Raw genomic sequence first — 72089 nt, forward strand, 5'->3', positions numbered from 1 at the left:
CACTCTGCGTGTGTGTGTTGGCCCGAGACCAGCTCTGCCACTTAACCTCGTCCTGCCCCGGAGCCGTGGTCGTGTTTGCACCCCCGCCCCCGCTCCCCTGCAGAGTCTCGGACCCTCTGGGGACAGTCGTGCGGTGTGTTAGCGGCAAAGTGAGAGGGAGCTATGTACACACAGGGCCCCGCGGAAAATGACTTTAGCACAGAGTTTATTTAATAGATCCTCCAAATTGTATCTGGAAGCCTCTGTTAACAAGAAAGCACTCTCTCTCTCTCTCTCTGAGCAGCGGGAGTGTTTTACAAATGGAATTTGCAGACCGGCCACGCTCCCATTAATTCTCCCTGTCTACAATTACTATCATTACATTCTTAAAGCACTTTTAAAATAAACTACCCCGTGATGTCGTGTCCACGCGGAGCTGCAGGGACGGCGGCCTCTGGGCTCGGGCTGCTCTCCGCCGGGGAGCGTCCCGATGGCTGCAATTACTGTCATGTTATGGGAACGTTTGCGCAAAGGCGCCAGCGTTCCAAATAAAACATAAAACGGCTTTGATATAATAAATGTTGCTATCGTTGTTTAAAAATGTTGTGACCCGTCCGCTGGAGTTTCTGAGAAAGATATTTTCCAGCACTTGATACTTCCCGCCCTCCCTCTCTCTCATATTCTATTACTTGGAGATAAGGATGAAGAAAATCCTCAGGACAGACTTGGTTTAAATCAGCGCAGCACAATGCCAGCATTGTCTGTCTTCAAGACGAACTTTCAAATTAACTTTGGCGTGAGCTTTGCCAGAGCTCCAAGCGGCTTTGCTCCCGAGACCCAGCATCCACCCTATTAGGGAGAATTAATAATTCGAATGTTGTGGTTAATCGCACCCATTAGGATGGGGTGGGGGGGCTGAAGCATTTTCCTGCAGGACCTACCCACACCCAGCCCACCTCCGGACGAGGCATTCAGAGCAGTTCGGGCCACGCCCGAGGAGTAGAACCATATAAAACGCACCTGTGTTGTGATTGTCATCCTGTGGCATCCAGTCTGGAAGGCCCATGATGAATTTGGTCCCGGGTATTGGACCGATTTCTGCATAAAGTTATGAGGAATCACTTGTGTAAGGAAGAAGCCATCCATCGGGTACTGACCCGTGGTGGTAACTCACTCGGTTTCCCAAGGAAAGGTCCTTCTGTGAAATTCATTCCACCTTGTGAAATCCACGTTATCATTTCATAATGGGGCTCGGCAACTTCGAGAGAAGCAGCTCATCCTACTCAGGCAACTGGGGAGCTTCGGTCACCGTGTGTGCCCTGACCCCACGTGGAGCTGGTGGCTTTTCTCTGCTGGTTTGCTGGTGACATCTTTAAGTCTGAGGAGGGACCTTCTGATGTCAGAGTTGGGACTTAACCAGGACACATGTTTTTGACCCAATCTGGATTTCATCACAGTCAGTGAGTTTGTAGAGTAATTTTTTTTTTTGTTTGTGTCTCATCCAGTGACTTTCTCTCCATGTTCTCTCGGGTAGAGGTTTCTTTTTGTGTCATTCGGTGTCATGTTTCCCTGTATCCACATGTCTTCTCTGTGGCTGGTTAGCAGTTGGTTAGACCACAGAATCGCGGGAAATGATGGTTCCATCTCCAGGTGAGTCTCTTCAGCCTCGTTCCACGCGGTCCGCACTGGCCAGTGCCCTGGACAGAACATGTGAGATCACGCCAAGCCAGAGCAGGCGGGGAGGGCGGGGGGCCCCGGTAAAGCATCACTTTTCGGGAAGGACTAATCCAAGCAGAGGCTCCACTGATAACAAATACGTTAGACCTTCTCTGGGCGCAGACTGGAGAGTGCTGTTATTGTCCGTGTTTCTACGCCTGCTGTCCAGAGGATCTTGTATTCATGAGACACTTTCCAAGGTCTGTTCTTGCTCAGAAGTTGGACTTAGTTTTTGCACTCTGTAGCAATGTTAGGTTGGAGAAAAATGGTAGATTAGTTTGCAAGAAATGTGAGGTCAATCGATGGAGGGACATGTGCATGCAATCCTAAAGTCCAAGTCAGGTTTTAATTTTGATTTGATGATACGTCTCTGAAAATGTGCAATTTTTACTTGGGTAAGCATGTTCTTTGAAAAATAGCTGGACCCGTGCATGGCTCATTGCACCCCTTTATTGTGTAAGGCTCCCAAATACTGCATGCCCGGTAAGGCCGATAGATTGTTGTAACATTCCAAAGAGTGTTTGTGTAAGTTGTCTTTCTAGAAAACAAATTGAACCTCCCCGTTGAAACAATATTATGCCATTTCAGCATTAAGCGGTACTTCATAAAAAGACTTCAGTAACATTGAGCATTCGATCTACTTTCTGTTTGTTGAAGCGTTTATGGCTCCTACTCAGGACAAGAGCAATAACAAGGAAAGAAATGACTCTGAATACAGAACATTTTATTACACGAGTAAAAAAAAAATGAGAGCGTATCTGTTAGCTCTTGCCAACTTTTGAAATATGGATTCCATTTGTCTTTATTACTCTCTATTCCCATAGTGCCTTTCCCCTATTTATTAATTTTTGAATGTTACTATTAAACAGAGATATGTGCCTACTGGAAACAGTCAAAGCTATGTCGAGAAACTTTACGAACAAGAAAAATATATTTTTACTGTTCCGTCGATAAATGAGGAGGCACGCCATTACTGTAGTTTATAATGTCTTTTTCTAAAAGTCATATGCATTATCACAATAAAATGTCCTGTCAGATCTATAATAATCACGATGACTCATAGATTCGTGATTCTTCTTATTAAGAAAAAAAGGACAGGAAATCCCATATAAATGAGCTGTTTTCCTCAGTAGTGTAATAAAGCATGGGTACTGGTGTATGAGTTTTTGATTGTATCATCCACTGATAATCTTTGGGCTCATTTCCTCCCTGCGAAGAATCAGACCTCCTCCCCCCCAGGACCAGCCCCGTTGGCCGCTAACATCTTAGTGATGCTTCTGCCCCGAGCTGGGGACGTGGCCGCCCGGTCACAGCACCGCCGTGCAGCGTATTTTAAGAGCTGTAAATTTTCACCGTCAGATTTGAGCCAAGGGTGTTAAGCTCGAGAAGATACACATCTGCTTCCTACTCAAATGGTCTTTTGTTGTGCTTCTTGGTGGAGGAGAGTCGTGATGCCCCGAGAATAAATCCCGATGGGTGTGTGTGCAGGGGGTGAATTATGGCGTTTCAAAAAGAAATGCTCATGACTACAAATACATCCAGCCTTAATTCTGCTCCTAAATTCTTTTCTGAGTTACAGGATAATATTTTATTGCTCTTTAATGAACAGAGTGAGTCACTAGCAAATTTCTAAAGTGAAAAACGATTTTGTGACCCGAGTCGTGATCCCCGAACGTATCTGGTTTCTAAGTTGGGATTTCCAAATGTCAGGTTTTCCCAAACAGGATCGCGTGAACACGGTGCCAGAAAACAAAAGAAATGTCCAAGCAACTGCTTGAGAAAAGGGTGTCTGTGGTCCCTGCCGATGTATCCAGCTCAGAAGTGTTTATTCAACACCCACGAGGTTAATTAAAGAACACTTAGTGTTAGATGTGTGTTTATGTTATCCCTGTTCTAATACCTCACCCAGCAAGAGGGAAAAGATGAGAGACCAATGTTACAGCTCACAACGATGCAAAGAGATAAATACAGTCAGTCCTCAGTGTACAAATGGGTTTCGTTCCAAACTCTGTTTGTAAGTCCTTCTTTTGGAACTGTCGATGCATTTTCCCATAGAAACAAAATTGTAAATGGTAGTGAGGTCTCCCAGCCTGCCTACAGAATATACTTAACCCATGTACCACTGAAAGCTAGTATGGGAGAACTTGGTCACCAAGTTTCCATGGAAACATGCATTCACTTAGTCACCCAAGTGTGTGTGAAGTGCTTGCTTGGTGGGAAGGCAGGGACCCCGAGGGTCTTCCATGGTGGGCGTCATGGCGGCACCAGGCAGTCTCTGTCCATTCCTCAGTCTGCGTGTCCAGGCGGAACATGGCGCCATGTGCTACTCGGGTTCACAGGAAGGTGGAGGTGGAGGGTCAGGCAGGACTCTCGGAGGATGTCTGAGCCGATCTTGTTTTGCTGGAAAAGGAGGATGGAGTCGGGGGAAGGAGGGAGAGTGGGGAGCCGCCCAGGAAGGACGTGGGGAGGTTGATTATGTGGAAGTGGGGGCCAGATCCTTGGCGACTGGCAGGTGTGAGTTTGTGTGTCCCACTGGGAGATGGCATTTCAAAGAGGGGACTGACACCATCATATTTATGCTCTACAACTTCACTGGGTCGCATTGTTGATCCTGGCTGGAGACGCTACCGGCACGGGACAGGGTGGCAGCCGGGGGGCCCTGGGGGCCTGGGGGCTTTGAAGGAGGTACCAGGACAGGGTAGGCGGGGAAGGAGAAGAGGGGATGGAGTAAGCACGTTGAGGTGGTCAGTGTGCAGGGCCTGAGGACGGGTTGGACTTTGGTGATGAGAGAACATCAGATAAATGGAAAGAGATGGTAATGCTATTTGCACACATGCACACATGCATGCCACATACAAAGGAGGTGACGAGAGGTGCAGTTTGCCCCCTGGGGGCAGGGGAGCCCAGGGACAGGCCTGTGCCGGGTCGTCACTCCATTCAGAGCGTTGGTGCTCAGGAACGGTCCGGGCGGGAGATGCAGCAGGGGACAAGCGAGACCGCAGAGGGGACACGAGGGTGCAGAGGGGACCCATAGGTGGGGCCACAGCCAGAAGGGAGCAGACGCCCCCAGAAGTGGAGACAGAAGAAGATTTCAGAGAAGACACGAGAGCGAGTGGTCCTGAGATCAGGATTGGGACGTGGACACTGGATTCGGCATCTGGGAGGATGTTGGTGGCCCAAATTGCAACTTGGGAGACCAAGAACATGTCTGTCTTTGTCCCGTGCTGGTGGCTCCGTCACAGAACAGAGAAGCTGCACTAGGATGACATGGAGGGGGGGCTGTTGGCCTCTGTCAGAGGGTGGTGACCACGGGTGGGAGTCGCGGTGGCAGCTGCAGCCCTGGGGGGGGGAGCTGGAGGGTGACATGTGGTGTGTGTGCATGTGTGCATATGTGTGTGCATATGTGTGTGCATATGTGTACATATGTGTGCGTGTGTGCATATGTGTGCATATGTGTGTGCATGTGTGCATATGTGTGCATATATGTGCATATGTGTGTGCATATGTATGCATATGTGTGTGCATGTGTGCATATGTGTGTGTGCATATGTGTGCACGCACGTGTGCAGAACCCCATTCCAGTGGCGGAGCGGGGGAGACCCCGGGAAAGCGTCCTTATGTGACCCCCTGTGGGGAGGGGCAGGTCGTCAGTAAACGGATAAGGAGCTCATCGGTTACTGTGTCGTCATCGTTACCAGAAGGGCCCTATTTAGGGAAGCACCATGGTGCCATCCAGACGCCCAGCACAGCCCAGGCTGGTTCTCCGCTGGCCTCATCTCCCCCCTCCCCCCCACGTCCCCCCCACGGGCAAAGACCCCCACCGCGCCCTCGCCCTCCCCCACCCTGCACACGCGGTGTCATCCCTCACGGATGCTCCATCCTCCTCGGCTCAGCCGTCTCCCTGAACCACCGAGCCCAAAGCTGCCTCCAGCCATCCCTGCGCACGGGTTTTCCCGTCTCTGCCCCTGAGCCCTTCGCTCAGACCTTGTTCCATCAAACTGTGCAGCTTGAAAATAGCATCTCTGTCCCCCCAGACCGTGAGTTTGGAAGCTGCGGAGGGGCCTGTGAGTGCTGATGTTTCGGGTGCCCAGCACGGCGCTCGCCCTCGGACGAGAGGGTTTGTTTAATTACAAATCGGGATGATGATACCGAATTCAAAGGTTAGTTGTTCAAACTACTGATCAGGGAAGACGGTCCTGAGCCCCCTTGGGTGGGTTTGTATTATGGGAAGGTGCCTACGTGCTCTTAAAGCTCTTATATTATTGACCTGCACAGATTCCCAGAGCTGTGTCTTCGGTGATAGGGAACAGCCAGGGTGACTCGTGACCTTTGATTTAAGCATCTGGAAGAGTCAGTTTTATTTTGGGGGAAACTCTGCGTCACCTTTGGTGAAAAAAAGAAACGTACGCGAGGCCTTGGCAAGAGGAACGATTTCATAAATCGATAAAATAAATGAAGCTCTTTGGAGACATTAACTCTTCTATAACCTCTTTTGACAAGTTTGGAAAGGATTTGTTGTGAGACGGAGCCAATTGCAAAGTGAGGCTCGGCGAGTTTTCATTCCTGAGCCCCTGGCCCACGGTCACAGTCCGCGATGCTCGTCTATGGTGATGACTCAGAGGCAGGAAGTGACACTGGACGTATTTTGGTCCCAAACAATCCTTAGGGGGAGGGAGGAGGCCAGAGGAATGAAGCCCTGTGTGGGTTTCCATGTCGTCACCTCCGTGATTGTCATCTTTCCTTCCGAGTCCAGTCCAGGAATGGTTATTGAAATGAAAGATCCGTGTGAGCATCATTTGGGATTTTGGCATCAGAGATGCTAATTCCATTTGGGGATCTATTAAACTCGATCAAAGTGCATTAATAGTATCATAAAAGTTTTGCTTTTACACAGTGTATCGGGGAATCATAGCAGAGGGAGGACTACACTTGCCGTCAAAGTCCAGGCTCCAGTTTCAGATTGTCTCTTTCTGTCTGTATAACTTTCAGTAAGTGTCGCTTGCTAATGAAAGTCTGATGTCCTTACTGGTGACATCGGGATGATAATGCCTGTGGGTGACAATAACAGCACACCAGCACTCACTCCACAGCGGGCTCTGCTTCACGTGGATCCGTTCTCCATCCCTCTGACGTGCTGTGATTGTCATGCATTGTGTAGACGAGGACATCGAAGGTGACAGATTATCTGCCACACCCAGGAGAGGAAGTAGCGGAGCTGGGACTTGAACCCAAGACTTTCTGAGTCTATTACTGAGCTCCTGACCACTGTTTTAGATGTGGCACATGATAAGCTAAAATTCTTGATGTAAACTTTTGGTGTCATCGAAGACTAAGTTGTTCTCGACCGAAAGTCATTCTTGAATGTCACTTGTCTCCAGCCTCCTTCGTTTTCCCCCTAAATCCAGGACGTGTTTCCTACTCGGAAATTTCGTGGGCCACTGAGTCCAATCAGCACATGAGACACGAGGTCCCTGAGGGGACCCCAGAGGGTCCTTGAAGCCTCATCCCCTGGCACAAAAGTAGCGTGTGTGTGTGTGTGTGTGTGTGTGTGTGTGTGTGTGTGTGTGCATGTTTGGATACATGAAATGAAGCAGCAATATGTTTACTTGGAAATGTCCCATTTATTTATTTTTGTTGCTGCCCTATTGCCTTTTGGGGTCTGACTCATAAATTCTTTGCTTTGGTCAATGTCTAGAAAAATTTTTCCTAAGTTTTCTTCTAGAATTTTTGTGGTTTGTGGTCTTACATTTAAGTCTTTAATCCATAGTGAGTTAATTTGTATACATGGTGAGAGAGAGAGGGATCCAGTTTCATTCCTCTGTTTGTGGCTCTCGAGTTTTCCCAGCTCCACGTATCAAAAAGGGATCCTTTCCCCCGTGTACGTGTTTGTCTGCTTTGCCGAAAGTCAGTTGGTTTTTGCTACATCGTTTTATTTCTAGGTTCTCCATTTCGTTTCATTGGTCAATGTGCATACTGTATGTTAGCACCATGCTGGTTTGGTTACTATAGCCTTGTAGTGTGGTTTGAAATCAAATAATGTGATGCCAATTTGCTCTTTTTTCTTAGGATTGCTTTGGCTGTTCTCTTTTTGGGGACTATACGAAGTTAGGATCAGTTTTTCGAGATCTGTGAAAAATGACATTTGTATTTTGGTGGGTCAATGATGAAGTTCAAATAGAAATCAAAAGATTTTTAGCACTAAATGACAAAGATGACTCAAGCTTCCAAAACCTATGCGTTACAGAAAAAGCAGTGCTAAGGGGGGGAAGTTCGTAGCCTTAAACGTTTACATCAAAAAGACAGAAAGATCGCAAATTAACAACCTCTAACGTCACACCTCTAAGGGAACTAGAAAAAGCAAAACAAACCCAACCCAGAGTTCGCAGAAGAAATGCAATAACAAAGCTTAGAGCAGAACTAAATGAAATGGAAACCAATAAAATAAAAAAAAAAAAGAACAATGAAACAAAAAGTCATTTTTTTTTGAAAAGACAAACAAAATCCTTAGAACACTAGCAAGATAAACCAGAAACAGAAGAGAAAAGGACTCAGACAAGCTCACTCAGAAAGGAGACAGGACAACAGACAGCACAGAAATAGATTTACTTATAGGAAAAGTTTTTGTAAAATGACTAACTTCAGTTCTATGTGGGCAACCTAAGCACGTATCTGTCTCCTGTCTGTCTCTTGCAATCACAGTACATGTCGAAAGTCCATTCGCTTTCTTGTGAGGAAGGAGAATCTATATGTTATCGATTCTCTGCATCCACCAGACAGAAAGTGGGGGGTTGGCAGGAGAGAGGGGGCGTCACCAAAGGACGGACATGGATCTCCCGGAAGTCACTTCAGTCGTGGGCTCACGTTGACGGTCCCGGCTAACAAGAGACTGGGATTGTCTGTGGTCATTTGTCCAGTTGATTTCTAGCTCTCACGAACACACATATCCAAACAGGGACATTTCCAGGGTGAAAACAGGCAGTCTGCAATGTCCTCTTTCCCCTCAGGTGCAGCACGGTTGTTAATATTTCGAAAATACAGAAGCTCCTGCGGTGATAAAGGAGGTCAGTTTGCTAAACGGGCACCTCCTTGTTGTGGCTTGGAGATCTGAGCCTGGTTTCTGGGAAACCCGGCAACATGGAAGTGAAAGAGAGTTTGTGCCCGACGTGCTTAGCCAGCAGCGGGCTGCCCAACGCACAGCGTGCCGGCCGAGGAAAGGAGGAAGGAGAAGTCCACACTGCAGTCCGTGGGGCCGGCATCTGTGGGCTCCTATGTGCCTGTCCCCGTCCACTCCTGCGTGGGTTGTTGGGAGCCGGTTTGCTGCACCAACCAACCAACCAGCGATGTGAGTCATGCTTTGTCTCCTAGCTGCCTTCTCCCTGCGCTGGGGAGGCTCAGAGTTATCCTTCTGCCAGGAAGTACCCAGCAGGGTCTGTCTACACAGCAAACTCCTGCTGGGAGAGGGAGGCATGCTGGGTGGGGCTGTTTCATTGTAAGGTTTTTCTGCTGTTCTTGCAACCCCGGATGGACCCACAGATGCTCGAGGAGCCGAGGTTCTAATACACGTTCTTAATCACCGTAATGAGGTGAGCAAAATGGCAAACCATTTGGGGCTCTTGGGGAAACGTTTGCAAACCTGTACAACAAGGCAATAAAAAATATTCAGATTGTCAGAAATCCTGATTCAGGTGAAGGAAGCTCTGCTTTTGTCCATCACCCCTTTGATAAGTCTCAAAACAACCCCCCGCCACGATCCCCACTTCTCCTTCCTCCCCACGAAAGACAAACACCATGGAAATATTAAATAATGATAATAATAATAGCAATGGGAAAATGATACTCGAATGGTCAGACATCGAAGTGCATTGTAGGCACTTAGAACAACTTGACTTCACGTGCTTTTAATGCATTTATATGCCGTGCAGCAATCTGCTGGGTTGTGGATTTGAACATGCTGCCCGTGGTATTGGCAAGATAAGGACTACTGAGTTGAATGTTGGTTCACTAAATACCTGGGACTCATTCACAGTGTCGGCTGTAGGAGCAGAGCTGACAACCTCCTTACGGCCGCTTTGAGAGGAATTGTGCCGTTACTGCATGTAGTTGTTACGTTTCGGGGCACGTGATTTCACCAGTAGCTTTGCCAAACTTTTGCAATAACAGGATTCTATTGTATTTCCATTTTAGTACCAGAGTCTCATGCATTGAAGTTTATTTGAAAAAAGGAAACAACATAAAAAAAGAATGAAGTTCAGCCAAATCCAAGGTATTCGGGATTTAAACTATAAAATCTCCAGCAGGAAGATTATCCCCAACTTTTGCTTCTCTTCCTCATCCTTAGTGTTTCCCGTCTTAGGTCAAGTTCCTGCATAGTAGCCCCCCCCCCCACGAAGAGTCCGTGGGTTGTAAGTAATTAATTTCTTGTGCAAAATGCAGCTTAGATGCTTTTATAGTGTGTGTGCATGTGTGTGCATGTGCATGTGTGTGCCTGTGTGTGCGTGTGTGTGCGTGTGTGCATGTGTGTGCATGTGTGTGCGTGTGTGCGCGTGTGTGTGCATGTGTGTGTGTGCCAGGAGAGTGAAGGTTGGGAGGTTTTGATGATATTTTCTAATACCTACATATTTAAATTACACAGACCTTAAGACCGCTCCTTCCTATTCATGTAGGACAGATCATTAAGAGATTTCTGCATTTTATCCATAATGTACTTTTCAAAGCTAAACTATTAGGATGGAATGACCGACCAGCTTGCTGTGAACAACACCATGCTTGGAGAACAGGCACAAATACCGACATCATCGTGGGCATGAAGCTGTCTGCAGAGATAGCCTGGTACTTAGGGAAGCACGAACCTTCTAGAAAGATGAACAAAAGGGGAAGAGTCTTATTTTGAATAAAGAAAATCTTAACTGGTGAGAGTGACATCGATGTATGGAGCCAAAGCCTGAACAACCCATAGTTTCTTTATTTTCTCTTTGGTGACATTGTGACTTCCTAACTAAAAAGAAAAAAAAAATCAAGTTAAAGATCAAAGTATTTGGTCAATCCTTTAAACCATTTATTCCCATTGTTTTACACATTAGCACACGTGTTTGAATTCTCCGTCTCTACAAGATCTACCAGGGAATAAGTATATTTAACTGGAAGAGTTGAAGCCACTGGGCATTCTACAAAAGCTGTAAAATGTAACTAATTGAACCCTGGTATTCGCTTTACCAGTAATTTTGGTTTCACTTTTTCAGCAAAGTTTTGACTGGATTTTGGGGCTGGGCGACTCTCTGTTTCTGATGACACAAAGTGGCAAAGTGTGGACATGAACATTCCGGGTCTGGGCCCACCGGCTACAAAAGGCCTGATTGAACCAGTGGCTCCAACCGCAGGGAAAATCTGCCCGGCCTCGCGTTTGGCATGGAGGAGGCGAAACCGTCAGTCAGTAGCATGATTTGTCCTCTCTTTCCAGCCGGCCGCGCGGGGCTGTGGTTGACACCTTCCATGGTCAGACTTGTCCTCCAAGCACTGGGTCCCCCCATTCCTCGCCGAGGCCTTGGCTGGGTCTCCTAGGGGTGGCTCCTTCTAACCCAGTAAACAGGGAAGTGGATGGAATGGCTGTTAAAAAAAAAAAAAGAGTACATTTTAGTGGAAAAATGAGGTATTTTCCATTGTGGTAAAGTGCCTTTTTTTTTTCAATCATAAAATTGCTCAAAAGAGGAAGCAAAAAGAGGAACATGTATTCATTTGTTTTAACTCGGGTTGGTAAAATGAGTTCTTGAGAAAGCTCGCGGGCATCTATTTCGAAGAATGATGACTTCTTCTTGACATCCAAACATCGTATCACTTCCAGCACATGAATCGCCCTGTGATGATCTGCATTTATAAATACGACTACAGATCACCCAGCTAGCAGTTATATGTGGAGTTTCAATATGACCACATACAAAAGAGAAAGAGAATATCTGCCTAAATGACAAGATCACAGGCTGTTCAGGGTAAGACGAGGCCTCTCCTTTGGTGACCGGTTAACTGACACCAGGAAGGGATTGTCCAGGCAGGTGAGGGACCCTGAGTTATTTCCACACCTGGCACTTCTCATGAACCCGTGTAGCCCAGAGTTGCGTGTGGATATGCATGTTGGAGTATAGTCATGTAAGAGCATAGAACCAGACTTGCTATTCAGAGCGACCCTCCCTGTTTGCAGTCCTCTCCAAATGAGCAACTATTTTGTCTATTGATTGCAAATCACAACTGTTCCACGCAGAGAGCAGAGCTAAGGTTTGGGCTACAAGATGTTGAAAACCCTGCACCGAAGCCGCCTACAACGTCCAGCCACAAACCTGCCCCCAGCGATGGCAGAGAAAGCGGAAGGGAAGCAGGTGTGGTCGCTGCCCCGTTGGAAATTACGGTGCCAACGAGACTTTACGTGTGCTGAGCTGTAGGCAGGTGGGGGTTGTTGTGCCGTCCCTGAAGTTCTGTTCTGAGCCCTCCCAGGCCGGGCTGGAGACCGGTTTTTCTTTCTGTGCCGGCTGTTCTAGCTGACAGTGATCATGGCAGCAACACCGCAGCAGCCGTTTGAAATGTGAGCACTTTCCCACCCGAACTTTTCGCCTTGTAGGATTCGATCTTTTCCTTTCCCCTAGCAGATTCTCCTCTGAGTGTGAGTCTAACGAGAGCAGAGCCAAAGCGATCCAGATTGCCCAGAGTAAGGAGGCACAGGGGGGCACTCCTTTACCAAGCTGGAAACAACCGCACACGGCGTCGGGAATCCACTCCTGAGCCTGTTGTCCGTGATGCTGGTTTTCCAGGATTGGGTGCAGGAAACTCTGAAGGAAGGTTGACTCGTCAGATGCACCGGAGGTCAGCTCGCTCTGGAAATGAACTTGCCTCGAGCACGCAGGGTAAATAACGTACATGGAGCCCTTTTCATTACTGGGTTCTTTTCCACCTTCTTATTAAATCCAAAAAAACATTTCAAAGAAGACGTTGCTGCCAAGGAGAACGTAAGAATGAGTAGCCACCTGCATTTGCTTGTATGCACTGAGCACGTGGCAGACTGTGCTTCTTCATTATTTAATAACTGTCATCCTCATGGATAGAGAAACCCAGATTTCGAGATATTAAACACGCTGCCAAGTTCACCCAGACAGATAAGGGCGGAACGGGGACTCATCCCCGGCACTGTGTGGTGGTTTTGTGCCGTGACAGCGGCTCAGGGCCCCAGAGTCCCCTTCCCCATGTGGCCCCGGGTCGGGATTCATCAGGAGGGAAATTTGAGTGGGATTTGGAAGGTGGAAGTGAAGCAGCCGCCATTGTGCTCCAGGTGAACTAATGGTGTCATGCGCCATGACAGTGACAGCTTGGATGTTGCCGCTGGCCTGCTGGGTCACCCTGTGGGCGTGGGGGCCATGGCCTGGGGTCCACGGCTTCTCGAGTCCTGGGCCAGAACCGGACCCTGTGCAGCTTAGTGGCAAAGGGCATCTGTCTTTTGTGCCAGTTGTCTGTGCTGTGGAGGCTGGAGGCCATGAGAGCCAGACGCGGGTCCCAGTTTGTCCTTTGTCTCCCTGTTTTATGTCCCACTTGTCTTCCTGGCTGCTGGACTTACCGCCGACAGTGACTTCAGAGCTGCCACCAAACGCAGAGGCAGCAGCCTCCCATAGGCGTCTTTGCAAATCCTCACCGTCGTGTCCCGTGTAACCTCCATTTCTGATCCCTTAGGGGGGCTCTGCCTCCCCCGTCCAACTGCCCAGGGTCCTGCACTCACTGGGAGAATCGGGGGCTCGGGGGACCAGCTGGCCTCCTCAATCAGACGCTCAGAGGACAAAGTGGGCGGATATACCTGATGCAGAACAGAAAATTAACAAGTGATTTCCGCGTTTTCATTTAGCTCATCAGATTCCAGAGCTCGTGATTTCGTGGCCAGCTATACGTTTAAGATGCGCCAAAAATAAGTTGGTGAAAAAATATTTTGTGGACAACGTAAAAATGACACTTTCCCGATTTCCCAGTCGATGTTTTCCAATCGCTCGGTCACAGCCGACGTCCGACACCCGTGTGGGAACGAAACGTGCCCCGTCCCCGCCCGGGTGACGTCTCTGGGGGACGATGTTTTTCACTCTTCATCCGGGTGGCGTCTTGCAGATAAAGCGTCAACACGTGTCTCTTTTCCCTTAACTTAAAAAACAAAAACGTATTTTATTTTTCCGTGCGCTTTTTCTGGAAAACAATTTTGCGAGGTGCAAGGTGTCGAGGTGCTGAAATCCCGGCCGTGGGAACAGCCGAGCGTGGCCCAGGCCACGTGCATCGGGCCACCTGTCACACCTGTGAGACTGTGACCCTGTGCCCTTGAGCACGGTCCTGTCGCCGGCTGCTCGCACACCCCGGACGCCGGGACTTTCCGGGGCTTCTCTGCCTTCTGCTTTTGGGGTAATATTGGTTTAACCACCAGTAAGCCAAGAAGAAGAACATTAGAAAGACCCGGTTTTCTTCCCTGAGAGCAAGAGGGGTTTATACAACCTGCCGCCTCAGTTTGTTTCTAGGGCTTTCTGTAGCTGCAGAAGGAACCTGTGCTCAGCCCCTGTCGGTACCTTCACCCACCTCACGTCAGCACGTCGCTGTCTGTCCCGGGTGGGACCGTGTGGCCCATCTGACAGCCTTGCACCATCTGGGACAGACTTGTACCAGCAATTGCTTGTTTACCTGCAATTTAAATTTAACTGGGCATCCCGTGTTTTATTTGCTAAATCTGGCAGCCTTAGCGTGGATACTTCCTGCATCTCAAAACCTCCCAGGCTCTTGTCTTCCAAACCCTGTACGTTGGCAGAACCTTCCATGAGAAGCCAACCTTTAGACATCAGATCTTGAGCAATGTGTTTGCCTTTGCGTGCTTGAACGGGCCCTTTAGTTCTGCCACCAAAACAAGACATTAATGGGGCATTTGATGCAAACCTTATTTTGTCGGCTGCTTCGGCTGCAGAGGTGAAGAGTGTGAAGCGTCCGACCAGCAGCGTCCGCCGTTCTGAAACGCAGGGGTTGGGCACAGTAACAAGTAGCTCGAGCTCTTTCTGGGTTACATAGATTTTCTTCTATTTCCTTCTTTATCTTCCGAGTGGCTAGTCGTCTTTTCCTACAAAAGTTATGATTTTTCTCTCTTCAAATCTCAACTGGGGCAAACATTTGTGCATCCAGATTTTGCAACTGAGAAATTCCCATCAGACCAGTTCACGAAAGGCCCTTCTGGACTGGAGTGTGGACTCTTAGTACTCAGCTCACACGGCACTGACAGAGAGGGGTTCGGGGAGACCTGGGAAATGATTGCACAGAGGAGGATATGGCTGAGATTGATACATGCTTTTTTTTTTTTTTTTTTTTTTTTTGAGACAGAGTGTCACTCTGTTGCCCGGGCTAGAGTGCCGTGGTGTCAGCCTCGCTCACAGCAACCTCAAACTCCTGGGCTCAAGCGATCCTCCTGCCTCAGCCTCCCGAGTAGCTGGGACTACAGGCATGCACCAGCATGCCCGGCTAATTTTTTCTATATATATTTTTAGCTGTCCGTATAATTTCTTTCTACTTTTAGTAGAGACGGGGTCTCGCTTTTGCTCAGGCTGGTCTCGAACTCCTGAGCTTAAACAATCCGCCCGCCTCGGCCTCCCTGAGTGCTAGGATTACAGGCGTGAGCCACCGCGCCTGGCTGTATAAATGCTTCTTGAAATGAGTTTGAAATAACATTTATTGTGTTTTTCCACATTCTAAAACTGACATGTTTATTATAGAAAAAAATGCAAAATAAACAAAAGCCAAAAAAAAAAAACCCCAAAATCACTCATAAACCTGACATCCAAAGATAACCACTGTTGATATTTTTGGTGTGCATTTCTAATATTTTTCTATAAATAGAGAAGTTCTTTGAATAAAACACCACATAACACAAAACACTTTGCAACTTTTTAAATTATTCAGCCATGGGTTGTAAACATTTTTTTCAGTGTGAATTGTACAGGTATATCAATAATTCTCAATGTTTTGGGGGTTGTAGTTCTCATTTAAGAAAGTGAAGTGAGTTATGAACGCTTCTTCCAAGAAATCTACTTATAGAGGTGCCCAGAGAATTCTCGTGTGATTTCAGGCCCTTCGAATGCATCCGTAGATCCTACAGGTACAGAGGGCCTGTCCTAAAACATCATGACTGACTTGAATTAGTCCCTGCACATGGGACATTTTGAGGATCTCAATCAGAATTTATTTTATATAAGCTAATGGGGCAATCAGACATTTGTTACTTTGGGACCTCAAGTGCTAATTTTTTGTTTTTGTGGAATCTAGGTGTGTAGAGCATGGCAAAGGGGAGACATGAGCAAATTTGCACGTTGTCCTGTTCACGTGTGAGTTCTGGAGAGAGTTGAGTTGCTGGGTCTTCCCTTTATTCCAAGCCAACAGCAGTCGTGAGCAAGAAACCCGGCTGGGATTTCACAAGAACTTTATCACAAGCCTCATGTTTCCTGTACAAAAGCTGAATCTGCCGGCAAGACTGTAGCTCTGGTCTCAGCAGCAGACTTGTGCTGCGGATACAAAGTTAATTCTCAGTAGGATACAAAGTCAATCCGTTAATCCCTGGATGCTAAACTCGCTGATTTTCTCCTGTCCTGTGGCTGTTCTTCCCCTGTATGTAACGTTCGGTTTCTCTCTGCAGCTAGAAGATGAGGCAACTTGGGAAAGCACTAGAAGGTACAGTTCTCTGCATGAAGACTGCTTGGTCCCGTGGTCCCCTGTGCAGGTCTGGCCTCAGATAGGACCATACAAGTGTCTGCAGCCCGTACAATGCAGGAACAAGGCTGTTAAAATATTATTAACTGCAGGGATTATAGCTGCTAATTTTCAGGCATTTTTCACGTGCTGGCCCTTGGGCTAGGTGATTTACCTAAATCACCTTAAATTCCCACCACCCTGAGAAGTTGGAATCATTTTTCTCTTATGTGGTTCCAAGCCAATAGCGGTCACGAGCGAGAAGCCGAGTTTGCATTTCACAAGAGCTTTGTCACAAGTCTCGGAGGCAGCACCGCGGGATGTTAGGAGCCCAGGCTCCGGTGTTGCACAATCTGGTTTCGTGCTTCTTGGCCTCGTGACCTTGGAGAGCTGCTTAATCTCCTTGTGCCTTGTTTCTCCCATCTGTAAAATGGGGCTAAAACATGGATTTGAGCCCGTCTCCCGGGGAAGCCACTGCCTGAGTCCGTCCCGACCAGATTGTCAGGGTCTCTTTGATTCCTCCCTCCGCCCTCCCTTCTCCGCACCCCCTGCCAGCCAGGTCTCCCTCCTCCTCCTCACCTCTGCACTTGACTTGCGGCTTCCAGGCTCCAGGCTGCGGGACCCTGCTTTCCCGGGTGTGAGGAATGCTAGGGAAGGGGGAGGCACAGGATGTCCTGGGATCTCACAAAGCTTCCGGAACACAGAATTGTCTCTAATAGACGACTGTCTGGAATTGCAACCGGTGGAAGGAAATATCTGGTGGAAAATTCCTTCTTAGTCCTCCTCGAAACACAAAATATGGGAAGCGGCTACTGACTTTTCCTAAATTAATCGGGCTTTGATGGGGGTCTGGGGGGGGGGCTGCAGGCGTCCGTGTAGTCTCTAAATAACATCTGGCCGTGTTTGGACTAACCTGTCCTGTTTGGGCCCAGCCAGGAGGGAAGACAAGCCCGTCTCTCCCCGCGGAAGCCCACGGCCAGCCTTGCAGATTGACAACCACCCCTTTGTTTTCGCTTTACGTAGCGGGTAGGAGGAGGAGGAGGAAGGATCGTAATTATAAACATCTGGTTTTTACTGTATGATTAGGTCATGTTGAAGAGTTTGGGAAGCCTTCCATCCGTCTCGGTTAATATCTTTTCAATTATGTTTGCCTTGACATTTGCCCTGGGCGCTGCAAGTTCTCATTACGCCTTCTGGAATCTTCCGTGCACGGCGGGCTTGGTGAGAAGTTCGCCAGGGAGGCAGGGACCGCTCGATGCTACTGCTTGGTCGGGGGGAGGCAGCCGGCAGCTCTGAGGGGCTGGGGAGAGGTTGCCCAGACGTGGGGAAGGAAGAGAGAGCTTGGGCATTCCTTTGCCTTATACTTTGGCTTTATTTTACTTAAGAGTTCAGTGACCAAGACGTCAGGGACAATCTTCACAGCCCTGAGGGACTCTTTTCTGAATTAGAGACACAGCTGATAGCAGGAAGCCCGTTGTTTGCGAGAAAGCATCGTTTGATTAGCAATACAACTAGCTATCTGCAATAATCTCCCCGTGAGCGTCAAGTCCAGATATTGAGAGTCGAGACCTGAAACGAAGGAAAAGTGTATGAACTAAACACACTGATTGCTTCGTTCCACAGGTGTTCTGTTGTTGTTTGAGCAACTTCTAAATATTCAGCTCATCGTAAAATGATGTGCAGGTACAGGGGTACATAAGAGATTGTCTCCTGTTGCAAAAACCGTGTGGTTTAGTTGGGTTTTTTTGAAAGCGGCATGGTGTTGAGTAAGTTTTACTGATTTCTTTGTGTTTTTGTGTACTTTCGAGGACGTCCACCCCATTTTAATATACATAAATGATGGTGTCATCAGTACTCCATGCAGTGCCAAAAATAGCTCGTTCAAAGCGGGCAGGAAGGGACAGGAGGCTACGGGGACGGGTGAGTCCCCCGCGGTGGTTCTAGAACAGGTTGGTCAAGGAAGGGCAGCCAGGAACCAGCGCTGGAGACCAGGGGCTGAGGACGGGGGCTGGCCGGGCAGCGGAGAGACTGTGACATCCAAGTGCTGCTCCCAAATGGCCTTTGTCGTTTCCTTTCCTTTTCTTCCTTTCTTTCTTTTTAACTCTTTCAAAAATCATACCCCACACAAAATAAAGAGCTCCTTCGAGAGACATCTTTGTGGATTACTTAGCGTAGACGCTTCATTTTCTACACTCCTTATAATTTCACGTCTGTTTTTATCCAACACTTTGCCACCCAACTAAACCGCGTGGCTTTTGCAAAAGGAGGTGATGTCTTCCTGTCTTTCTTTTTGATGGTTGTGCTCAAAGCAAGTGTCCTTTCTTAAGGTGGAAAACAGGAAAAGGAAAGGAAATCTCGAGGTTGGAGGAGAAACAAGCCCACATTCTTGTGGGTGAAAAAAGGATGCCCAAACCTCGCTTTTCTGGAAAGAGAGATTTTTGGAATTAATTTTTGGCGCCGCACGGAGGTGAATCTTGCGATGCTGGACCTGCCCGGGTAGCAGAGTTGGGGACACCGGGGACAGTCACACTCGGGTTTGCAGCGCCCCGTTCTGAGTTCAGGGACCTTGAGTTTGGACGGTGAGCATGAGGCCTTTGCAAGTAGACAGAATTTTCCAGAACTGGGTACGTAGGACTCTACAGACGGCAAGAGGTCAGATGCCTCTTTCAGAGATTGGTGCTAGTGCAATGCCGGGTGTGTTGGTCTCCAGAGAAACAGAACATTTATGTATATAATATTTTATACATATGAAATATATATAGTGCAAGAGATTGATTTACGTCTACATTCACACATATATAATTTACATATGTCAGATACATGTAAATCATGTGATACATATTTACTGGTTTAATTGTGTAAATATATGTACATATAGTCACATATATTTGCATATTTGTAAAAGAGAGATTGATTTGTTTTAAGATTTTGAGGCGTCGGCTCACGCCAGCCATGGTTGGGGTCGCCAAGTCTGAACATGCAGAACCGGGGACCCGGCAAGCGCTGACGCTGCGTCTCCACCCTGGGGACAGCCCGGAGGCAAAATTCCTTCCTTCTGGGGGAACCTCAGTCTTTTCTCTTACCGCCCCCCCCATGTGCTGGCTGAGGATGGTCGGAGCTGGGGTCCAGGGACGCCCACAGGCACCCGCTGTGCTCTTGTCCCTGTCGTCCCACCGAGCACTCCAGCCTCTCCCGGAGCAGTTGCTCCACCAATGCCCAGGGCTTTCCCAGCCCTTCTGCAGTGGGAGGGGGACCATGGTGGACGTTTCCTCAGTTTCTCCATCGGGTAACGTCTCCTTCTCATTCTTGCCTGCTGTGGTTTCAGACTCCTCCCAGGGCTGGAATTTCGGGTGGGGGAGAGACAGGAAAGGGCTCTGACGGGCTCGGGCTGTGCGCATTTGGCTCCAATGGTCTTCGGGCTTTGTGGATGAGCCAAGCTGACTCGACTTTAGATATTAATTATTCACGTGCAATTAATGCAATTGAGGATTTAGCTCTCGTGCATTACTACCAATTCTTCCCTCCCCTGTTTCTCATGGTTGTAGTCAATCTTTGGTTCATTCAATAGCCGTGTTTATGTAATATTGTTTATGCTGGTCAAAGAGTTTCCTATAATCTTTCCTTACTACTACTATTTCTCCTCCCCCTCCCCCTCTTCCTCCGTCCCTCCCCCCTTCTCCATCCCTCCTGCTCTCCTCTGTCCCTCCCCCTCTTCTTCCTCCTCCTCCTCCTCCCCCCTTTCTTCTTCTTCTTTCTTCTTCCTTTTCTTTTCTTCTTCTCCTTTTCCTTCTTCTGCTTTCTTTCTTTCTTCTTGCTTCTTCTTCCTCCCACTCTTAGCCACCATTCTGGTGTTAAAAATTGCTTGTTTTAAAATTTTCTCTCTCTCTGACATCACCTGTCATGGATCCATCATGGCTTTCTTCTTAAATGCTCCAACAGAGCTATCAAACTTCTACCAATAATTTTTGCAAACACTCAAATTCATTAATGAATCAACGTATCCGTTTTTAATTTTTTCCCCTGGAGCCCTCCTTTCCACTGCCCTCCTCCTATTCCGTGTCACCTAGTTCTGGAATCTTTTGTGTACTCGCAGCAGGCTTCCCTCTGTCCCTGCTGTACAGGTGACATTGCTGGGCTCCTGTCACCCTCACCATCGTCCCGACAACCCCTCTCATTCTTGCCTGTCCTGGATACTCTGTTTCTTAGAGCACAGGAAAACCCCCCTCCTGGATTCCTCCCTTGTTTTACTGGAAAACATTCTCCAGCAGAGTGCCTGTGAATTATTAATATGCAGGATAAATATCAATTCTACATTTTTTTAATTGTTTACCTGGACGTAGCATTTTAGGTTGAAAATCCCTCAAATGCTGAAGCTACTGCTCTGTGTCTTGTCTTCTGACATTCAGGGTTGCTGTTAAGAAGTCCGATACCAATCTCATTTCCAGCCCAATAGTTCCCAGAAGTTATCATCTGGAAACATTTAGGATTTTCTCTTTTTGCCTGATGTTCTAAACTTTTCCAAGGATGTTCTTGGATGGTCATTTTTTTTTTTCATTCATTTATTGGACTCTTTGTGAGTTTTTCAATGTGGATACTCAGAACTGCGGTTTGCATTTTATTTCTTTGGCAAATTAGTACATTCTATTTTCTCTGTTCTCTTTGAAAGTACTGTTGGTTGGATATTGACCCTCCTGACTTAATCTTCTAGTTGATTTATCTTTTATCCCCTGTTTTCTGTCTCTCTGTGTCTTGGTTTTACTTCTGGAAGGGTTTTTTTTTACTTTGTGATCCCATCATTCTACTCAATGTTCTGTTTCTGCCGTGACAAATTTCATTTTTATATCATATCTGCTTTTTAATGAATGCAGTATTTTTTTCTTATCTATCTGAAATATTAATAATAGCTTTTCAAGACGTTTTTCTGCTCCCTGCTTTATCTATATTTCTTAATTCCAGACTGCAGATTGAGTTAAATTCTTCTCCATGTGCATTTTTCCTCAGCCTGGGATAGAGGTGTAATGACCCCCCAAAGCATGTTGTCTTCATGGAAGATCGTTGGACTGCAAAAGACCAAGACCCAGAGCACATTTACGGCACCTACTCACTTTACGTCTGCTCATGTTCTTCTGGCCAAAGAAAGTGGTGTGGCCAAGCCCAAAGGCAGGGAGGCAGGGTGGCAGACAGCTGTTAGTAGTTTGCTGAACAAATGATAACACACACATGCGTGTGCACACACACACACTTATGCATGCACAACTCATAAAACATATATATGTGCATAGCTTTTAGCTTTAAGGATTAAATGTGTTTTGTTTGGCAGATTTGGGCCATAAGGATTGCTTATGTGGTTTGTACAAGGACCAGAGAGAGTGACAATTTCTGGGTTTTAATTTTTGTGGTTGGTAAGGTTATTCTTTATCAACGTTTGGAAAATGGTGCAATTGGGTGTCCCTTCTCGTTTATCCAGAATCCCGTACTCCATTTGCTTTCGGAAAACAATTTCTCTTAAGCTGGATTCTGATCTACTGTTGTATCTGTGTGTTCACTGAACTTACTGAAGAATCATTTCCATTACTGAGTGGGTACCATTTTCCTTCAACAAACAGGAATGGAAGCCAACGAACACCTTCATTTATGGGAAGGAGCCCTGCCAGGGCTATTGTAGGTGGCATGGCGGGTGAGCACCTCGCCAGCCGCTGGCCTCTGGAGGTTTCGTTGGAAAGCCTGGCTCTGCGTGTTAGTGGAAACACATCTAGTGGTCTCATCCTTGTCTCAGACGTCTGTTCACGTCACTAAACCGCTGCGTGCTCTCGCGCAGGGCTCACTTCTAGGGAGAGGCCCCCAGGCGGTGTGATACACGTTCTGTAGGTTAGGAATGAGCTGTGTGTATGGAAGCTTTTGTAGTGTCGTCCACGTCAAGTTTTTAGAAAGCTGCGTCTGCAGTCCCACCCGCCGTGACTCTACAAGCTCTGGATTGAAACAGGACATCCTGTCTCACCTTGCTATGAAGGTTCCAGAATTAGATGGCAGGTGCTTTGGACCTTGCCTAAGCAGCGTGAAACTTACTAAAAGGACATCTTCAACACTTCTCAGTTAACAGAGGCGGTTTTGTGTTTATGTGGCGAATGTCTGTCTGCACGGTGATTGGGCTTTGATCCCTCGGGGAGAAGCTCTAGGGGTGCACACGTGAATACACACACACACACATGCACACGCACAGAGACTTACACTGTGGGGTAAAGAAACACAGCAGAGTTTATGAAATTGGGATTTAATTCTGGGAAACCTTGTCCTGTGGCATCTGCCAGCGTATCCTCTGGACCTGACCGAGTGCCTGTGATGCTGCTGTGACTGGCCCATCTTCTCCATTTCTACGTCACTAGCTTAACACCAGCCCTTGTCATCTGGCATCTGTGATATAAAAATAACTCGGTCCCCTGTCTCTCTGGCTCCAACCGTCCCCAGCTTCAACCACGTCTTTGGCTGATGGAAAGAGACTTTGAGACATTCTCTTACCATTGCCTCTTCTCCAGCTCTGCTAGAGAATTCCCTCACCTGGTCACGCAAAGCCAGTTGTTGTCCTTGTATCATGTTGTCAGGTCTTTGGGGGCAGAGGAAAGTGACCATGCATGTCTGATCTCGATCTCGACCTCTCTCTCTCTCTCTCTCTCTCTCTCACATAAAGAACCTGAAAATAAATTCAAGACTGTCATCTATTCCTTGTTAACTTGCATAAAACAATGAGTGTGAGTTGCTCCAAAACCTAGCTAATAAGCTGGAAAGCTTTAAAAAATAATATATAGGTTCCTATTACAAGCCAAGATAGTGGTTACCTTTTCTGGTGTTGGTATTCTATTTCTTGATTTTGGTGCCAGATGTATTGGAATATTCCTATATATATGTATATTCATGAATATATGTGTGTGTGTGTGTGTGTGTGTGTATGTATGCTGCCCAGCTAGATAGCAGGTTTGAAGCCAAAGAATTGCTCTTTCATTTATTTTGCATTTATTCCATTACTTTTCCTGAAACATAACACTTCAGAGTGTTCTTGTTTTTGTCCACTTATTTGAAACACACTTGCTGTGCTCGTTGTAAATTGCTTCCAAATACACCATTTGTACATCTCTTCTCGTGCAGAGTGGATCCTTGATTCATGTTTAATAAATGGAATTATTTTGTCTTTTTTCTCCACGTCTTTTTCTCCATGTCACAGAGGGGACTGACATACCTGTGAGTTGGGAGCAGTCGGAGCTCAGCTCAGGGACCTCGGGATCCAAGGCAAAGGCTCCGTGCACCAGGTTCTGCCGCCCACATTTTGAGGCTGTCTGAGCACGTCTCGAAAACTCTAAAAATGCAGAAGAAAGAGCGATACCAAATACAGCGCTAGGCATGTGATATTCAACCAATACACGTCCAGTGAGTTGAGTAAATGTGAGGGAACGAACGTAAATGACGTCGACACACCATCTCCAACAGTTAAGAACCCCACACATAGCCTTGAGTTTTATTAACTAAAATGTGCGACCGATAATATTACTGCTTCCGATGATAATTGCCTTTCCCCACCTAAGTAGTTTTCAGCAGATTTGTTACTACCGGGCACAAGTGATGAAAAGTTTGTTCATAGAAGCCTGTTCTTTCTGGAGTCTTCGGAAAGTGGCTGTCTCTTCTCTGAAACATCATAGCTTGACCTGGGGCCCGGTTGCAGACTGCCCGAGGGTGTGGGGTGGTGGCCCAAAAAGTCAGGAAGCTCTTGAAGCATCCAGGCATGAAATAATAATGGTCTGGGGTCAGATGTTGCTGTGAAAATTGAAAGAAGTGTATTTATGTGAGAGGCGTTGATTTGGAAAGATTTCAGTGAATTGGTGATTGCAATGGAGGGGACGAGAGAGATGAAGTCTCAAAGATGACCAGGCTTTGAGTCTGGGTAACTGGTGAGAAGCCATATTTCCAGGAATACTCATCTATGCTCACTGTCTTCCCTTTGCTCTGAAGTCGCTCTCAATACACCAGCATCTGTCCTGTCTCTACCCCGTTCTCTCTTGCCCAAGCCAACAATGACTCCCAACCTGCCAAGTCTAATGGGCACATTTCAGTTTTCACTATTCATTCCCCTTCATGATGCTCTCTGTCCCACTGGTTTTTAGAATTCTTTTTTTGGCTGGGCGCGGTGGCTCACACCTGTCATCCTAGCACTCTGGGAGGCCGAGGCAGGAGGATCGCTCGAGGTCAGGAGTTCAAGACCAGCCTGAGCAAGAGCGAGACCCTGTCTCTACTAAAAATAGAAAGAAACTGTATGGACAACTAAAAATATATATAGAAAAAATTAGCTGGGCATGGTGGCGCATGCCTGTAGTCCCAGCTACTTGGGAGGCTGAGGCAGGAGGATTGCTTGAGCCCAGGAGTCTGAGGTTGCTGTGAGTGAGGCTGACGCCACGGCACTCTAGCCCGGGCGACAGAGTGAGACTCTGTCTCAAAAAAAAAAAAAAAAAAAAGCTTTTTTCAGCATGCAAAACGTTTTTAAAAGAGCATAGGAATTTTAAAACCTGCAGAGCCAAGCACGGTGCCTAATACCCATGATGTGAATTGTTTTCTGCCTCACACATTACCGCAAAGAAGTCTTCGTTCTTGCGTTTCTTTATATGAAAAATGAGGATGGCAAGAATAACCCTGATTTTTACAGATACGACAATGTCCAGTTAATGGATTGCCCCTAAAGAGGGGACAGAATGTATGAGGTGCTAAATAATATTGTGCAAGTAGAGATTAAATTCGACCAAGTGATTTATTAGACCCGTCTCACAAGTGATATCATTGGCTCGAGGGAGCAGAATCGGGTTGGTTAATAAGAGCACTTGAACTTTGAGTGATTGAGTTGTGGATATTTGTTGTTGTTTTAACTGCAGGGATCCAGGGTAGCTTTTAGGTTTCCAAACTTTGGAATGTGACATTTATTAGGCCTGCAGCTTCATCGAAAGCAATTGAAGCTATTAAACGACCGTGGTTAAAGGAGTGAAAAGCAGACGTTGTCCTCTGTTGGTTTCATTGAGTTGCAGTTTTGTGCACAAATTTGACACTGAGGCACCACCGTGTTTATTCCTCCCTCTAATGGTGCTGTGTCACATTTTCTCATTTTACAGGTTAAAACACAACTTTTTCCTCTGCAGCCATGCTGAACTCCACTGGGGACTCCAGGCCCAGCGACATTCTTTCTGTATTTTGTTGCCATCAAAAGCAACAAAAGGTCTGTACTCAAAGCAGGGTCGGAGATGCTAGTGTTGTCCGAAGTGGCAGAAAACCCAGCTCCTGAGCTTGTGTGTTGTCTCTCTCTCTTCTCTCTCTTTTTCTCTCTCTCTCTCTTCCTCTCTCTCTCTTTCTCTCTCCACCCCAAAGTAAAGAGAGACGTGCTAGTCACAGGAGCTACACTTGTGTTTGGTCACTGTAATAAATAGGCAACCCCAGGAGCCACTGAGCAGTACATGATTGATTTATAGTTTTCAACCATGTAATTGTGTACTTGAAAATAATATGGAAATGAGATTGTGCATTTTCAGCTCCTGGACACAAACCATTGACCAGTGTCAATCTATGCTGTTATGTTAGTTCATGTAGAGCGGTATGGTGGTGAAAATAGTGTCATTCCATTAATATCAGGCACACTCTTCATTCACATCAGCTGATCAGAGGAGTCCACTAAAATGTGAGGTTTGGGATTTAGTTCCCTACGCTCTGTTGCATGGCTAGAGCGGGCACCTGCAGGCAGGTCGGCGATCTCGTAGTGTTACAAGGGAACTGGGTAATGGGGAATTGATGGGTTAATATAATTCATCCTCACTATTAGGAAAAAATTCAAATATAAGCCCTATGGATGACAGGTCAATGGGATTTCCACATACATGTGTATGTGTAGTATGTATGCATATTTTAATTTTGTCGTTTTCTTCCAAAAGTGAGAATGAATGGTCATTTTAGAAAATATTAGAATACAAAGATTTAAAGAAGCAAAAAAAAAAAAAATCAATCATAATTTCACCATGCAGAAGCAGTTTCTACATTTTTGGCCTGGTTCTTTTTTGTATTTTTAAGCACCCAAACAAGTTGTTGAACTCATATTGTATATAGATTTTTGCTTCTTGAATTTTCTTCTGCAAACATCACGTCAAAAGTATTTCTTCATGTAATGAAAACTCTTTGTTACTGTTTCAAGTAGGTACATAATAGTTCATCTTCTGTGTGAGCCATCATCTTTCTAAACATTCTACAATTTTAGACATCTACGTGGTTTTTCACATTTTTCTTTTACTGTAAATAGTACTGCAGGAGAGAGCTTTGTCTATGGATCTTTGGTTATATGTTTGATTATTTCCTGAGGAGAAATTCCTGATGTCAAGTGTATGAACAATTGAAGGACTTTAGAACCCAAATCAAATTGCTTTGCAGTGAGATGTTCTCAGCTCACCTTTCAGCAGTCAGGGTGCTTCCTAACAGCACCTTTTCAGCATCAAGGATTATAGGTTTTTAGACTTTGCTCATTTGATAGGGAAAAAAGTGCTAAATAATATGCATTTGCCTTTAGAGTACTAATGATAAACTTTTTTGTACATTTATTAGTCACTTGCATTTTTTATGAATTAGCTGCTCATATTCATTATCTATTTATATACTGAAATCTTAGAGCTTTTAAATAGGTTTGAGTTCTATATATAGTGAGAGTATACAACTTTGTTTCTCATACTTGATGCAAATATTTTTCCCAGTGTACTATTATATAGTTTAGCATGTTTTTGTGATATATGGAAATTGAAATGCTTAGCAAAGTCATCTTTATTTATATCTTCCCTTTGTAACTTCTTCCATTGAACTTGAACTTAGCAAGTTCATCCACATTCAGATCAGATAAACATTTGTCTGTATTTTCTACTGATTTTTGTGACTTTCATTTTTTAAGTATTTAACTCTTTATTCTGTTTCTGCTGTACTTATGTATATCAATATAATTTAAAGATATGAATAATTTTTACTAATATCTGACAAATTATTCTAAATCCAATTGTAGAATAATGCCTCTACTTTCCATTAATTTGTGATGCTCACTTTACAAATATTTACTATTCATTTATATTAAGGTTTGTTCCTGAAACCTTTAAAAAAGTTTTTTTCCTTAAACTTTATTTTTTGTCCAACTTACAAAAGTAATACATGCTAAACCAAGAAAACCTGAAAGACACTAAAAATCACAAAGGAAAAAGATCATCCATATTCTCACTCATCAGTGTAATAATATATATAATATTTTAATCTGATTTCTTGCAATCATTTTTTCACGTAACATTTTTACAAAAATAGTTATTTTTAAACGTTCTTTTATCCTTTGACAATATGTGTTCCTAAAACTTTGATTTTGTTCCATGTTTCTGTCTAGTCTTGTGTCAGTACCATTTTTAATATTTAATTATTATGGACTTCTAATACTGTTATAACTTCTACTTCCATTTACCCCATTATTACTCCCATTTTGAAATTAGTTCGTCTAACTTTTTTATTTTTCCAAAAGACTTTAAAACCAATTAGAAAAATAAATTAGAGGCTGGGCGCGGTGGCTCACGCCTGTAATCCTAGCACTTTGGGAGGCCGAGGTGGGAGGATCACTCAAGGTCAGGAGTTCGAGACCAGCCTGAGCAAGAGTGAGACCCCATCTCTACTAAAAATAGAAAGAAATTATATGGGCAACTAAAAATATATATAGAAAAAAATAGCTGGGCATGGTGGCGCATGCCTGTAGTCCCAGCTACTCGGGAGGCTGAGGCAGGAGGATCGCTTAAGCCCAGGAGTTTGAGGTTGCTGTGAGCTAGGCTGATGCCACAGGACTCTAGCCCGGGCAACAGAGTGAGACTTTGTCTCAAAAAAAAAAAAAAAGAAAGAAAAGAAAAGAAAAATAAATTAGAAAAAAAAAACTTTCTGTTGGGATTTTATCACTGTATTACACTTATATATTAATTTGGGAAGAATTGTCCCAGTAACATCACTTAAATGTCAGCAAAATCATTTACCTTATAAATCAATACAAAATAAAACCCCGAAGTTGAGTGTAGAAGGAGCTGAGAGTATTCTAGAAAGTTGTTAACCAAACTGAACTTGGCTCAAGTTCACTTACTCACACGTATTTATTAGCTCTGGGGTCTTGAGCAAATCTTTTAAGATTTGTGAACTTATTTCCTCATCTGTAAAATGGGAGTAATTCCTTCCCTGCTTACTTCATAGGGTTGTTGTGAGGATCAAGGACGAGTAGGATCACCAATGCTTTTTAAAATATTAAAACATGTATTTGTAAGAGTTGAATTATTTTGATCCCCGTAAAGATCAAAATTTCCTGCATGTGGATCAGATATTTGAAGACTACAACTGATTTTCATTTCCTTTCACTGGGAAACTTATAAATATGCTCACTATCTATCTAGCTTTTAAAAATCAAATTGTTCAATTTTTTTTTTCCTTTCCCACTGCAGATACAGTTCATTTACAAAGACCAAAGCTTATTAATGCAGAAAAGAATGCCTCAGTGCTTTATAAGCAGGAGGCTTGTCAAGCAAATTGCTCTTGGCAGGAAAGCAGATCATATATCTTGAGCTTATCTCCCTCCCTGAGACTGTCCACGCTGATCACCTGCGGGCACACAGAGCTCCGGCAGACCCACGCTGCCCCGTCTGGGTTGGGGCCGCCTGCCCCAGGGCGTTTGAAGAGAGCTCATTCTCCTCATTCTGTGGTTTAGGAAGCTCAGCTTCTTCCCCTCGAGTGACGATTTTCTGCTGTCATTTTCAAACTATCTACTATTGTTTACTTGGAATCTAAACATCTGGGAAGCTTAAAAGACCCAATTTGTAGGGGGCACAGTCTGCACCCTAATTTTACGTGCAAGAGACACATGACAAGTAAACATGTTGATAGCAGGGTTCATTAAAATGTGACTTTTGCAATGTAATCTGGGGCCGGGAAGATTTAGTTCATTCTCCGATGGCACTGTTCATGGTGGAACTTTAGATCTGAGAGATACTGAGCTGTTACTTGCTTAACCCTTTTGTTTTGCAAATGGGGAGCTGGATTCAGAGAGACGGTGACTTCTCCATGCCATGGGGGCAGAAGGGAGTCTAGCTTCCTAAACTCTGTCCCCACTGCTCTGACCCTGCACCGTGCTGAACACAACTCTGATGCAATGCCAAGTGTTAGAGGGTGTGCGGCAGTCCAGGAAGAGAAGAGCTATAGCCATGACTGAACGCCCTAAACATACCTGACTCACAAGGTCCTCAAACCCAAGTCCTCTAGATACCTGAAAGAAGTGGAAACATTGGAAAAAACCATATTTGCATCTCGAAGCGTCTCTTTTTAGGTCTTGTATATCTCCTTTCTCGTTTATAGGAAACTATTTAACAGGAATAAATTATTATCATAAAGTACCAGCTCCGATCATAATCTAGTTTTGGAAAATACGAACATCCACATTTGATCGTTTCTGCAACCAGTCAGAATAGTGCTGCACACCGGTGGTTATTAAGTCTGGGGACAAAGAGGATCTACCTGCCAAAGTCTCTTTCTTTGTCTGTCTTTCCGCGATCTTCTCAGTCTGCCCCACGTGCCTTAGCAACTTCAGATGTTCACTCGTCCTCAACAAGAATTCTGCTTCTAGTAGACTGAATTTCAACTTTTTACAGTCTTCCAAACTTTGCTAGTTCTGACCCCCAAGTCTTTCTGCTCATGTTGTTCCTGTCGACCTCCTTCTCACGGACATCTCTGGTCTGTCCTGGTCCTTGACTCCCAGGGTCATGTTTGTGTCACACTGATGCTCACCCTGCCTGGCCTTGTGTCCCCAACTCAGCTGGGAGCCCTAGAAGGGTAGGAAATGTGAGATTTTCTTCCTAAGTGCCCTCAAGAATACTAGCTTAGAGTAAGGTGTATAAATAAATAAAAGAAAAAAAATTCAGGCAAATGTGGGGAAGGGAGAGAATCCAGTTGAGAAGATGCTCCTACTTCTTGTCTCAGGTTTTGTTCAAGTTCGACGCAGCTCTGATTGTACTGACGCTTGAATTCTCGTTACCTCGGTGAAATGACAGCCCCCCGGGTGTCTCTTTCCCCCACCTTCTCTGGCTTTATTTCGTGGCTTCTTCCTTCCAGGTATGACCTTGTTTCTCTTTGAGTCATAGCAACAATTATTTGCTTTTCATATATATTTTCCCCCTCAAATGGTCTTAGGTATTTACTTTCAAGATCTATAAAGATTATCGTGTAAGAATAAAAAATTAGGCAGACAGGCTGACATGAGTAAAAAGTCTGCCAGAGGCAAACTAGAAATGCCTCTTCTCTGAGCTTGTAATTCCCGATGTCATATCTCTGTCACAATCAGTCATCTTGTGTCATTGTGATCCAGGCCTGTGTTTCTTTCTCCTAGTCTGTGAGCTTGGCTTGGCTTCATTTTATTTTATTTTGTGCTGAGTACCTGACACAGTATCTGGTGTGTACAAGGGCCACAATAAGGGTGTACAAGACGTTAAAAAATTTAAGGTTTCTTTAAACAACCATTTTGTCATAGGTGAGAAGAGTCTTTTTTTTTTCCTCTTTAATTTTTCTTTGATTTTTTTTTTTTCCCCCTTTAGTAACAGACAAAATGGTGGTCTGGACACCTCAGGCAACAAAATGGCGTCTTCTCTCTCCACCTTCCAGCCTCCGAGTTTCCCTTCAATGTTACCTCAGCTTGTTTGTCTTGTCTGTGGGGTTGTGAGCATTTGTCCTTTCTATTTAAGGTTATGTGTGACAATTTTCTTCTATGAAAAAAAAAAAAAAAGCCACTTCTTGCAGCAGTGGTTTGCTGAAGCCGGTGAAATGGGTTGGTTTTGTTGACAAATAGTCTTGGTCTGAATTGCTGACATTTCCGAGCCTTCTGCTGAATTGCACAACGTTGTGCAACTTTATGTGGAAATAAATGAGTTTATTAGTGATGAGTTGTGTGTTTGTGGCCGTGTCTGTGTGGAATAATAAACATCTTTTGTGGGCACTTACGGCAATAATGACACCGCCCTTTTTCACTTCGGCCTTTACCATAAACCGGGCCGTTATTTATTTCCGTGGGGCACGTAACCTCAAAGAATGTCCTGAGAGCGGCTCTTTGAAACCGAGTCGTGGACGGCAGGCTCTGAGGAATGCTCCACCCGCAGGGCCCAGTGGTGGCTGGGCAGACGCTGCGTCTACACTGGCCATCTGCAGTATTTCCACTTCACACGGCTCTGACACAGGCGGCCCGGGAGTTTTCTGGGACTAAAACCAGCAGAGTGTTTTCTGGGGTTGGTCTTAGTCACTTACGGGGTCACCTATGCCTCGAAGATGGGCATGTTGGGGACTCGGGCTGCCGTTTGGTTCCTGCCCTCACAGAGTGTCCAGGCTGAGGCAGCTGAACGAGCTCCCAGAGATGCTCGACCCCACGGGTGGCAGGAACCCAGAAACAAGCCCCCAAGCAAACGGAGCTGAGCTCCAAGAGGGCTGGAATGACTGGGCTGGGTGGGTGGAGTTGGTCAGGGGAGCAGGGAAACAAGGGAGACAAGGGCTGGACCAGCGGATGGAAGGACTCAAGGTTGTGGTGAGGAGAAAGGAGGAGACAGAGGGTCCTAGTTGGCCCAGGAGGGTCAGATGGGACGTGAAGGAGGAAGGAGCAATGAGCAATGAGTTGTGGGAATCGGAAGGGAAATGAAACCACGAGATAGAGCAGTTCAGCTAAAATTCCCTCAGGAAAAAGAATACTACAATCTCCCTGAATCACCCAGGAGCTTTAGGGAAAGACAGTAGAAGGGAAGCAGAAGCCACGCCGGGTCCTGCAGGCGTCTAGGGAGCGTTTGCCCCGGCGGGCGCTGGGTCAGGTGCCGGTGGAGGAGACTGAACAAGAACCGTCCTGCTCCGGAGGACGTCAGTGTGGCCACATGACAGACAGGCTGCAAATGGGTCACTGCGACCCGCTGTGACGAGTGCGGGGCTGGTGGGGTGCACAGGGGCTGTGGGAACCCGGAGCTCAGACCGACTTGGCCTTGAGGAGGGCGGTGGGGACAGCGGGGGCACAGCGGAGCCACAGAGGCGGCATCAGACCCCTCCGATACAGAAGTCCGTGCGTGGTGGCCGGTGGAGAGGGTGCCCGTCGGAAAGGCCCTTACGGGTGGAAGGGACACTCGGACACCTGCAGCTACCTGGCGTTGGCTGCGACGGCGCAGTCCGTGAACCGCTGGGTTGTGGGGCTGAGCTGGGCGGATCCGGGTGGGTCATGCCCCTGGGGCCACAGGCAGGGGCTGAGTTGTCGTCGTGGGAGCAGCTGCTCGGTGGGGCTTGGGGACAACTGCCCTGGCGAGAGCGTGGGGAAGGGTAGGTGGGGCTGGGCCAGTCACAGTGAAGGGACTGCTCGGTGGGAGGCTCTGGGGACCCGGCCGGGGTGGTGGCGGGGAGAATGCGGAGGGGCGGTGGGTAAATGAAGGCACGAGAGCTTCTCTCGTTTCAATGAGACTGAGTGAGAGGGAAGAGGCTGGGATGACCATGAGGTTTCTGGCTTGGATGGCCGAGTTCATGGTGCCGCCGCCACTGCACCTGGGTGTGACAAGACGGGTTTGAGGAGCGTCGGGGACATCTGTTCTGCAGAGGACGGGGTGGGAATCCACTTCATCCCACGCAGCAGTGGTTTGACGTGACAGAGGACTCGGGACCCCAGCTCGGGTCCTGGTCTTATCCCTTCCCGGTGGTCCTGTCACCACGGGTGGGTGGGTGACCCGATCACAGCTGCTTCCTCCTCTGCAGGTGACAGTAGTGACACCTGCTCTGAAGGGCTTTGGGGACCCAGCTGGGGACGGACGTGGAAGGCAGTGGAGCCCCTGACACATGGCACCAAGCGTGGGACAGCCGTCCGCCCGTTTTCTCTGCTCAGCTGTTTTCAGGGGTGTTGGGAAACAGTGGGGCTCCGTCCCCAAAATCCCCTCTCTCTCCGAATCCTAGCAGAGCAGATGTTCTGAGCCAGCAGGGACGACTCAGCATTTCCGAGGGTTTGTGGTTTTAACTTTGAGTCAACATTATTCTAACACCTTCTCGTGCACTCGGTACTCACGGTGTATACAGTTGGTACTCACAGCGTATACAGTCGGTACTCACAGCATATACAGCCGGCGGCAAATAGGGGCACAGAGCTGGGAGGGGCTTCAGGGCCCGCGGAGTCCTTTCCTGAAGCTCTAGGAAAGCCACAATGTTTTTTTTTTTTTTTTTCCCCCTTCTTGGCAAGTTTTCAAATAGTTGAAGCATTTAAGCAGATTAGAATGTTGTCCATGAAAAAAATGAAAGAAGAAAAGAAGGTCATAGAATCTTCAGGAAAGGCACGGGTTGCAGTTCTGTGTATGCAAAAGTCAAAAAGAGGCTAAGAAAAGGATGCTCCCTTCCCACCAACTAAAAACAAAACAATAACAACAACAACAAAAACCCAAACAAACAAACAAAAGTTAGCCATAAGCCACCGTGACTCAGAGTTCACAGATGGGAAGAAATAGATAAATTAGAGAAAAGTTCCTGAATGTTCTGTGATTGATACTGTTTCCGGTGGGTGACTGGAAAGAGCTAGTGCACACTGGAGTGGATGTTGGCTCTTCCAGAAGAATTAGAAGGTTTCACGTGGATTTTTTAATGTTGGAAAAACCAGGCAGGAGAAAAAAAAAAACTTCTCCCGCCTCCCCCTTCTTTTTAATATCGTTTTCAGTAGCACAATGCATTTAAAGTAAGGCATAGTTTCCTCAGAGTAATAGGGCCTCAGGACATGATTTAGATGGAAAATTTAAGTAAGATTAATGCAATTTATTATCCGACAGGATATCCCTACAAGCCATACTATTTGGCTGAATTTTAGATTCCCAATCTAATATTTCAGATGAGATTTCCAGATGGCTGTCTTACTCCTCTATTAGTTTAGTCAGGGTGATATAGAGTTTGTAAAACAGGAGAGGTTAAACTAGTTTTAGCACTTGATTAATCATTGAAATTGCTTTGTTGCTGTTTGAATTCACTGACTTTTGTTTATTAAGTAACTCCCTAAAACCCAAAGCCAACACAAACTAGAGGCACGTTTCCAGCTTTGCTAATTTATTTGATGACTCCTTCAAAGGAAGATTTTTTTAAAAAGTAGTAAATTTATGGTTACATTGAAAAGGCTGCTCGATCTTGATGTTTGCCTTGCAAAAAAGTAAAGCGTGGGTTTATAGGGCCGAGGGAAACACACACACAAACACACACACACACACACACACACACACACACACACACAACATTACTGAGCAGATAAATCTTTAAAACAAATTGGATGAATAATTATCAGAGCCTTTGCTACTTCTATCAAGAAACAAACAGGTCTGTACAGAAAGTGTCTGGGGTGACAAACCACACATATGTTCTGCCGTTCTATAAACCACTGGCAAGTCTATTGAGGGAGGCGAATTCCGGCGCTTAGCAGGCGGTGAAGGGGGGAGGGGGCGGCTTCAGAAATGGGACAACCGTCCAAACCAGAACAACTTTTTTGGGATATGAAAATTTCCTGAAGTCTGGGTTTGCTAAATTGATTACAATTCTCTTTTTCGGTAGACCTATCAGGAGAAAAGGGGCGAGTCGCAGACATAAATTTGAATTCCAGAGTCTCCGACTAACCCAGCTCATAAATGAATTCCTAAATGCTGACTGAGCCAGAAGGACCCAGCGTTGGAAAACCGCTTGGCCGGAATCATTCGTTTCAAAATGAGATGAACCGCTCTATTTAGGCCTCATTCAAAACTGTACAGAAACGCCAGATTTCCATAAACACAGGTTTCCTTGAATTTGCAGGGCTTTGGTGAACTGGTAGATGAGCTGCCTCACAAACACAGATTGTGCGCTGTGTTTGGCTCGGAGGGGCTGGGAGGCCGGACACCAACACAAAGAGTCCCCTCTCCTTTCTAGGACATTAACTCTTCCTGGTTTTGCAGCAGGCTCTTTCTGCTACGAGGGGTTTGGAGAATGAAGAATTAGTCTACGGTTTAAAAACGCCGTTATAGATCATATTCTTGTCATCTGTGTCGTCGTCCATTAAGCTTTTTATGACTGATTGACAGCCCACTGCATTAGAGGGTGGTTTGAATGCCCCGAAGGAACGAGAGAATTAAAAAATACACTTCTGTCTCCGCTGAAAAAGTCATAAAGCTGTGGCTTCTACTAAGTAAAGGGATTGCTTGCAGAGAGATATTTTCTTTTTTTAATGTGTTCTCGTTTTTCTCCTTACTGCCCTTTTTCTTGGTGGATACTGGCATGTTAGGTGGAGTGCCCAAAATTGGGACAACACGGATCCACAGAGTTAAAAGTTTTCGTGGTTGCGTTTTTTTTTTTTTTTTTTTTTTTGCTTCCACGTTCAGGTCAATAAAACAGAATAAATTTGAAGGGTAAATAGCCAATTTCTGTGTTCTGAAAAGCTGTTTCCTTACGAGGGAACGAGTTTGGAGCCCAGGACTGACTCGAGTTATGACAGGGGTTCCCGGGCCTCCTGGGCTTTTCCCACATTTTATTCAGTGTCATTTGTCCCTGAGATTTTAAACACCAGAGATTACGCAAGAAGGAAATACTAGTTAAGCTAGTTAGACTGCTTAACCAAGTTGAATCTTTTGTTTTTTGTGGAAAAACCAAAAGGTATTCAAAGATCAGGTACAGGCCTGGCGCGGTGGTTCACGCCTGTAATCCTAGCCCTCTGGGAGGCCGAGGCGGGAGGATCACTCGAGGTCAGGAGTTCGAGGCCAGCCTGACCAAGAGCGAGACCCCGTCTCTACTAGAAATAGAAAGAAATTATATGGACAACTAAAAATATATATAGAAAAAGTTAGCCGAACATGGTGGCGCATGCCTGTAGTCCCAGCTACTCGGGAGGCTGAGGCAGGAGGATTGCTTAAGCCCATGAGTTTGAGGTTGCTGTGAGCGAGGCTGACGCCATGGCACTCTAGCCTGGGCGACAGAGTGAGACTCTGTCTCAAAAAAACAAAAACAAAAACAAAAACCAAACAAACAAAAAAACCCAAAGATCAGGTACATTAATTTTAAGTTGAAGCTTAACTTATAACAGGGTTAAAGAAAACCATAGTTATCAACACGTTTAACTTCGGTTTTAACCTATTTCTGAGTAGTGGAGACTCATATGCTGGTCTAAATGAATTGAAACTTATAAAAGTTTCTCCAAAATTTCAGCTTCTAGTTGTAGAAGTGATACAGAAGTCGTCCGTAGGCAGGGCAAGACGCGGGTTTTCCTTTAGGTCACAGGATAGCGTGGGCACCCCTGAAGTCAGAAAGGTGCATGTTTAGCTGGGGAAGGACGGAGCAGCAATCTCTGTAGTGGTTTATTTTTAAGTAGGGCAGTTTTAAGACTTTCATAGTGGATTCGTCATGATAATAATTCCACTTAGTGGTTGCCTAAGGCTTTGCCTGCAGTACCTGGTAAGCAGCTTAGAAATAGACCTGCCTCCTGCCCACCCTCTCTTCCTCCTCCTCTTCATCATCATCACCATCAGTTCTGCCCTTGGTGATCAACCTTGAGATTAACCAAGGTAAAAGGTAATTTAGGCTACTTGAACTGTTTTCTTTTTTCTCTTCCTTCTCCTTCCTTTCCTTCCTCTTTCCCTTTTCTTTCTTTGTCTTCTTACTCCCCTTTTGTGAGTCAATATGTGAAATATATTCCAGGGGCCAAAAACCAAGGTAAGATCTGAAAACAGACACCGTGGAATCTCACACAAACGTGCACGGTGACTGCAGTGAGGTATAAGCAGATGCAAAGCTGGTTGTCAGGGATCCCCGGACCCGGCGACCTCCTGGGATTTCTGAGACCCGCGGAGACTCCTGTCCTCTCGCAAAAATCCTGAGAAATCTCCTTCCCTCTTGGGACAGAATGAGACGCTCTAGAGCTGAGGGTTTTGCATAAAGACAGAAAAAGTATGGATGATACTGGGTGAAAAGTGGGCAGCAAGTGAGCGTGGTGAGAAGACAGCGGAGCCCACGTGGTGACAGGTCTGAATTCCCACTTCACACTCGGGCAGGATTCGTTCTTATCGCAGGAACAGGCGGCTTTGCCACCCAGATCGTGGACGGTGACTATTGTCAATGCAGAGGGGTGAGTTGCCATAGGGATGCACTTCCTGAGACTTGGTCATTTTTCTGTGGCGTCCGGGATGCCTCGAATGTTCAATCCTCTTCTTTCCCTTGGAGTCTCGTGTCGCCTGCTGCCTGACAGCCACTCAGGTGTGGCCTTTATCTGATTGTTGTGCCGAATGCTTGTGATTGGCGAAAAGCGTCCATTTTTCATCACACACAACAATACAGTGTAGAAACGGTTCACCTTTATGTTGTGAATGCAAAGAGAGGAAAAGCTTCGAGAGGATTTCTCTTCGGACACTTGTTTAATTCACGCAGAACCCGTCTATCTAGGTTCCTTCCCTTGCCCGCTTGTTCCAAATGGTCAATAGTGTTGGACTAGTAACGTCAAACCTGGCTGCTAATTCCCGTGTAGGCTGAGATGGATTCGCTTCCACTACAGCTTTCAGCCCATCATTATCCACCTTGGTCTCAGGTCGCCCACGTGGCTCATTTTCAAGATGAAAATTTGCAGAACGGAACTTCTCAAGCCACCCACATATTGCGCGTTCATCCTTCCCAAACACGTCGTTGATATTTCAAGCTGTCTGCGCTGCATTGCTTCCACGACGGAACTCATATTCGAAAGTAACGCACACTTTTGACCTATCTATGGTTTCCCAAAAATGTCTCTAAAAATTTTTTTGAAAGATAATCACAGGCCAAGACGTGCCTTAGGAAGACGGAGGATGTAGCTTCACAATAAAAATAATACAAGAAGTGTCCAAGTGAAACGTCAGAGATACCGACTGTCCAACTTAGTACTTAAGGAAATCAGACATTTCATACTCAATAACCTGAATAGTTGGAGACCCGAGTGGTACAAAATCGAGTGTTCTTTCAGCCAAAACCATCCTGCGGTTTTCTGTGGAGGTGTTGGGGGGGGCGGAGAGTTTCGCTTTGTTGCTTCGGAGCTGAGACCTGTCACTGGGACGTTGGAACCAGTTTGGCCACTTGTGTTCCGAGTCTCACTTGTCCTCCTTCACCTTCTGGATCTAACCTTTCAATCCACCTTCCCCCCCCCAAAAAAAACAATGAATGTAAGGGGGTGTAGGGCAGAAACACATAAAAAGCCCTCAGGTACTGTTTTGTCTGTCTTCTTCCGGGCCCCAAGGGTATAAATCTCTTCCGCTCCCTCCAGACAAACGCCACAAAACGGGCCTCGTGGGTATCCTTTTAAGCTATAGAAACATGGAACGCTGAGTTCAGTCTGCCTTAACCCAGGGTGGCCTTTTTAAAGAAGTGATCCCGTCCTCGTTAGAGAACCTACCGGTTTCAACTTCTTTGTTTGCCTGCCTGACTTTTAGGTGGAAGCCATTCTGTTGTTTCTTTCCTGGCAGCTTCGGTTCCTCTGAAGTCCCCACCCCACCAGGGCCCCCCTGCGTCTCAAGTGACTCTCTTCTCTCTCTGGTCTGTGGCCGTTGCCCCCGGGGGCTGTTCTGAGGACGGCGTCTTTCCGTGGACCTGGGCCACCACATCTGTACGGTGACTGTCAGATCACGCTGCGTGAAGGACAGCTGTTTGCTGGCTGTTTTGTAATTTTTTTATTTTGCTTTGGTATTACAAACAGCACATATTAGCTTTAGAAAACTGGAAATACAGAAATATAAAAAGTTGCCTATAACGTGCCTATAAATGACTTTTCTGGTATCCCCTCTTTCTTTTTTTATGATTTGTTTTTTTTGTTTTTTTTTGAGACAGAGTCTCGCTCTGTCACCCGGGCTAGAGTGAGTGCCGTGGCGTCAGCCTCGCTCACAGCAACCTCAAACTCCTGGGCTCAAGCGATCCTCCTGCCTCGGCCTCCCGAGTAGCTGGGACTACAGGCATGCGCCACCATGCCCGGCTAATTTTTTCTACATATATACATTTGCAAACTAGGCTAAAGAAGCATACTTTAATCACGTAGGATATATAATTACAAATTATCGTGAGAGCTACGGAGAGAGAACTGGGTGCTATGGTTTAAACAAATGACAGGGGACATGTAAATCGGATTAGAGGATCAGGAAAAGCTTCTCTGAGAAAGTGAGATTTGACATGAGCCTTAAAGCCTTGAAGACCAGGAAAAAATAGATGCAGTGGAAACATCTGGATCTGTGGTAGGCACGAGAATGAAAAAAAGGCATTGCTATAAGAGCAGTCGTGTGGCTCTCAAACGGTTTGGCTGAGGAGCTTCCAGTCTGAGAAATAATTGCTAAAATGAGACAGCATTTACTTATCTGAAATCGAGCAGCTACACACGGTGATTTCTCCATGACCCCGTCGAGCTGGGATTCTGCAGCCCTGAGCATCTTCGTTCAGGACAAGGGTCACGAAAGGGCAGGTAACAAGCCCTTGATTACGAGGGGCTGTCACCGTTGTCCCCAAGGTGGCCTTAGACAAGACTCTGCTGTACACAACTCTGATGGCGCTATTCATATTTTCTGTAGAATAAGTCTTAATACCAGAACATTTGAGACTCTTTCCTCCAGGAAACATTTTACAAACCGACAACATTTTACAAACCAGCCGACCACAGAGGGGGCTGGTTCTGCAGTGAGTCACTGACCCCCCGGGCTCAGCGTCCCCCTCGGAGGAGGAAAGGGAACAGTCGCTGCAAAGGGCTCTCTGAGAACCTAATGATTAGCTGTTTCGCAAAAAAGTGTCGCTCTGCTCCCGGCAGAGCTCTGCTCCCTTTGACATCGGGATGGAAGGACCGGCGGGGACAGCCAGCGGCAGTCTGGGGGCTCTCAGTGGGAACTGGCCGGGTGTATAATTATATCATGAGTCAAGCTCTCTCCAGGGATGTAAGACGACCAGAGGAAAATGAAATAACATTGTATCCCACATGAATAAAGGCTCGGGTGGGGTGAGCCGGCTCCTGAGAAAGAAAACGCAGGCTAGGAAGTTTCCCAGCCCTTAAGTGTCTTGTGACTTGTCCCTGTTCCCCCTTCTCTTAAAACGAAGGGATGACGTGGGCGCGTCTGATGCCTTTGCCTTAAACCCGGAGGAGCCGAGTGACCAGGGGTGACAATCCGCAGGGATAGATAACCTTGGCAACAAACAAAAGGCCATTTAGCTGAGAAACTTCTCCAACGGAGAACTGTTTACTCAGGAAGAAATTAGACTGACACATGTTGTGGTGGGAGTTAAAAAGTATTTTTTCCTCGCTTAACCACTTCCAAAGGTATATTTTTATGTGTCCAGGAATAGCAGCCTGTTTGTCTTGGTCGCGTTCGTCCTCCCTCTCATTTCTTTCTGGTCCACGTCCAGGGAAGACTTAGCCTCTCTGCACAGTGGCCATGCAGTAGCCGACGCCAAATTAGCAAGAATGGCTTTGCCCCCCACCCCCACCGCCTCGTCCGCTTCCCAGATGATATAATTAGCCGGGCGGGGGTGGGGGGGGGACTTCTGATCCGGTCACCGAAGAAAAACAGTTCGAGGGCAGCCCCAGGGGTGAGAGACATCAAAATAGGGATGACGGTCTTTTAGGATGATTTCCAGAAGGGTTATTTTAGACAGAAAGTGCAGAAATAAGGAAATGCTCTGAGTGGGAAAGAATAAGTCGAATTTGATATTTACCTCTCCGCAGTCATTAGCAATATTTCCGAAGGAAGCGAGCGGTGAGCGAGGTGGAATTTGGGACGGGATTCGGGAGATCAGGGAGCGAATCTCGCGGAGAAAGCGCAATGCAGGATGGAGTCTGTCGTACGCTTTGAGGGAAGTCAGACAAAAGAGATTATTGATTGATTGATTGATTGATTGATTGACAGAGTCTTGCTCTGTCCCCTGGGCTAGAGTGCCGTGGCGTCAGCCTTGCTCACAGCAACCTCAAACTCCTGGGCTCCAGCGATCCTCCTGCCTCAGCCTCCTGAGTAGCTGGGACTACAGGCATGCGCCACCATCCCCAGCTGATTTTTCTATATATATATTTTAGCTGTCCACATAATTTCTTTCTATTTTTAGTAGAGACGGGGGTCTCGCTCTTGCTCAGGCTGGTCTCGAACTCTTGACCTCGATCGATCCTCCCTCCTCGGCCTCCCAGAGTGCTGGGATGACAGGCGTGAGCCACCGTGCCCGGCCTCTCTGTTTTCTTGAATGAAATATACATAATAGAAGGAAAATTAGATTATTACAACAAATGAACAAAAAATATCCGAGTTGACACCATGTGGAAAAGAACTCTCCATCGTGCAAATTGCAAGGGTGTTTGTCTGCTACATACTTATTTGAGGAGAGTGTGGACAGGGAGGATGTGGGAAATCGGAAAGGACACATCATTGTTTACTCTTTTGGGGAAAGAGTCCGGAGCAATTACCGAAGCCACCGGGGCAATTAGAGACCCCGAGGGGACCCAGGAAACATTCTGGCCTTAGTAGAAAGTGGCTGGAAAAAGTGAGTCCGCCACAGGGAGGCCAGGAAATCTCAGATCACTTTGCCGTTGGACACCCCACATCTGTGCACCAAACTGTGGTGTCCTGGATTCTGTAGGTGGTGGCAATTCCGTGTCACTGCCTTCTGGACATTCTAGTGTGGCCGGGAGCTGTCACATGTCTGTTGTTTCGTACGGGCATCTCTGGGATGGAACACCAGCTTCCGAGACAGGTGGCAGGAAAAGAGAGGTGAACTGACTCTGGGCCGCATCCACCCTGAGTCGTCACCTGTGGCCCTGTCCCATGGGGCACCCGGGAGTCTGGCCTCGGGAGCTCGTTAGAGATTGAAGGTGACCAGAGCAAGGGCGCTGGTGGCTATAGTTCTGCTAAATTCATGTTCCTCCTCGTAGGGAGACGTTCCCTCCACGGGCCCCGGGCAGCCGTCATGTGGGTTTGTGTCCACGTCCCCGGCTGAGACAGCGTCCCTGGGTCAGCACAGCTAGAGCCCTTGCTGGCAGGGGACTCTCTCAGGAACGCTGGGCCGTGTCACCATTAATTATGGAAAATTCTCAGCCATCATTACCTTAAGTATTTTTCTGCTCTGTTTTCTTCTTCTTCTTCTTCTTGTATCCTAATATATTTCATACCTTGGAAATTATCCCACAGTTCTTCCATGTTTTGTTCCTTTTCATTCCATTCTTTTTTCAGTTTGAGAAGCTTCTGTAATATATCTTCAAGCTCATTTTTTTTTTCTTCTTGGCCATGTGCAGTTGGTCTCGTGACGAGCCCATCAAAAGCATTCTTCATTTCCATTTCTGTTACTTTCTTTGGCCTTTCATTTCATGTAATTGTAGCCTTTAATTCTGAACTTGTACCCGGAGGCCTGCGGATGGTGGGCAGGTGTAAGGACATCTAATAAATGAGGGGAAATAATTGCACAGGGTAAAAAGTAAATGGCCGATATTATTTGGAGAAAAACCCCAAAGAGACTGCCTGTGTGTGCAGGAGCGCGGGTAATTTTAGAGCGAGTCAGTAACATACACAAGGTGAATAAAAACATTTTGCTCGGTAAGTATCTGGCTCTGTGCTTTCTAACTTACTCCCGGGTCTTTGCTTCCTAGGAGGTGACTTCTGATCCTTCTCTGGTGAACGACGTTCCTTGGGCAGAAGCCAAGGTAAGTCAGCCTTTTGCTCCATTCAACGCCCGGGTGCCCAGGGTGCTACAGAGACTCTGGGCTCATTTGATGTTCTCTTATCAGCTCCATTGAGCCAAGGATTGTGCACACTGAGTCTACACCAACGGGGAGTTCTTGATCTCTCCGTACACCCTTCTTCATTTAGTTGTGAACTTTGTCCTTGGCTGTGCCTCGGTGGACTTAGCTTCTGCCCGGCCCCCTCCCCAGTGCGATGACGTGGTCCCAAAGCAGCCGATCGCAGGGTGGCACACGCATGTGCCGACGGCCACGCCGGGGTGAAGCGTCGGGAAGACTCACGTCTGTGCCACTCACGCATTTTACTAATTGCTTTTTAACAAAACTACATGCACGCACATACAGTTGATGAACGGGAAGAATTTTTGCTCACGGGGCTGTTCTGTTAGTGGGACCGCGCCCGAGGGGTGGCTGTCCCTTGCGTGCTCGGGGTGGCTCGACGTGGCAGAGCACGTCCTGGGGGTGCTGGTGGATCTGGTTCGGATCTGTCTTTGCTACTTGCCAGCTGTGCCGTGGGAGGCGGATGGTTCAACCTCGCTGAGCCTCCGATTTCGATGTGTTGAATGGAGACGGTTATTATCATGCATGCGTATCCCATCCTTGCCGGGGTGCGTGGGGAATGCGTCATAAAATGCCTCTGAAAATGCTCTGTGGACTATAAAGCGGCACATACATGCTAGTGGTGATTAATCTTTTCAAGCTTTTCACGAGGTGGCTCAGGCACATGTTTTTATCCTCGTCCAAAAGCAAGAAGACCGAGTACAGCGAATGCTGCTCGTACCCCGTCCACGTGCCTTTCTCTCGCGAGGGAGGTGACAGATGGTTCTCTCACTTGGGGTCGGCGTCCCGGGTCCCTGTGTGTGACACTGCCCGTTGACATCAGGGCAAGTCCAAGTGCTGGTGCGAGCTGACCCCTCAGGGGCTGCCCCGAATCAGTGAGGGACGGGAGTTGGTGGTTAAATTCTCATCTTCTTCCCCCTTTGGTGGGACAATTCTGGGCCATGTCCCACAGTGTCTCGGATGGTCCTGAGTGGGGCTGGAGGTGGACGGAGCCCCAGCTGCCCTGAGCAGCCAGCAGGTCCCCAACACTCCCGTCCCTGCCCGCTCTTCCCCGGCTCATTGTACTTCCCGGGGTCTCCCTCCCCTCCCGTCCCCACCGCAAATGAGCCACTCGCACAAGAATCCTTGTCTTGGGGTCTGACTTTGGAAGGCCTCCAATAAGACAAGGAGACGTTCAGAGGTTTAGAGATTCGTGCAAGGGGAACATAGCACTTGAGGGGCAGAGAGGGTTATAAGCCTTTTCTGCTGAATGCATTGTTATTGTGTCATATATACGGGGAACTAAAAGAACAACTTTATTTGATTTTTATGAAAAAACACAGTGGTTACTGAGAAGAAAACAGTTTTCTCCGTTGTCCTTGGATTTATTGATGTACAGCATATTTTAAAAAGATAAGGGCAGAAATATAGATCTTAGGGTGAATAATGAAAGTTTCACTGGCAATAAAAATCAGATCTGGGGAGTAAGGATGGCCAGTGAGCTGAGGTTTTTTAAAAAATTATGAAACCACAGAAATAGTTATCTTTATAGTAAGAATTCTAAAACAGTTATCTTTATAGTAATAAGAATAATAAAAGAAGGACATTTCTATTTGGGGAGGATGGCATAAAGTTAACCAACCAGAGAACCATTTGAATTTCTCTCATCGTTTTTTTCTTCAAGGAGGACAGTCTTCAAAAGATAAAATTTTGTTTTCACTTACGATTAAATTGAGATTCAAGTTTGGAGAGGTTAGTCCTGTCCCAGGCCTAGATACTGTTTAACTTTGTGTACTAGAAAAACTAGAAGATATGATAACAGAATCATTTCAGTGATTATCAACTAACTATGAATACTTGGAGACATGCCAAACCATGCCAATCTATAGTCTAGGAGAACTATAGACAAACACATCTGAAATCTCTTCTAGACAAAAAATTCTAAAGTGGATTGTTAGAATATAGTTATTTAATATTTAGAAAAAGAAATTGGTTATCACCAGGGAGCAGGAAAGATCTACTAAAATAGGTGATTACAATCAATCTCATTTTAAAATGTTGATACAGTATCAGATGCATACATACACAATAGCATATACTGATTTGCGGTGTCTCACGGCAACCTCATGTATTAAATGAAGAAATGTCGACTGAATGGGATTTTCACTTGGATTCAGGACTCATTGAACAATGTCATTGGGCTTGTTCAAAGCGTGACTGCTAATTTCGCTATTAGTGTTTAGTTTTGGAACAGTGACGATACAGTCGTGGTGTCAGACCCGGGTTCAACAACTCCTGGCTCTGACAATTTCCAAGTGAATCATTGAAGTTTTATGTAGTTTCCTCAGCTACAAAAGGGAAAGAAAAAAAAAATATTTATCTCGTAGAGTTGTTTTGATAGTTAGATGAAATAAAGCACATCAAAGAGCTTTATAAATTATTATGCCTTAAATAAATGCTGGCTCTTATGTATTTTGGCAAAACTGTGTTTACAGTTATGTGAAAGTCTAAATCTAGAATATCTCCCTGCTTGGTGATGTCACAATAAAAACACAACATTGTCTCTGTCTTTAGAGAGAGGTCAGTACTTTGCTAAATAAAAAACTCAACCCATTTGTAGATTAGATGCAATATTATCTGATCTGCTGGGTATGGAAAGGTCTCCAAGACAAGGAGACAGCAACGGCTGATGGGCTGAAGCCGCTCACGGTCTACGTGGTCAATACAGTTTCATCGGAGCACGGCCAGGTCCGTTCACGTGGGTTGTCCGTGGCTGCTTCTCTGAATGGCAGAGTGGAATAGTTACGACAAAGACCCTTCAGCTCACGAAGCCAGAAAGATTTACTCTCTGGCGCTTTTTAGGAAAAGTTTGCCGACTCCCGGCCTACCCTAAAACGTGTGTAGCCGTAGGTAGCCACATGCAGGGAGGATATGTTTAAACAAAGGTAGAAGCAATCCTGGAATTGACAAATTGCAGCCATCAGAATGACATTCGGAATATTATGGCGAGCGTGCATATTTTATTTAAGAAAGTCACAAGGGGATTATTAATTTTTGCGAGCTGGTAGAGAATATAACACAAATAGTAGGACTTTGGAGCACCGTGTAAAAATGTCTTTGGTAGTGAAATTCCACGGGTTGGCCTGAAGAATCACTCGGGAAGAGGAGCTGAGTGTTTCTGCAGGACCCGCCTGGCTGAGACTTCCCTGCTTGACTTTGAAGAAAGTGCTGGACTGGTGCTGTCCGGATCCAGTCATTCCTGAGAGCTGAGGAAATCCGTCCTGCAGCTTCCAGAAGCTACAAGCATTATGCTGCTGAAAAATACACTATCGCAGCAGTATTTGCTTTGTGCTAAGAGCCTGGCAGGGTGAAGTTTGTGTAGTAGTTTGGCTCAGTCCTGTTTGAAACAGGCCCCTGGCTTTACTAAAATAGGAACGAATGTCATCCTTCGCACTGCACCAAACCCTCTGTAAGAAGTTTCAGGATAATTCAATGCCTTTCCAAGAGCATTTCCAGGCAAGTAGGATACTCTTGATTTCTAATTCATTGATCAAGGTTTAATGAAGACATGAAGACATATATTTCCTAGGATTTTCAAACTGGCCAGAGGTGGTGGTCTGGATCAGTGGTCCCCAACCTTTTGGCACCAGGGACAGGTTTCACGGGAGACAATTTTTCCATGGACCGAGGGTGGCGGGATGGAGTGTCGTGGGGTGGGGGAGGTGGTGGGGAGCTCAGCGGTGATACACTGGCCACGTGCTAACAGGCCATGGTCTGGTACCCGGCCATGGCCCGGGGGTTGGGGACTGTGGGTCTAGATGATACTGGGAGATTTGTCACAGTGATGTTTTCAATAGTAGCTTCTGGTTATGTTAGAGCCAGTGGACCGCTGAGTGATGATAATAAAAACTCTAGCTTTGAACTTATCATCTTAATATATTTTTGCAGTTGGGTAAGGCTTTGATTAATTTGTTAAGTATATGCTTTTGTGCTGGTGAAAGAAATTATAGGTGGAATGTCCATCTACACCACTTTCCTAGAGATGAGATACACTGAACTGTACAAGGAGGAAAAAGGATAACTCGAAAGAGTCATCAGAAAGCTACATTATGTTGAACTAGATCTCCAGAAATGTGTGTGTATTTCTTAAGCTTAAGTAGAACGTGGATAGCCTTAGACTAAATCGCAGAGGTTTAGAATTTGGAATGTTGACAATCATTTATGTCAGCTTTTTCCAGCTTTCACCCCATTTTGTAGGTAAAAAAACTAAGGAAGATGAAATGACTTTGCTATTGTCATGCATTCATTCTCTGCAAGAGCACGGATCAGAACTTGACCCCTCTGGTGCTGTTTGCTCCGCATGACATTCCAAGGCTAATTGCGAGGGAGTGTGGCCCTGAAGGAATTCGGCTAATGGGGTACGAACTGAGGGAACCAAGTTGTGCTAAGTGAGCTCGGCCAATCCTGAGGCCGAGTCCCCAGGAAATGACAGTCTGAGACGGATCCGAGAGGAAGATTATAGCAGAAGCCACGTGGGCAACTTTCTGCTCGTGACTAATTGTAACTGAAAGATATTTTAAAGTCATTTCAATTAGCCAATCCTTAGCAGGCTAAGGGGAAAAGCAAATGCTAATAAACGTGTCTGACATCCTAGAACCTGTCAGAATCCCATCAGGAATGCAGCGAGGGGAGCTTGTGACAGGGAGGCAGAGGGTGCATGGCGCGGGGTTGGCTGCTGACGGACGCGAACTTTCTAGAGACTGGTTTTTGAATGGAAGAGAAGAGACGATACTAGTGAGAATGTGGGATGGGGGTGGGGTAGAATCATCATTTAACTTAATAATTCACCTACATTATTCTAGGTGAACAAACAACTTTGCACATATTTATAGACTGTGAGAAGATGGCTGTCTTTAACCTGTGTGGGAAAGTTTCTCTTTCCCGCCAAGATGGTGCCCTCCCTCCTCAAATTAATGGTGGAGAAAAGAATATAAAGAAACAGAAGGGAAATGTGAATTACAAGAATGAATAAAACCAACCAACATAAATTCTTTGCCTTGGGCGATGTCTATAAGAGCTTTCCCAACATTTTCTTCTAGAATTCTTATGGTCTCACGCCTTAGGTTTAAGTCTGTTATCCATCGTGAGTTGATGTTTGTGAGAGGTGAGAGGTGCGGATCCTGTTTTAGTCTTCTACACGTGGCTCTCCAGTTTTCCCTGCACCATTTATTGAAGAGGGATGATTTCCCCAGTGTGTGGTTTTGTTTGCTTTGTCAAAAATCAGATGGCTCTATGAGGATGGTTTTTTATCTGGGTTCTCAGTTCTGTTCCATTGGTCTACGTCTCTGTTCTTGAGCCAGTACCATGGTGTTTGGTTACTACAGCCTTGTAGTATAGCCTATAAGTGGATTAATAAAATGTGGTATATCTATACCATGGAGCACTACTCAGTCATAAAATAAGTGATGAACTAATATTTCTTGTATTATCGTGGATGGAGCTGGAGCCCATTCTTCTAAGTGAAGTATCACAAGAATGGAAAAACAAGCACCCCATGTACTCACCATCCAATTGGTACTAATTGATCAACACTTAAGTGCACATATGGAAACAACATTTATGGGGTGTTGGGCAGGTGGGGGGGTACATAAATTCACACCTACTGGGTGTGGTGTGCACTGTCTGGAGGATGGATATGCTTATGGCTCTGACTCTGGCCATGCAAAGGCAATATATGTAACCAAAGCATTATACCCCCATAATATTCTGAAATTAAAAAAAAAATACCAATAAGCAAACTTTAGGAGCACGCTGAGGGGCAGAAGACTGTGTGTACTTGTTTGTTTTTCAGCTGCAGCCAGAGGAGTGAGGTGGCTCAAGGTGGCAGTGGAATTTTTTCCATTGTGCCCTTGTCTTTCCTGGCTTTGCCTCAGGACAGTCGTCACCTGCCCCTTCACCCCAGTGGTGACCTGGGGCCATAACCTGGCAGAGTTCTGCTGAGGGCGGAGCTATGACAACAGGTGCTTACCACAGGGCTAACCTTACTCCCACCTTCAGACCCCCAGGGCTCAGGGATTACAACCTGGGGAGGCTGCTTCCTCCAATGTGTCTTCTCCTTAAGACTGAAGGTAGAGTCCCGAGCAGGAGAGGAGCTATCTGACAGGCTGGCTGCACATCAGAGTAATTTACAGTGGTTTGGTGATGTCTGGAATTTTCACATCAAGATTCATTCTGGGCTGGACACGGCAGCTCACACCTGTAATCCTAGCACTCTGGGAGGCCGAGGCAGGAGGATCGCTTGAGGTCAGGAGTTGGAGACCAGCCTGAGCAAGAGCAAGACCCTGTCTCTACTAAAAATAGAAAGGAATTATATGGACAACTAAAAATATATAGAAAAAATTAGCCGGGCATGGTGGCACATGCCTGTAGTCCCAGCTACTCGGGAGGCTGAGGCAGGAGGATGCTTGAGCCTAGGAGTTTGAGGTTGCTGTGAGCGAGGCTGATGCCACAGCACTCTAGCCCGGGTGACAGAGCGAGACTCTGTCTCAAAAAAAAAAAAAAAAAACAAAAAAAAAAAACTCATTCTGTCTCCTCTAACTCTTCTATGCTTAATAGGGTAGCTGGTATCCTCGTGGAAAAACAAGCTCTCGGGACCACATAACTGACATCTGGGAGGGGTACATGTATCCTCTGAAATGGAAATATTAGAAGAGGTGAACTAAGAATTTAAATAAGATAAAATACTTAAGGTGATAAGGGAATTTGCCACTAGTACAAGGCAAAATAATAAACATAAAGTGGAAATATAAAGTATAAATTAAAGGAAAGAAAAATAGATGGGATAAGTAGGAGAGAATAGATACGACTGAAAAATAAATTAATAAAGTGGAAGGGTAAGTGGAGAAATTCTTTCAGAAAGTAGCAGGAATGTATAAAGAAATAGAAAACAACTAGACAAATAATAAAGCTCGTAGATATGGAAATAGAAGTGCTGGTATCTAGAAATAGAATGCCCGGAAGGAAAGTGGAGGTATACAGAAGAAGGTAATCTGGAGAAATAATGGAGATAAATTACTTATACTTAAAACAGAGGGAAGACTTCCATTTGAAAGGGCTAATGGATTGTAAAACGTGAAAGGAATGGGAAATCTGCACCTACACATATTATGATAATATCTATGAACATCAAGTACAAAGAAAAAAAATTCTACAAGTTTCCAGAAAGTGAAGATCACCTAAAATAAACAAGAATCAGATTGTTATCAGAGTTTTCAATGGCAACACCAAATGCAAGGATGCAAGAAGACAACGAAGTAGTATTTTTTTTTTATTTTTTATTTTTTATTTTATTTTTTGAGACAGAGTCTTGCTCTGATGCCCGTGGCGTCAGCCTAGCTCACAGCAACTTCAAACTCCTGGGCTCAAGCGATCCTCCTGCCTCAGCCTCCCGAGTGGCTGGGACTACAGGCATGTGCCACCGTGCCCGGCTAATTTTTTCTATATGTATTTTTAGCTGTTCATATAATTTCTATTTTTAGTAGAGGCGGGCTCTCGCTCTTGCTCAGGCTGGTCTCGAACTCCTGACCTCGAGCGATTCTCCTGCCTCGGCCTCCCAGAGTGCTGGGATTACAGGCATGAGCCACTGCACCCGGCCGAGGCCACTTTTATGTTTAGGCAGAAGGCACAGATCTTAACAGACTGACCGCAATAGCTTGCTAGGGCTGCTGTAAGACAGGACCACAGACTGGGTAGTTGAAACACGGAAGCTTATTCCCTCACAATTCTGGAGGCTGTGAGTCTAGACAAAGCATTGGCTGGTTTCCCTTAGGCCTCCCTCCCCGACCTGCAGACGGCTGTCGTCTTCCTCTGTCCCCACACGGCTTTCCCTCTTAACCGTCTACGTCCTGATCTCTTCTTGTAAGGACGTCGGTCGTATTGGATGAGGACACACCCTAATGACCTCATTTTATCTTAATAAACTCCTATCTCCAAATACAGTCACATTCTGAAGTACTGGGGGTTAGGACTTCAACATATGAATTTGGGGGGACACAGTGCAGCCCACAGCCCTGATATTTTCCTGGCACCTGCCTGTGAGTGCACTAACCGACCATTGTTCTGTTGGCCAGTGTCGGGGCTGTTACCAATGTGAATGTCACTTCTAGATGTTGCTAAATTTACTAAATAAATAAAAGCCAATAATGATGTATATGGGTTAAGAACTATTACTACAGGACCAGAAATAGAATGTGTGGCTTTTAAACCAAAAGGAAAAATAGATTGGTTTATTCAATAAAAAGTAGGAAGGAGCAAAAGAAGGCAAAAAAAATATATATATATAGTAAATGGGAAATATAAAATGAAAGAACAGATATAAGTAAAAAAAATACATTAAATGTAATGAGTAAAACACATTTATTGAAAGAGACGGATTGGATTTTAAAAAGATGCAATAGTATGTTGATTTCCAGAGGTATCATAAAATAAAAGACACAGGTAAAAAATAAAAAAAGACATCTGGAAAATATGAGTTGAAAGAAATCTGTGGTAGACATCTTAATAACTGAAAAATAAAAATGAAAACCAAAAATTTAAAAAGGGACAAAGAAGAATGCAATATATAGTAAATGGAGCAATAGAACAAAAAGACATAAAACCATTTTAATCTATTATGCACCTAATAACACAGCTGTAAATAATATCAAGAACCAGAATTTTAGGAAGAAATAAGTAAATCAACAGGTGTGGCTGGAGATTTTATACACACCTCTCAAAAAACCATAAATCAAGCGCACACACACAAAAATAGCAATGGGACCAAAGATCTGACCAATACAATATAATAAATAAGCTCTTGCTAATATATATACAAATATACATGCATAAATTTCTATATCCAACAGAATGCACATTATTTTCAAGCACACATGGGACATTTACAGAAATAAACTATAAATCAATTTCATCAACTAAGTTTTCTATGAGCATAAATGCAATAAAATTAAACATAAATTACAAAAAAGAGCTAAACTATATCTTATATATGTGGATGCTAAATATTTCAAAATAATTTATATGTTAAATTATTGAAAACATTATATGTCAACATTTGTGGAAGCAGTTAAGCAGAAAAATTTATAGCTTCAAAAATAATATGAAACGATAAAGATTAAAAATAAATGAGCTAACTTTTCAGCTTATAAAGTTGGAAAAATAGCAGGGAGCAAACCCAAAGAAACAAGAAGGAAGAAAATGATAAAGGTAAAGGTAGAAATAAAGAAAATCAAGAGCAGAAGACGTGGCACCTTTATTGAAAATCAACTGACTCTAAATTGAGGGATTATTTCTCTGTCATTTATGTGTATTATCTATGTTTATGGCAATACCATACTGTCTTGACTCCTGTAGTTTTATCATCTTCTGAGACATGATTGATACGCCCAGACCCAGGGATGGTGAGTAAGGAAGTTATAAGTAAGAGAACGGAGGGATGGTTGGGGCGGGGGGTCGCACTTCCTTTCTTCTTCTCTTTCTCACCGGATCCCAACAGTCTGGTCACAAGAGATGGGCCTTGGATTGGCTCAAGATCTGTCCTGAAATCCTGGTGAGCTGGTGCAGGTCTTAGGGGAAGGACAAGGGCAACTTTGGTGGCAATAAGAATGGGGTTGTGAGGATGGGGCACCTTGTGTGGCCGGGGTGGTTGTCCCATGTTAGAAAGGAACAGGGAGCCACATTTCCATGGAAACACTGCAGGAGAGTGATGGAGACCAGCATTCGTGACAGACGTAAATAATATTTGTCATCACATTTAACCAAGAAAGCCAATGGGACCCAAGTCTCAAATCTTGTCCCCAACATGGTACCCAAAGCTGGGAAAGAAGATCTCTTTCACAGAGACCGGCTGTGCTGTGTTGTTAATCACAGCGGGCAGCAGCTGAGAAGGCATAAATGGGGTCTTGCCACTCTACTCCCAATATTCAAAAAGCGAGTCTTTGTCCTGCTAAAGGTCTTCAGGTTTTTTTCTTCCCTCTCTCACCTCCTTCCCTGCATTGCCTTCCTGCCTGCCTTATTCCCCGAAGGATTTGCCTCAGTTATTGAGGAAAAACACATGCATTTCCATTCCCTAGCAGTGATAACTACCCACAGGGGTTATTCACCTAGAATCATCACCAGTAGAGATAAGTTCTAACTCCCCCCCTTGCTGGGGTCTTGCATAGGACAAGGCTTTCGTAGTGTGGCCTTTGAAAAATCCTTCAAAATCTTTGTGTTGGGCTTTTCCCCCTGAAATCACCACCTGCTCTAGAAGCAGAGCGGTTGTCTATGTTGTTTCCTGACCTAATGATTCTGCAACTTGTGCAGGGTCTCGGAGCTAATGCATGGCAGAGCTGGGACTGGAAGTCTGGTCTACCATGGATAAAGGCTCAGTTCTCAACCACAGTGGTCTGCGATACCCTTGGAGGAACCCAGTGACCCACATTTCGCAAGAAACGAACAGACAAAATAAAGTGGGTTTTTCAGAGAGAGTATTACCCACCTCTATTGCCACCGTCGTGGAAAGGTACTAAGGATAACTGGTGGAGATACACTCTGGAAAATGTCTTTCAAGATGGCCACATCTATCATCGTGAGCAAATCATTTTGTAGAAAATGTCTGGCTTTTGGGAATATTGTATGAAAATACACTTTGCCTCTGATTGTTCTCTGACTACATAAAGTTTTAAGGCTCTGGGCAGGACGAGACTGGTGAGTCAGGACATCTGTCCCTTTGCTGAGTGTCTTTTCTTCTCTTGGTGGCTGCGGGGGGCCCCTGGGGACTAGACTGGCCTGTAGACAAGGCCACCCCCAAACAAGGGCATCGCTGCCGGGATTTGTCCTCTGTGGCCCGAGGATGCTGTCGTCCCTGCCGCAGGACGGCGGCCCCTGGATCTCTCTTTTCAGGCTTCCCTCACTTTGCAAATAAGTGTCATTTCCAAATTCGCATTGCATTCCAAAGAACTTTTTCTTTTTTCCAGGAATGCTTTTGTGCTTAACACCTCCGTGAACTCTGTGACCGTACGAGCTCATCTGGAAGGTCCATTCGGAGGTGGCTGAGCAGGCTGCCAAGTTCAGCCCCTGAACCCCATCGTTTCTGCCTCATAAATGCCTTTTTCTCCCCCGACAGCTGGAATCGAATGCTCAGAGGCATTTGGATCGGATTTGAATTGCTTAGTCAAACCTTAGTCACCTCTCCGCACTCAGACTCTCTAACCCAGGGAAAGGGTGTTTGTTTGAACCCAGAGTATCGACCAAAAGGGAGACACTTTAATAACAACATTTCAAGTTCAGCTGTTTGTCTCGCGGAAACCATGAGCTCATGGCGGTGTTGGCTGACGAAGGCCGTTGTTTGGAGTGTTCTCAGCAGATGTTTTTCCATGAGGAAAGCTCTTCCTGCAGTATCGTCCCCAGTAAAACTTTTTTGGGGGGTTAATTGTCAAATCCAAACATACAGCGATATTCAGTCCCCATCAACGTGGTTTCTGTACCTATGTGGATACGCTCTCTTAGAGCATTGATTTTATTTGTCCATTGATAAAAGCTTATTGAGTTTAATGGATATCTGTTATTTTTGTCGGCTCGGTACCTCTATCACATATTGGGAAATTTCCTCCCCCAGTTGTGCAAGGTTCCGGTGGTCTGTAGCAGGGTCTGTCATAGCTATGTCCCACCCTCAACCCAGCCAAAGAAGTGGGTGACAGTCCAGACTCGGCCACTGTGATGACTGGTCAAGGATGGATTTGTGACTAAAGCAGGGTCATAGTAGCAAAGAGACACCCACTATCCGCTGGGAGGGTACAAGCGTGGGGTTACCTACGACCGTCTTCTCCCCAGCATGGCGCCTGTCTGCAGACAAAAACCAACACATAAACACACAAGGAAGATGAGCAGATGGTTCCAAAAACCACACCATAACTCTGCCCACGTACACAAGCCCAATTTTACTTTTCGCTCAATCAAGGTTGATTTTGGTTTCTGCCACTTACAAGTAAATAATGCCATGATTATCATAATGCACTATTTCTACCCTGTACCAGGTACTGCGTGAGGCAGTGGGAAGACAAAGGTGAATTAGATTGTGTAGTATGTTAAGTTGTAAAACTGAAGTACGGACAGAGCTGGGGGAAAATAGGAGAGATGGAGACTGTGCTTTAGGGTTATTGAGAGTCTTTGAAGCTAGGAGTTAAATGATCAGATCTGTGTTTCCCCTCTGGTTACACTGCGGAGGGTGGATTGGAGGAAGGATGGCCTGGTGTGGACGATCAAAGGCTTTTGGACCACAGTGAGACTGTAGCCACTGTTAGCTAGATTTACACGATACAGAGGGATCCTTGTGGTTTTAACACCACTGGGATTGACTAGAAAGGGATGCCGTTTTGGCTAGTCGTGTTTTGAATTCATGTTCTCTTTGTATTCCTTAATATAGCAATTATCGAATCTGATAATATTCCTTTCTTAGCCTCCTCTATCCAGACTTGTAGCTCAGAATTTAAATTCTGCACTCAAGTCAAAATTGCTCTTCTTCCTGGGCATTTTCCTTACTTTTTTCTGGTGGTTTCGAGCTCTGCAATGTATTTGTTGAGGTTTGACGATTGACACGCGCTAATCACCAAATGTAATGCTCCTACCAAAAATATCGACAGCAGGGATTACATTGTACCGATTTTAGGGTCCCCAGCGCTGAGCGAGCTCTCTAATTTGCAACACTTTCTGAATTGTTCCATTAGTTTTCTATTGCTGATGTCATACGAAAACTTTAATGGCTTAAGACAACAAAAAAAATTGTTATTTTGTGGTTTCGGAGGACAGGAGTTCAAAGTCAGTCTCACGGGGCTGAAGTCCAGGTGTCAGCAGTGAGGCTGGTCCATTCTGGGGGCTCTGGGAGAAGCAGCCCCGGCCTTTTCCAGCTTCTAGAGGCTCATGCCCCCCCCCCATCCTCATTTCTATAATGGGCACAGCAGCGTCGATTCCAGGGCTTGGTCTTAGGCTCGTGTGAGCTAACAGATGCAAAAGAGGTTCAATTTCTCTCTTCCCTTGTAAAAAAAAAAAAAAAGTGGCAGTTAAGAACGTTGCTCTTTCCCTACTGGGCTGAGGATCTAGCTTTTCTCCCAGAGTGGGGTGGGGGGGTGTTCTGTTCTTCCTGCCATCCTTGGTGTCTGCAGGTCCGAGAAGACAGTTCTCTGGATGCTCCCACACGCCCTGTGTTCTAGGGTCTCCTGTCTGCTTTGTTTCTTGGGGGACAATGTCTGCTGCTCTCACTGAGGTTTTTCCATTGTCATCTGTCTTCAAACTCGCTGGGAGATAGGTACGATTTTAATCTCCATCGTACACATGGGGAAACTGAGGCAAAATGAAAGTAACACGCCTGAGGTCACACAGCTAGGAAGATGGGTGCTGGATTGCGGTCCCAGACGTCCAGTCCGGAGCCCACCTCTTAACTACGACCCTCAAATACCCCAGATGCCCTTCACCGGGGTGCACCCAAGAATGAACGGCAGGTGCAACATCTGGGGCAATGCGTCTTTGTCCTCAAAAAGACAGACCTAAGTCAGGGTCTACTTTCCCGCTCTTCCTTGGCTTCCGTATCTTATCCGACTCCATATAGGCAAGGTCATTCATGTAAAGAAAATTTTCACTTTTATTAATTTTGGAAATAAGTTTGGGGTTTCTATACTTAGCAGATAAAAATAAAAGACACCTACATAAAGCTGAACGTCAGACAAACAACAAATACTTCCTTTTAAGTAGAAGTGGATCTCAAATATTGCACGGTACATACTCACATGAAAAATAATTTGTCGGCTATTTGAGATTTCAGTTTCACTGGGTGTCCTGTATTTTATCTGGTAACCCTAAATAAGCTGAGCTTCAAACCCGAATCCCAGCACTATAAAAATCACTCTCTCATCTCTTGGAGATGTTAGAGAAGACAAAAAGCAAACTTGCTTTCAGTTTGTCGGATTGGAAATGAAAAGCCAGTCAAGTGTGTCTCAGGACCGGGTTAAACGGATCGTACGTGGCGCTTCTATTAATCACAGCTACGTTCCCCGGGTTCTCCAAGCCGAGGTGAGTGTTGGGAGGTGCATTCAGTGCACAGGGTGTTATACTCTGATAGCCGTCCCGTGCTGGAAGCCCACTGTTTAGATTAAAATAAAACCTCTCAATGTTGTTTTAATGATGAGAGCCCCACATTGCAAATGGTCCTCTTTGCTGCAGCCTCTAAAATAGAGTAATCGACCCTGACGCCATTTGGCTTGGGACACATAACTCACGTCACGCTCAATTATCTCCCGTGGCCTTCGGCACAGTGGGGGCCATTGTCCACATAATGACCGTGGGCTCGGGGGCCACGTAGCTGCGCGGGGCCTCTCGGGGTCTCACCTGTGACGTAGGGGCCAGCTGGGTTCAGCTTTGCATCCCAGCACTCAGCCCTGTGCCTGGCACGATTGTGTCTGCAGCAAATACTCACCGAGCACCTACTCTGTGCTGGGTCGGGGCTCAGAGGAGCCAACGAGGTCGGTCCTGCCCCTGCTGTTGTGGAGTTTGCAGCCTGGGGAAGGGGTTCAACAGATAAGTGAAAGAATAGCTACTTCGGAGACCCAGGGCTTCTGAGAACTGGAAGATTCTCTGGCTGTTTTGCATATAGATGAGGAAATGGGGGCCTCAGGGTGGGTACCATGTTGGGAGTCAGAGGATGGGGGCGCGGAAACCAGCTTTACCGTTTCGTCTTGAGCAAGTTACTAAACTTCTCTCAGCCTCGGTTTGCTTATTGCCATCTAGGTTTTGAGGCAAAAATGAGACAATGGCCTGGAGACTGAAAAGCATGATTACTTGTTAAGTGCTATGTTCGAAAACATAGAATCGGGGTTGCACTCTTGAGCACTTAAAACCGGAGAGACAGCTTGGGATAGCGGTTCAGAGCCAGGATGCTGGAGCCAGACCGTCTGGGGTTTGTCCCCGAGCTCTGCCACTTGCTGACCATGTGACCTTTGCCAAGTTATTCAATTTTTCAGTGCCTCAGTTTCCTCACCTGTAAGATGAAGAAAATTGCGTTGCCACAAAGGATTATTGCGAGCATTCATTGAGTTAATCCATGCTCACATAATACGCACTCCGTAGATGTTGTTTATATCAAAATCCGTTGCAGCGTCCGGGCACGGCGGGATGGCTTTGGTGTTTTTAGGCTGTCGAGGCAAATTTCCCATCGAATAGTCATCCTTCCATTCCAACATAGACTGGTTTTAAGAAGCTGGGAAAAAGAGACATAAATTCCACTGTCTGTTTCTTAAATAATTTTAAGGTCAAGAGATGTTTTTATAATCATGTACTGTGATCAGAAACCCCCGAGCAGCCCCCAAATCAAAATATCAGCAGCGGAGGATGGAGAGAAATGGAAAACTGATTTATTCATTTCTAGTCAATAAAGAGAGCAATGCAGTAGCCGGATTGTAAATACCCCTGCAAAGTGAGATTTACAAGACGTAATATTGGAAGACAGATTTACCCCAGTTGAAAGTGCTTTGCCGTTGGGGCGGGATGCAGTGGAATTTATCAGACGAAGCCCTTGAAGGAAAAGGACTCAGGCCTCGGGGAGCCCTGAGGTTTGCTCGCGAGGTTTGCTAGGCACAAGCTGGATTTGCATTTCCAAAAAGGCCGGAGTGTTTTCTGAAAATATTGTGGGGGGAAAAGAGAAAAACAACTCAGGGCAGGGCATCGGCTTTGTTTCAAACTTCCTTTTACTCAGGGCTGTTGGGTTTATAAATCAAAATTATGTGTCCAGTGAGGAAATGGGAAGTAAAACTGTTTCCAAAAGAAAAAAGAAAAGAAAGCAAGTGATTCATTTTGGCCTCGATAATTGAAAATGCAGAAAGTCCACGTGTTCTTGGCTGCTGGGTCTTGAGCTTGTGTGTCGCTTTTGCTGCCGTGTAGCAAATTCCACGGTGGCGACTCGGGAGGTGGACCGGCAGCCTCGAGAAACCTTTAAACTAGTCGGTGAAATCAGCTGGAGCCCAACTGTGTCGGCTGCTCACAGGGTTTGACTTCCTCTTCTCACGGGGCAGAATCCAAAATGCAGCGGTGGAACCATGATTGTGGTCATTTTGTGTGGAAAAAAAAAGGAGACAAGAAGGAAGAATGAAAGAAGAAAGTGGGCCGGGCGCGGTGGCTCATGCCTGTCATCCCAGCACTCTGGGAGGCCGAGGCGGGAGGATCACTCGAGGTCAGGAGTTCGAGACCAGCCTGAGCAAGAGCAAGACCCCGTCTCTACTAAAAATAGAGAGAAATTATCTGGCCAACTAAAAATATGTAGAAAAAATGAGCCAGGCATGGTGGCACATCCCTATAGTCCCAGCTACTCGGGAGGCTGAGGCAGGAGGATCGCTTGAGCCCAGGAGTTGGAGGTTGCTGTGAGTGAGGCTGACGCCACGGCACTCTAGCCCGGGCAGCAGAGTGAGACTCTGTCTCAATAAATAAATAAATAAATAAATAAATAAATAAATAAATGAATGAATGAATGAATGAATGAATGAATGAAAAAAGTGAAGAAAGGAAGGAGGGAGGGAAAAAAAGGAAAGAAATAACTAAGAAAAGAGAAAGAAAGAAAAAAAATGGGGCTAAAAGGCAACTTCCCTGGAGATATCAAATCAGACGTCTAAGCCCTCCACCAGCTTGTCTGCTGGGTATTTGCTTCACCTTTGGGGACAGAACCACATCTGGGCACGGGGCTCTAAGTGAATGGGACTCATGCAAGACATAGAATGTGACTTTGTTAATGGTTCTGGGATATCCCTGCCTTGAATAGTGACACTGGTCAGAGAAGTCCCTGCACATTTGCTCCGTGTCTAAGCAGAACATCAGCAAGAGCCTAGGGGGTGGGGTTTCATGGTGTCTCTGGGTTTTCCTGCTGCGAAGCCCAGAAACGTTGGAAAATGTCCCTCCTTCCTGTGAAACACAGTAGAAAGAGTTAAATGACCTAATAGAAAGTAGCACAATGGGGGAAGAATGCAAATGAGGGAGATTTCTTTTTTCTGGCGGGGATGTTGGAGGAAGGCTTCCTGGGGGAAGTGGCTTTGAAGTTGAGCCCTGGAATACGGTTCAGTGTCAGCAGAAGTTGGTCAGCAGAGGAGCTGAGGGAGGGAAATCTGAGAGAGAAGAGCAAGTCGGGGCTCTCTGCTCGGTACGAGTGTTTGTGGAAAATGGATGGTGGATCCGACGAGTTAGGCAAGGGCAGTAATTCTAATTACTTGTCTGTTTCTCGTACGGATGGAGATTTGACGTCTTCTGTCCCCATCTGCCAGCTCCTGATACACTGCTACGGAGAGTGGAGTGTTCATACTTTGCCCCAAAGATATAATTGTTTTAAAATGTGCAAATGTTAGGCTCCTAGGACAGAAAGGGAGTAAAGGGATTGTCTAATGTGACTCAGCCTATCAACTGAGTCACAGAGAGGTGACGTGGCTGGTTCAAAGGTCACAAAGCTAGTTAGCGTCAGGGCTGGGGCTAGAAACTTAGCCTCCCGGTTCCAAAGCCAGGGCTTTGCCTGGTTAAGCCACCCTCAAGCAGCTGGTAGGGATCGTTGGTGAACGTATGGAAGGAGCCATTTGCACGTTTAGGATCCAAACAGGACAGTGAGAAGCAGCTGCCAGATCAATGCCGGCGTCGCCTTCTCAGCACGGACTAAGAAGGGCATTAAAGGATTCAGGCTTTGACGCTCACGGTTCAGCTTTCCACGTGAGGTCTCGCCCCATCATGGCTGAAATGGAAATGTCTTTTGTATAAGTAGAAAAATAAATGCTTTTCTGTGTTTAAGTGTTAATAAAAAAAGAGGCAGATGATAAAGTTTTGTTAGTTGGTAAGCTTCTGTTCTTTTCTTAAAAATTAAAAAAAAATTCTTTTTAGAAACAAGGTCTCACTCTGTTGCCCAGGCTGGAGTGCCGTGGTGGTATCAGAGCTCACGGAAACCTCAAATTCCTGGGTTCAAATGATTCTCCTGCTTCAGCCTCCCAAGCAGCTGGGACTACCCGTGCACAGTGCCACGCCCGGCTGATTTTTAAAATTGTTTGCAGAGACAGGTCTTGCTGTGTTGCCCGGGCTGGTCTCGAACTCCTGGCCTCAAGTGATTCTGTTGCCTCCGCCTCTCAAAATGCCAGGGCTATAGGTGCCCAGCCGGCTTTTGTTCTCTATTAACTGGCCTTGATGAAGTTACAGAATCTTTGTTTGCATTCAAGCGAGAGCCGGTGAGGCCTCCTCTTGCTCAAGAGCTCCTTTCTGACGGGGGTAAGTTCAGTTGTACCTCCTGTCCTGCCCCAGACCCTGAGCCGCCTGGGGTCGAGTGATGTTCTGGTCATCTCTGCAGCCCCAGCAAGCAGTACTGTGTGTCACACTGTGGAGTCCCACTGAAGTTCACGAGTGAGTAAGGGCACCCCTACTCAAGTTTATTCTGAGCTCATAAAACCCTCTTTCTTTCACGACTTGCCTTACTGCAACAACGGCCACCCAAATCCCAACTCGAGGGTTGAGATAGCGCGTGACCCGATTTCCTGAAACCTGCCTTGTGGTGGACGCGCCCCCCAGCTGGGTTTGGGGCCCGCTGCAATACAGAGTAGGTAGCATTCCTGTTTTTTTTTTTTTTAAGAACCGGTTTAATCAAGTGCAACTTCCGCTTTCCTAACCCAGCACTAAGCAAGTCAGAGCTTTGGCTTTCTGACCCATCAGCCGGTAAATTCCAGCAGCGAAGCTCTTGTGTGTGGCTTTTCCACGCGGCACGAGGGCACGCGTGGCCGGGCGGGGGTGGGCACAGCGGATTTGCCACGTGACCCGGGGTTCCCGTGGCCTTACTCGTAAGCATGAAAAGGTCAAGCAGGGAAGAGCTGCGTTCCGTAAAAATAAACTAAAAATGTAAAAGCTCTTCCTCATGGCAGTGGAATTTTGAACTCTCTTATAAAGCGATTAATCAGAAGCTGTATCAATTTGTACGAGTAGGAAATGAGGTCTGAGTAGAGAAACAGGCGATGAGGCAACTTTTAAAAGCACAGATGATTGGAAAATACAAAGCAGAAGCAGCCAAAGGGATCTAATTTTCATACAGCACACAGATTTTCATGAGGAGCTTCACTTCTCTCTCCGTAGTGTAATTTTCTCCGTAGTTCATGTTAGCAGAAAACAATAGTCAGCGTATACATCATTGTGCCTCTGGCTATACTTCCACTTTGAAAATTAAACATTCGTTTGTACAATTATGGGTAAGTACGTTAGATAGTTGCTCAACTTGACTCCCAGATATGAATTAGAGAAAGTATTAAATTCAGGCATGTTTGAGAATGCTACAAATTTGCATAAAAACGTGTAAATAGGAACCTATAAGGAAAGAATTCTTATTTAGAATAAAAGAAATAGCTAGATGGCTCTGAAGCTGTGTCCAGTTCTAGGAGTCTGATGGCTGTGTAGGGTCTCGGGAATACGGACATGAACAGAAGCACAATTCACGCACATCCTGCTGGCCGCTGGCTCTTCCCGGCTGGCGTCGTGGATTCCTGGTCCCCTTGTGAGGTGCTCAGTGTTTTCTCTGCCTGGCCCCCCTCCAACTAGACGGCAACCTCCTTGCGGCGTGTTCCAACCCCCTGGAGCTTCCTGCCAGGCTCTTTGCCCCGTAGGCAGAAATGAGGATTGATGGAGCCAAAGCGCCAGATCCCTCGGTTTGGACCAAAAGGGCTGACCCTCACCTGCGAGGCCTGGAACGCCTGCCTCTCTGACAAGTCCTGAATTTGACCTCTGACCTCATGCCGACCCGAGGGAATGAAGTACAGCAGGTGCCCACGAGCCGCACAGTGAAAGGATAACATGGCAACAGGGGCCGTAGATGGTTCTCAGCTTGGAGCCGGAAGGAGGCGGCTCTGGGCCATTTTGGAGGACCAAGAATTTGACTTGTTTTTAGCGAAGCCCAAGTAGGTTCGGAAGAGCTCCCTGGGCAAGACGCCAGGTAGGACGTGAGTGAGTGACGGCCATGCCCGTGGGGACAGCCCAGGTAGCATCTGTGCTTGTCTCGTTCCCTCCTCTTGCCTGAGAGGGACGAGAGGATGGAGCTTCCCGGGCAGATCTCACGGTGACCTGCTGGCTTCATCACGGGATGTCGGCCCGGGAAAGCCGTGGAGCTGAGGAAACCGACCAGAGAGACGTCACCCAGCCACTTGGAGCAAGAACCCTGACGTTCGGATTTCCCGAGTCCGGTGTTCTTTCTCCATATTGCCGCAGGAACTCTCCGGCTGCCCTGAATCTCTCTCCTGTTCTCATCCGCCCTGGGCATCCTTGTTCTTTTCTCTTTTAAACCACAGAGTGTTTAAAGGCTCACCCCATTTTGGGGGGGACCGTTTTGTTTTGCTCCAGCTCTTCTGGGGGATAAGCTCGTTCAATGTATCTGCGATTTCGATCAGGAGCCACCATCCCTCTTAGAGTAGCCCTGTCACGTCAGACGTCCCTCCAGCCCACCTTTGCCTCCGGTGAACACAAGCGCCCTGGAAAGTGACCCAGCCATACTGAGGAGGAGGAACTCGAGGGACTCCCGTGACTGTGATGTATGATGATATTCCTGAAGAAAGTCAAAACCATTTAGAGACCGGGTTTTGATGGATTGCAGGAAACGGCGGATTTGCAGCCATTCCAGAATTCCCAGGGACCGATGGTCATCAGAAGACGGTAAGAATTTTAACGAGCAGGTTGTGGAACCAAGAACAAGGCCAGGACTGGGAAGTCGTCTCTTTGGGTCTTGTATTATGTAGCATTTGTCTCTGGGGGAAGTGCTTAGGGTGATTTTTAACTTACCTGGGACTCATTTTTACTTGCGCGCTGAGGCCAGGAATTAGCAGAAAAGAAAAAAGAACAAAAAGCCTGCTGGCAAATATCTTGCCATAAAGGTAGAGAACAGCCACCCTCCCACCCCTTCCCTAAGGGGGCACTTTGTCCCAGGAAACAAACCCACGGTGTGACACCATTAACCTGGACACAAGGCTACCAGGGACAGGACCGACATTTCTTCCTGCATCAGTGAGTCTCCATCCTTCAACAGCCACCGCGGCCGCAGGGACACGGCTGGGGATTCTGACCACCTTGAATCTCTCGGTGGGAAAACAACACACAGCAAGATGGAGCACAGGAATGCAACGGGGCTGATCGAACCCATTTCCCCAGTGTAGACTGTGCTGACTTGCTCTCATCAGAACTGTTGAGGGTGGAGCCAACGGCTAAAGGAACAGCAGCGGGCAGAGGCTTGGTGAGGAGGCTGGTACCCGGTGGTCTCCCCTTGTCTGACCCCTCATAGAACCCAGTCCCTGAGGCTGCCACTGCCTGATTTTGAGACTGTTTGTGATCTCTGCCGCCTCCTTTGCAAGCTCCTCTCCACCCGCCTCTCTGTCAGGCGTGGGATCGGGGGCACAGTACACCCTCCAAACGCACGTTTTGAATCGATTTCTCTCTTTCGGGTGGTAAACCCGAAGACAGGATTTTGTAGAAACAAAACCAGGTCTTCCCCTTCCACGGTCATTAAATTATTCAAGGCATGGGATATTTTTACCGAAGCCCGTGGTGTGCTAATAAGGCCGGCTATTTAGGAAGTGGTGACAAGGTGCAGTCTGCAAAAACGGGAAGGCTCGGCCGTGCTGTGGTAATAATGCAGTTACTTAAAGGACATTCAGACTACAAATATCTCTGCGGTTTTTTATTTGGTTCCATGCGACAGTCACTCTGAGAAATTTCTCAAACCTTGGCTAATCACCTTAAAATGCGAGGCTTTAGCAAACGAACATACTTCCCCAAATGCCTCGGTCCTTCCAGCCCCCGCTTTCTCTGATCTGAGAAAGTACATTGAAGGCCAAGACCAGCTCCCGAGGGAAACTGAGAAACTGAGAAAATTTTAGCAGATGGGGGGAAAAAAACAGCTGACGCTCTGAAGTTGTGGGGAAGTTCTCCCTGCTGGCACCGAAAATGGCTAAAATGTAAAAAAAATACAGGATAGTTGCGTCTTTTGAAGGCTGAAGGTTTGACCCATTGAAATAGTGGGACAGGCTTGGTTTGCATGAGTGGCGAGAAAGCAGTTGCTTGCAGTGTGCACTGGGTCACATTAAAGGAAGCAGCTGGAAGCGTATGCATGCGTGTGTGTGCATGTGCACATGCCTATGTGTGTTTTGTGCTTTAGCCTGACTTGGAATGACACTTGCTCTTCTTAGTACATCATTCAGCTAATCGTTGACCTAATGTGGAAATCTTAGGGACCAGCTGTGTCTCCAGCGAGTGGCAGAACTCGTGGGCGCTGCTGGCCTTCCCGGGGTGCTGGAGTTGGGTGCGTGGATGGAGAGAAACATCCATGTGCGTAGCCATGACGTTCCGAGCCCTGCGTGTGCCCCGCCTAGGAGTGACCTGGGGTTTTGCCAGGTCTCACCTGAGAGGCTCTTCATAGGCTGTTTCCTGAGTGTCGGTCTCAGTTAAGCGACAGTAGTGTGAGCTTCTAGAAGGCAGAAGACAGGCTTTCTATTTCAAAAATTTATGTCACTTCTTTTTAAAATCTTTCTCTGTACCTGGCACAGTGGATAAAAGGTGCGTAAGATACGCCTGATGAATTAATGAACGATGGCTTCGGATCAGAGTTTCCACAATTCCTCTATTGTCCAAAGCTCCCGCCCCAAGGAGTCTAGGAGTGGCCTTCGCTGTGTCCCCGGGCCGTGTCTCCGCCACAACCTTCCCACTGCCCCCTGCAGGAGGTGACATTCCCATGTCCAGTGTCCAGGGCCACCAGCTGGTCAATCAGACCATCAACACCAGAATCTTTAAGAGAATCCAGAGCTCCGAGCTGGATGACCTAACGGACCCCTTCCACTGGCATGTTGGTATGTGCTAGGAGAATGTATTTCCGCAGAAATCATTTTGGTAACGATTGTAGTTGACATATTTTTTTTTTTTGAGGCGGAGTCTCACTTTGTTGCCTGGGCTAGAGTGCCGTGGCGTCAGCCTCGCTCACAGCAACCTCAGACTCCTGGGCTCAAGCGATCCTCCTGCCTCAGCCTCCCGAGTAGCTGGGACTACAGGCATGCGCCACCATGCCCGGCTAATTTTTTTCTATGTATATTTTTAGTTGTCCAGCTAATTTCTTTCTATTTTTAGTAGAGACGGGGTCTCGCTCTTGCTCAGGCTGGTCTCGAACTCCTGACCTCGAGCGATCCTCCTGCCTCGGCCTCCCAGAGTGCTGGGATTACAGGTATGAGCCACCGCGCCCGGCTGCAGTTGACATATTTTAAGTACCAACTATGTGCCGCGGTCTGAACCCAGATACACATCATCACTTTGTCTCACAGCACCCTCAAGGCAGGCAGGAGCACTCCTGTTTCACAAACGAGGGCACGGGGTCTCTGACACACTAAGCCGCTAATTGAAGGGCACATGGCTGGTAAGCGGCAGAAGTGGGGTTGGAATTCTCGTCTCCACGGTTCCAGGCAGGGGTGGGGACCTGCGGCCTTGGGTCCACGTGTGGCCTTCTAGATCCTTGAGTGCAGCTTTTTGACCGAATCCAAAGTTTGCAGAACGGATCCTTTTAATAAAGGGATTAGTTCTGCGAAGCTTGTATTCAGCGGTGGGGCCGCACTTGGGCATCCGGGGGGCCTCGTGTGGCCTTGAGGCTGCAGGTTCCCCGCCCCAGGGCGGCACAGCTGTGTCCCTGCCACCAAGGACACTGCTGCTGTGAAAACCAGAAGGAAAAAATAAAACACTCACTTTATCGTAGATATACACATGCTGCTTTAACAGGTTGAATTTGAAGAATTACTCTGGGTGCTCCTACAGGCAACTATTATAGATCCTTTTATGGACTTGGGGCTTTTGATTTTATAGAGAACTGTATCTTCTGCTGTCTCATTTCATCTTTACAGTAATCCTATGTAGTATATGAAGCTGAAGCTATTTTGACACAGACGGTAAAAATGGGGTCATGGAGAGGTGAGGAGCTTGCTCAAGGTCACTTGCGGGAGAGGGACAGACCTGGTGGTCTTGTTCAGGTCACTCTTCACTGTTCCATAAATAACTGCGTGAGGCACTTGGCCCCGGTGCCCACAGATGGGTGGGAGCCCATGTGAACGACCGGAGCCATCCCATCAAAAAGCCAATGGGGAAGCCATTGGGGTGATCTTGGGCCCTCATTCCCCATCCTGCACTCTGTTTATGGCTTTAACGTGAGTCTTGGGGGTTCCCTGCTCCGTGAGACAGTTCGCAGAATCGTTCTGCACGGATATGGGAATAATGCAGTCCCAGGGTTTGCGGTTCGAATAGTCAGCATCTCTCCAAGTTCCAGCTTCAGATTCCTTTGTCCGGAGGATACCTTGAGGGCAGGAGGCCTCTAACTGGCTTGGAATGTCAACAGGCTCCACCACTGTTTTCACAGTTGTGTCTCAGCTGATAATTTGCATACCTGCCTGCCCGGGTTAACTAGGGGCTCCCTCCGCTCCTCCCTCTCCAGGACACGGTAAACGGACCCCCGGGAGGTGTGTGGACGACCAACTTCCACTTCACAGTGGGTGGCAGGAACCCAGAAGTCTAATCCCAGACCTGCCTGCTACTAATTTCCTGGATGGCTTTTTGGTCCGTCCATTAATCTCTCTCTATCACTGTTTCTCTCTCTGGAGGAGAAAACAAGACTAATGGGATGTTTTATGCATTAACACGTTTATGATCCTAAAGTGCTCTGTAAAAGCATGGCTCTCTGGAAATGCTCAGTGCTAGAAGGTAAATCAAAAGAGGTCCGGTGTCTTGCTCTTTTGGATGACACATTGATGGAATCTCCCTTTTTGGGACTGCCATAGTTTAGAACTGAGAGGAATTAAAGAACCGAGTGGCTTATGAAAAGCATTGTATTTTCCAACGCTCAGTCCTGAGTTATGTGCTCATAATCACAGAGGTACGTGAAAGTCAAGGTGAGTACATCAGGGGATTCTTCTAGTACCAGGACTCATAAAATTAAAATCTCATGCTTTCTCAAGAGGAGCATTTTCATTAGTCACGGTGGGTGTGAAGCTGAAGCTGGTTTCATTAGGGCTGTGGCTGGAAGCACTTAATTTTTTATATAACACGACGCTTTGGTTATGAATTTTACAAATATTTTACTTCATCAGCATGACTTATATGAGACCAGGGAGGACAAAGTAACCTCCAAGATGTCATTCTGGATGAACTGCCTTGCATATTCTCTGAGAAATGTCCTGGCCTATTTTGCCTCCATAAATTCTTCAGCCTCCTAGGAAGAGATGGGGAAGCTCTCAGGAGAACTCGGATCACGTGTGCCATGACCCCGTGCAAGGTGGAACTAAAATGCGGTTCAGTTACAAAATTGCAGTTCAGTCCAGTCTTAGTTTTAAAAAAGTAATTGTAACAATTTAAATGCGTTGGTTAGTTTTTACTCTCTGGCGTTTTCTTTATTCAGGGATTATTGCTTTTAGCATCAGAAGTGGGAAAATAAGCAAATAATCAAAATTAGTTCATTTTTAAAGAAACCATCCAGCTCCACAGTTTTTTTTGTTGTTGTTGTTTGTTTTTTTTTTTTTTTTTTGCTTGTAAGGAAAAATAATAGCATCTGCCTTTTCAATGAATTACTAGTCAACCCATCAGAGTGGGCCAGGTGATCATATCAGAAAATACAATCTGAGCTAAATCTAGGGAAAGCCTCGAGCACATAAGTTGCTCTAAAACAGGCCATTTGCCAAGCGTCCACATTGCGCCTTCAAACATTTCCGGTATCGGAAAATGTCAGGGTCTCTGACAACAGACCCTGATTTTGCATCATGTGGGAGAGTCGCAGTCTGTGACATGTAGCAAATCCACGAGCTTTTTTGGAATTTAGTTTCAGGGTTTCCTCCATCCATCTGTCCCTGTATCATTTGTAAACAGTGCGGTCTATTCAAGGGTTTCAGGTATGACGGTAACGTGAACTTCTACGTACGGTACGGCACAATGCTCTTTATTGAGATGCAGGATATTGCAGGAGACATACAGTTTGGTTTCATTTAAGTAATAGATTTCCTATGTCACTTCCAGTTTGAAAATGCCGTCTTACAAACTGTTTCCGTAACTGCGGTCTAGGTCATTCAGATCTACCTTCTCATCATTATAGAAAGGTAGGTGGACTATTGGAATACCCTGGTTTCTCGTGTAGCCTACTTAGATTTTGGGTCAGTGGCTCCATGCAGTAAGAGGGACAAAAGTCAAGGCCCCCAGACATGCTGAAGATGAAGAGTTTCGTGGGAAACTCTTCCTAATTAAGTTGGGACCCAAAGAACGATCCACTTAGGGCTGAACCAAAACTTAACTCTCTTCCCCTTAACGTTAGCGGGTGTAGAAAAGACTTCAGCAGTGGTGAGCAGAGCAGAAGGAGAAAAGAAAAAGAGGAACAAAATTAAAAAAAAAAAAATCTACCCCTGAGATGGCTACAGATTAATACAGATTTGCATCCTGGACACATATAATCTGGGTGCATCCTAGAACCTCAAGCATTAATTTGAGCTAGTCCATGCCTAGAAATTCCCCAGCAAATACAAAGGCTTTTTGGTGAAGAGAAGTAGTCGTCGTAGGTTGCAGATTGTTTTTCGAGGGCTGTTATCAGCACACACTCAAAGATAACTAGACACCCACGGAACTAAGGCAACATGAGTGAGAACCAGCCAACGCAGTAGGCAACAGCAGAAATAGGCCAGCACAGATAACATCACAGATAGTCTAGGCGTTATCAGGCCTAGATTATAACACAAGTAACTCTACCAAGTTTAAAATGATAAACAAAGGCTTAAAAGTATCTACAGGAACTAGAAAAACGTAAAAAACGACAGAGAAGAGATTTAGGGTTTCAGGTTCTCATAAGATACCCGAAACCTGCAAAGAGGTGGAAATTACATCACTTCTTATCCCTGTAGCTGCTTCCCTGATTCTGATCAGCAATGCGGTTTTCAACATGGTCCGCGTCTTCGCAAACCTCAAGGAATAGGGTGATAGGGTTTGTCTCCTTTATCCTGTCTGCAAGATGCGCATCTAAGCAAATTAATGGAAATGATCATTCACTGCCCCTTCTCACATAATACAAACCTCCAAACACGAAAACAAACTAAGCTCAGTTTAGCTGTTTCTAGCACATAGAAAGTGGTTATGTAAATAATGGCTATTGTTTTATTTTCACCATAAAGGACTTTTTTTTAGTACTTATAAATAGAGGAGGACTCTGTTGCATGGATAAGACAACCTTTTAAGACAGTCTTTTTGCAAATTTTGTAATCACAAACACGAAGGCTAAGTTCTACGTTTCTTGTCATTGAACAGTTCATCTCCTTTTGAATAGTAACTGCCTCTCCTCTGGCTTGTTTCTGAACGTTTATGTCAGGGTATGTTTTCTGAGCATGTTTGTGTGTGTGTATATATATGTATGTATGTGACGTGTGTATTTGAGTATATGTAGGAGTGATGTATAATTGCATGTGTGTGTGTACGCATGAGTGGGGTGTGTGTGTGTGTGTGTGTGTGTGTGTGGTATATATGAGCCTACACCCTTCACATTTCTGAAATGAGTGCTTTGAGTCATAAATCAGGACTTCCTCATTTTCTGAGTTTTAGACTTACTGCTGACAGCCATTGGTAAGTTCCCCCAAACACACACACACACACACACACACACACACACACACACACACACCAGAAGAATGAAGACCTGGACGGTTGGGCTCAACTCCTTCAGGTTTATGAGAAATTTGCTTCAATTTATTGAAAAGCTTTCTCAAGGTTCTCACGAGACACAGACAGGGACTGTGACAAGGGATGTTTGCACGGTCCTCTGACAGGGTGGCCCCCTGGTCCCCGAAATTTCTGTGACTGGACTGAAACAGCACAAGAACGTGCACTTGTGCTCCCGGGATCGGCCTTACAGAATCACACCACGTGTGCATGTGTGTGATGCTGGTATTTAATGTGTGTGTGCGTGTGTACCTGCATGTGTTGTGTGTGTGAACCGTGATGATGTGTGTGTTGAGTGTGTTGGTGTGTGTGTGGGGATGGCTCTGTGCATGTGTGTGTACATGTGTGTGGTGTGTGCATGGGATGGGTGTGCACACGCTCACGTCCTTCAGGCTACGGCGGGAAGCGATGGCTTTGTGCTTCCTGTTGGGCCCAAATCCTTCTTATGTTGTCACTTCCTGCACTTCTAAATCGACTTTTGTTAACCTGATAAACGCAGCTGTGGTTGCCGTCCTTCCACTGTAAAGTCACAATAAAAAATAATTTGTAAGTAAAACAAAAAGCATTGGGGAAATAATGGGAGATTTTTACAATAGCTAGAGTTTCTTTTGAGTAATTCTGTTTTGGAAGGACGGTTTGGGTCCCCTGCAACAGAGCCACAGAGGGTCTCTTGCTTGAAGGGTAACAGTTTCTCCTTAACAATGCTCTGCAGCTGGTGTCCACCAAGTTTCTGGCACACAGTGGCAGCTCAGGAAAGATTTCTTGAATAAATGAATGAATGAAGACATCAGAGCAAAGTGATAAAGAATGTAAAGCTAATCTGGAACAAGCTACTTAAACTCCCCGTGCCTCAGATTTCTTATCTGCAAAGAGGGAAGTAGGAACAGTACTGACCTCCTGCAGACAGGGGAATTCAAAGAGTTAGTGCAGGTAAAATCCTTGCTGTAGTGTCTGGCATATGGAAAATACAATGTAAGTATGACAATCGTCAAGGTCTTAGCAATTGCTTCCATTCTCTATAAGTAGGAGACTAAGGCATCAAGAATGTTTTGAGGCCGGGCGCGGTGGCTCACGCCTGTCATCCTAGCAC

General features: G+C 46.1%; 1 long non-coding RNA gene across 1 annotated transcript; it reads left to right on the top strand.

Annotated features, from left to right (window-relative positions):
* Nucleotides 1-1278: 1278 nt before the first annotated feature.
* On the top strand, nt 1279-53631 carry LOC123627436. Its single transcript, XR_006731288.1, has 3 exons — nt 1279-1439; nt 43094-43147; nt 53582-53631. It is a non-coding gene; the product is annotated as an uncharacterized LOC123627436 (long non-coding RNA).
* Nucleotides 53632-72089: the final 18458 nt, after the last annotated feature.

The sequence above is a fragment of the Lemur catta genome, chromosome 25 (assembly GCF_020740605.2).
Source record: "Lemur catta isolate mLemCat1 chromosome 25, mLemCat1.pri, whole genome shotgun sequence".
In the NCBI taxonomy this organism is placed as follows: Eukaryota; Metazoa; Chordata; class Mammalia; order Primates; family Lemuridae; genus Lemur; species Lemur catta.